This window comes from Silene latifolia, chromosome Y, assembly GCF_048544455.1.
Source record: "Silene latifolia isolate original U9 population chromosome Y, ASM4854445v1, whole genome shotgun sequence".
Lineage (NCBI taxonomy): Eukaryota > Viridiplantae > Streptophyta > Magnoliopsida > Caryophyllales > Caryophyllaceae > Silene > Silene latifolia.
In genome coordinates this window covers 34,847,987-34,920,075 of record NC_133538.1, presented here as the reverse complement: position 1 = coordinate 34,920,075, position 72,089 = coordinate 34,847,987, and the positions used below count along the sequence as shown (strand labels likewise).

Genomic DNA, 72,089 nt, shown 5'->3' with positions numbered 1-72,089 from the left:
TTGAAGCATATCCTGCTATATTTGAAACACAGAAAATGTACAAGCAATAATCATCACATAAGCACATTTGGATCATCGATCTTGAAATTGGATCATTTGAAAGATTGGGTCATCGACCCGAAAATTGAATTTGAAAATTTTGAATGATTGGGTCATCGACCCGAAAATTAAATTTGAAAATGTTGAATGATTGGGTCATCGACCCGAAAATTGAATTTGAAAATGTTGAATGATTGGGTCATCGACCCGAAGTTTGAATTTGAAAATTTGAATGATTGGGCCATCGACCCGAAAATATTCTACTACTTGGATCATCTATCCACAAATCGCAAAAAGTTTTTGAGATTTTGAAATTTTGAAGTTGAAATTTTGAAGTCGGACCTTGATAGGTGAGCATGAAATGCGACTCAGACACTCTGTATGACCGGTAAACAACGTGGGCGTAGCCCGCTACCGTAAAACAAAAAAAGAAAATAAAACCGTAAGTGTGCACGGGTTTTAATTCAAATATGGACTTGTCGAGGGTAGAAATGTAAATTGGCCACTCTGGCGCCAAAAGATGGCAAACAGGAATCACAAGGCCATCGGACTTGAGACACAGATATTATATGGCATGGGCGTGCTCCCAAGGGCACATGCGAATCAAGATCACTTGGCATTGACAAGGTGGATTAAACTCACGGAGCACCAACGTTGGCTTCGCCCAGACACTAAACACAGGTTGATTTTATGAGAACACTTAGACATCACACATCACTTTTGTTGGGAACATTCTGTCACTCTTCTCCTCGCCTCCTTTCTTTTCAGCGAGTTTTCATCATTTCTTGCCACCGCCTTCTTTCTTTTCAGCGGGCTTTTTATTTTTTCTTCCACGCCTTCCTTCTTTTCAGCGGGTTTTTCATATTTTCCGTTCCCAACACAAACCCACATCTATGTGACTCAGCATCTTTGCCTAAACCGTTAGATAAAGCTCATTCTGAGACTCGGTACTATTCATCCGAACCTATATCCTCATCCTAGCCTACATCGAGTGCTAAGACCGACTCAAACAAAGGTGGCTTCATTTGGACTTGGTTAGGACCCGTAAAAAACCGACAAGATGACAACTTGGTTGATGAGTGGATTGAATCCCTTGTTCCGAAGGACTGCCTACGTATTCGCGTGGAGCGAAATCAAATCCGACGTAGTTCGATCATGGTGCATAAACATGGCATTTTGATTGTGTGTACACACTCGAAGGTTTCACCTAAGGTATCATGTCGTATCCCATTCTAGCCTGTAAGGTACCGTTAAATCCCGTGTCTGGGGTTAGGTGTAAAAGGCTTGGATCCTTTGGGATGTGGAGCTTGGTAAAAACAAGTTGGAATGGTTAACCATCATTCTGAAGGTTTGTTTTGTGGTGCTAAGGCCAAGGGCTATGGCTCCTGATGTGGTTGGAATGGGTGTCTCAGGTTTGATGAACCACGAGTGCAAATGGGTTGAAAAATGATGTGGGTTCAGATTTCCATGTCTGGACCCTAAAGGCTGGGTGTAACAACACAGGCGAAATGATTCTCAAAATTCCTGAGTATCCCCTTGTAACTGTCTCAGGAAGGACTTAGGGGTAAAGAGGTTACTACTTACGCTTTTGGGCTTCGCCCATTGAACCTCAACTATGGGTACTTGACTTGAGTTCTAGCTTCCGTAACTTCGACATTCAACCAAAAAGCATTCCGCAATAACTTCAACATCTTTTTTCCTTTTTTCTTTTTCTTTCATCTTTTTTTCATTTTTCATTTTTCATTTTTTTTCATTTTTCCAATTTTCCTCTTTTTCTCATTTTTTCATTCTTTTTCATCTTTTTTTTTTTCTCTTTGAAAATGATCTTCTATTCATTCTCTTAGTCATAAATGGATACACCTTGAAAACTGGGCTTCGCCAACTAATTTGGGTAGGAACTAACAATTCCTTGTTAGAACGGGTTGATATCTTCTCTCTTCGAGATGAGATGATTTTGTTGGGGAAAAGGCTTGCCTTTCATCATCGATAGGGGAAACAAGGAGCTAGTTCGGGTTTGTCATAGAATCATCTAAAAAGCTTGTCATAAGACTGGTTTTGATGGAGGTTTTCTACCACCAGACATGGAATAGGTAAAGGAATCAAACACGGGATCCTAGTGTACCTTCCATTTTGAAACGGGACATATTTCTACCCCAGGGATGCCTTTGAGTGTGTTGTGCATTTTATCATGTTTCGGAATGATTGAGGATTGAAAACAAGAGATATTTGGAATTGAAACTGCAACTTTTTATTGGAAAGACAAATGCTTAACAAACTCGAAGGAACGAGTCCTAGGACACACCCTAGGTCATCGTGGAACAAACGACTCAACTTTAAGAAAAGAAAGTCCTAGACTCGACTCGACTAAGATAAGAAAACAGATTCCGACTCATAATTTCAAATCTGGTCATGAGCTTTCCCTTGTTCAGCTGTCAGCTTAGATGCTCGGTTCTAGTCCATGATCCCTTTGATGGTCTGCCTCCATCCTGAGATAGTCCTCTGAGGATCTACGCCAGTGATGAAGGTTGGTGAATCGAATTGTCCTTTATTAACTTCGTTAATGAGAGGAGTACATTTTAGAGCAAGACTCCCGACTTGAATTTCATTCTTCGGGTTTGGCAAGAATTCAAAGCAATCCACAAATATTTTCCCGATAAACACCCCTTTCAAGTGACATGGGCGGATAAGATGGGAATAATCGACATTGTCTTCGACAGAAACAAAGTTGGCGTGATCGCCAAATGGATTGGTGATGTTATTGGGTTTAATAGTTGGGATCGGGAGTGTTCCATTCTCGATCATGTCTTGATTTCGTGCTTGATCGATAGCACCTTTCGATATCATGGCCTTTCCCTTGATGAAAGGCACGAGAGGCATTTGGTTTATACCATTTACCTTGTTGATCAGCGGGAGGGTCCGGAGTCGGACCAATAGGCTTCAGCTTTCCTTGGGCTATGAGCCTTTGGAGAGCGTATGTATAAGTGCATCCGATATCGGTGAATGCCCTTGGTGTTTGGCGCTGCGACTTCTTCGATTGCCCTTCTAAGAGATTGATGGCTTCATCAATATGGGCCGTTGCTGGGGCCTTGCCCTTAGACGATGAGGCCCCTTGGTACCCTTTCGGCTTTTCAGCCTCTGCCCTTATGACATCATCTTCTACCTTTATCCCGATTCTTATCAATTCTTTGAAAGAGCCAAAATTCTGGTATTTCAGAGCATTGCGGTAAATAGGTCGTAGATTCTTTACGAACTTATCTACCATTTCAACTTCGTCAGGCTTCTTGGCTAATTTCACGCTTTCAGCGCGCCATCTTGCGAGGAATTCGGTAAAGCCCTCTTTTTCCTTTTGTGTCATAACCTCCAAAGTTCTTATGTTGGTTTGAATCTCGACGTTGTCAGCATAGTGCTTACAAAACTCCACCGTAATATCTTCGAAAGTGGGGAAGTTCTTAAGGTCCAGATTATAGAACCACGCCTTCGGGTGTTCATCCAGAGATTGAGCAAAGATTTCAGAGAGCATATCAGCAGGTACTCCCTTTAGTGCTAAGTACCCTTTGTAGGCCTTAACATGGTGAACTGGATCTTCAGTGCCCTTGAACTTGGGGATGTCAGTGAGTACCATGTTCGTGGGCAGCTTGTCCTGAACTGGGGCATAGGTCCTAGCATTCTCATAGTGGATGTTCTTCCCCTGGGAGAGCTTCAAACGGTCTTCGATGAACTTGAACCGTTTCTCCGGATCGTCGGCGGTGGGGGTGGAGGTGAATCTTCACTCAGCCTAGATTCGATTGCTTCCATTCGGGTCATCATGAGGTTCACGGCCTCAGTAAGCTTGTTAACAGCATCTTCCATTGCTTGACGTCGGGTTTTGGGCGGCCTTTCTACAAGAAAACCCCGTACTGAGTCAATATTTAAAGTAAGAGCCCCTGCACACTTAAGGACACGACCCTAACTTGACTCAAACAAAGACTCGACTTGAGATTGATTAAACAAGGGTTCGACTCACGGTTTGATTTAGACATCGGTTCACTTTAGACTCGACAAAACGACATGACTCAAACTGTCATAACTCGATTCTAAACTGGACTTGGTGTGACTAAACCCGTGATTGGGCTAACATAGCCCATGGGTTCGTGTGAAACGTCCATAAGGGCCTAGCTTGGACGTTTTTTGTGGACTATCCTAGACCAAAAGGTCGACCAACATGACTCAAAGCCCAAGAGGTGAGCTTGGGTGACCCAACAAGGTCGTGTTCTAGACTCTTAGAACGAAAAAACGTCTAGCCTAACACGGCCAGGACCCGGACACGACTCGACGCATTTCATGCTTGGTTGAGGTTCGAGAAACATTTTGGATCGGATTTGGAAAAAACGAAGGATTGATTTGAAAATGAGATTTGAAATGGGCAGCATGCCGGCTATAAAAGCTCATTTTTGGGCCGAAAATTCTAGTCCTATTTGGGCAGCATTCCGCGTTTTTAAAACCATGCTATTTTGAAAGTAAGTTGTTCAAAAGTTCGGTTTTGAAAAGGACATGGGAAATTTCGAAAAAGACTCGGGAAAACATATTGCACATTGTCATTCTCATGCTATAAGGATGTATGCTCCTAGACATCTCTAAGTCTCGGCAAGTCTTCTACAAGAAGGTCTATGCCCTCCATCCTTTTGCGGTCTTATAAAGCGAGGTGTCTTAAGGTAAAGTACCTAGAAGATCGTCCCCATTCCCAAGAACCACGCGAGGCGAAGTGGAAGCGAGCAATGTGCAGCTTCCTGGCATAGTGGGACGTCGCCCCCCACGCATCACGAAGAAACGCTGGGACGGCCCGGGCAAGTCCTTAAGGGTTTATGCATGAATCGTAGCACTATGAGTAATGTTTTACTTTCCAACACTTTCTTTTCAAGTTTCACCTCGGAGGAAAAGACCCTAGAAACACAGTGTAACTAGTCCTCTTTTCCCCAGCGGAGTCGCCAAATCGTGGACAAGGCCCTCGGAAGGCTGCGTCGAGGGATCCACACCGGCATAATCGACTCGAGGTTCTTTCGAATCGAATTAAGACATATTAGAGTCGCCACCAAGTTTTTTGGGAACTTGGAACCGTTCAAGTCAACTTTACACCTTTCATCGAAAAGCATAAAGCCAATCGACTACGAGTGATTAAAGATAAAGACTTGTACCCTATATCACTCGAATTGAATGACTCTCGTAATCCAATGGTATTTAGACGGATCCACAAACCATAGATCTTGAGTAAGGGGTGAGGGTACGTGTTGGGAAGCCCATAAGGACACCCAACCCCGCCCGTCAATAACGGCCTCTACTAAGTCAAGTGTCGGATTTCAAACAAGGTCATAGCTACTACGATGTATGAAATGCAAACGTTGTTTTAAACCCTAACATGTGAAGTTTCTATGTTGATTTAGATGCAACTATACTAACTTTGTCAAAGTTGTAATTTAGCATGTGGGTTGATTGATCTAAACAACATACAAAGCAAACAAACAAGGCTTGATGGGAATGGGGGAGCCGTTGGGATCTACCTATTACAAACCAGGCATTTCATGCCGACACAACGATAAATAAATTACAACTCGATCTAATTACAATGGCTACATACAACTCAACACACGACACAAACACACGGCCATCTGACCTTGAAAACCGTGCACATGGGGGAGGTGATTCACGGCCTACATGACACACGGCCGTGGGTCCCTCCTCGTGTTGCGTGCTCTCACTTAATCCCATCGAATTAGACATTGGGCTACGCACCAAAGCATGCATTAGCATAGCGGGCCATATTGCTCTAAACAACATGCGGTTTACTACGCTCCTACAAGCATTGGGAACAACCGTCTAACCAAATAAAACTAAGGTTTTCAGAAAAGGTTTTGACTCAAAAAGGAGAACTAATTACAAATAGATTACAAAACGTGACTCAAAGAAACATAAATTAATTACAAGTGATAAAACAAATAAAGAACGAACGATGCAAAAACAAACGAAATAGGAAAGGCCAAACACACGGCCAAACACACGGCCAACCACGGCCCAACCAAAGCCAACCTAGTTCCTAAGTTAGATTTATTGATTAGATCGAATGATTACGAAAAGGAATCGAAAACAAGTTAGAAAAACGAGTTAAAAACGATGTTGATTGATTGTCGCGCAAGGGTGCATTCTACACGGCCTAAAGGGTCCAATTAGGTTAAATTCGCTAATTAATTTAACTCATCGAGTGTCAATAAGAAGGTGCTAATCACGCACTCTTATACTAGCGAGAAATTAGGTGAAAGAGATAGATGCATTCAATTATTTACAGAAATCGTCGATTGATTTTATAACTTACGTCGAAGCCACCTAAAGTGTCTAATTAGATTATTAAATTGATTTAAAGTCATCTAATTACGTCATAGGTTAACAATCAGAAGTTAAACTAACATGCAACGGGTCCTAAGGTCCATCGATTTGGCCGAAACAGTAAGAGGGTCGAAAGCGAAGATCGAGGTTAGATAACTTGTATCATTTATGCCCTACCTTGAACACGAGGATATGTAAATGAGACGGGGGTGTACGACCGACAGAAGGAGCGGTTTCTTTTCCCATCTCAAGTCAACGCGGGTGTTCATGGTGGTACTTTAACTCATACTCGGACTAACTAGTTTCGTAGTTAATTTAAAACAAACGATAATTAAAACGAAAAACAAACAAAAAAAGACAATAAAAAAAGGGCATAAAAAAACGAAATAAAAAGAGAGAAGAGAAGGGGATTTGATGCACCCTCAACCTACATGTATCGTTGACACCGTCTTGGGTCGTAATCGATGGTAGATTTTATCTCGAGAGGCCGTCGTCGACGAAGTAACAAAGCAACACGCGTTTTGGAAAGTTTCTGGACAGCAGTTTTAAAACAGCGATATCTCCCTCGTTTCACGACGAAAATTCGATCCGAAAGATGTTTTGGAAACTAGAAAGAGAGGAGAACAAGGATCTTAAAGCAACCCCTGCTCGTTTTGGGTTATTGGGCACGAAAAACGAGCACAAACAGAACTGGACAGACAAGAGTAAACCGCGAAAACAGAGTGTTATTTCACTCTGTTTTTCGAGGATCTCGTGTGCTCTCAAGGTCAATTCGGCTTGTAAATCTTTGTCTAATGTGTAGATGGATGTTATGTGGTTAATTAGGAACAAGAAACTCGAATTTTTATGGTGATTTGATGGAGGAACGAAAGGGTTTTCGAAGGAGACACACAAACAGTTTCAGTTTGTGTGTCGGTTTTGTTTAGGGTTTTTGGAGGATGTTTAGGGTTTGTTTCTGAGGTTTAAAGCTTGTATGTGATGCTTGGATGTATGGAGAACTTAGAGCCATGGATGTATGGTGAAGGGGTGGTATTTATAAGGAGTTAAAGTAGGTTAAAAGAGAGGGAGAGGCAATCGGGCTTGCTGAACATAGCTGCTGTCCAGCAGCTTTTGGGGGGGTTTCTAGGGTTCGTTTTGGGGGTTTTCTTGGTGATTAAGCTAGGATAATATGGGTAGGATACTAGGGTATGGGTTAGGGTTAATGGGTACGGGTCTTGGTAGTGTTTGGAGCGGGTTTTGGGCTCGGGATTGACACGCAAAAATAGGGGACTGCATTGGTGTTTTGCGGGCTGCTTGTGGCCTGTTTGGGATGAGAATTTGGGCCGCTTGTGAGGGGGTTCGAACATGGGTTGATGGGTATTGGTATAGGTTGGTTAGTGTACTCGAGATTCGTGCCAATTCGTAAAGAAAACGGGCTCAAAAACCGAGCTAAAATCGAGCTCAAAAACACATGTTCGAAACGAGTTCTTTTCGATTTTCAAATCGATTTTTCAAATCAATTAACACATTAAAATAAATGATTTCAAATCAAATATATTCATAAAATGATTTTTCAAATCAAATATTTATTTTATTTTCAATAAAATAAACTTAAGAAAATAAATTCAAAATAAAGCTTTAATTTAAATATCATTTAAATTAAATGAATAATGAATTCACTTAAAAAACACATTAATTTTAAATATCATTTAAAATAACAAAATGAACTTACTAAAAACATTAATTTAAATATCATTTAAATTAACAGAAAGAATTCACTAAAAACATTAATTTAAATATCATTTAAATTAATAAAATACTTCGTCGACGGCGCCCATTCCACCTCGTAAAACGAGCTCCAAATAATGACAGTGACAACTAAAGAATACATGTGTCCTATCATCATCGGGTGTTTGTCGGGTTCTCTATAAATTCCAATATCGACGGATACGGGTATCTACAACGTGTGATCGGTGTCAACGATGTGGCAACATTTCTAGACGGCACGAGATGCCTCAACAACCTATCCTCTTTTGTGAAGTGTTTGATGTGTGGGGGATCAACTTCATGGATCCTTTTCCAAATTCCAATGGATTTTTTATATCTTACTTGCGGTTGACTATGTCTCGAAGTGGGTGGAGGTGATCCCCACAAGAGTTGATGATGCAAAAACCGTGTCTAGCTTTATTCAAAACTTTATCTTCTCAAGGTTTCGTTTCCCAAAGCCTATCATAAGTGATCGAGGGATGCATTTTTGCAACCGGGTCATTCAAGGATTATTGAAGAAATATGGAGTCCTTCATAAGGTCTCCACTGCTTATCACCCTCAAACAAACGGGCAAGCAGAAGTGTCCAATCGTGAGATTAAAGGGATCCTTGAAAAAACGGTGAACCCGGACTGGAAGGATTGGAGCAAGCGGTTAGATGATGCATTATGGGCATACCGCACGGCTTATAAGACTCGTATTGGCATGTCTCCCTATCGTCTCATATATGGGAAGACATGCCATCTCTCGGTGGAAGTTGAGCATAAAGCCTATTGGGCTATCAATTCTTTCAATCGAAGTGTGGATAAAGCGGGGTTGCACCGGAAATTGCAAATTCAAGAAATGGAGGAAATCCGGTTAGACTCTTATGACAACGCCACGATCTACAAGGAAAAAGCTCGGATATGGCATGACAAGATGATATCCCGAAGAAGCTTTATGGAAGGAGACAAGGTCCTTGTGTTCCAAAATCGGTTCAAAATTTTTGCGGGCAAGTTGCGATCTCGGTGGTTTGGCCCTTACATTGTCAAGAAGGTACATCCACATGGGGCGGTCGATGTAGAAACTGTGGGAATAATCTGTATACTTCCCTTATTATTAAGGATTATAACGAATTTATAAAGATGATTATGAGTCATAAAATAAATTGCATAAACAAAAGTAGAGAATGAAGAAACAACCTTTGGTCCTAGCAAAATCGGCCTAAGAACAATATCGCAATGATATTCACCTATCAGTTGCACCCAAGATGATATGAGATAGTCCCTTGCTTCTTGCTAGAATCGATCCCCAATTTTCTGTAAAAATTTTAGGGTTTTGTGTTTTTCTTTGATAAGAGAAGGCTAGGTCTAAAATTAGGTTGGAAGAATCATCTCCCTCACTCCCTATAAACCGTGTATTAGGAAGTGATTAGGGTAGAATTTTCTTTTCCAATTTTTCGGCCCATATCACCGAAAAATAAGAGGAGTTTTCTTCTTATTTTCGGTTTTGTCAACTTACCAAAAATAATGAGATTAAATCTTCTTATTTTGGTAGTTTACAAAATGTATACAATTAGTGTATTATTTATAAATTGTCATTCATTTATTTTATTCCGTATTGATAAGTCTTCATACAACAGCTTGCAGTCGATTTATTAATACGGGTAAAAAATAATTTATTATGACAATATTTTATAATATATACTTTAATTATAAATATCGCATATTTATAATTAGCTAATTAAATATAACCGATTACATTTAATTACGAATTAACATCTTAATTCATTTAAGCTAATATTATATACATTAATTAAATATAACATATTATATTCAATTTACGAATTGACAGTTAATTCGTCTCAGCTAATATTATTTAATCGGCATTAAATAATCGTCTCAACAACACGTTGACTAACTGTTTAGTCATATAAGTCATCAATGTGATTACATTTCCATAACCACATCTCTCAAACACATCCTTTAGGTGTGACTTTTAGGGAGTTGATCACCGCCATCAGTATGATAATAACGTCAAACTTTCTAGCAAGCCAACAGTTATTAGGTAATCGTTAATCAACTGATAAAATACGAAGTATACCCTTGTGAACTTATAAGAGATTTATTAATGTTATCACACTAATTTGTGGAGGTCACAAGCTCCAACAAACTCCCACTTGTCCTCACAAGTGTATGTGCGATAACCGATTCTCATATCCTAAAATTTCTCCCACTCAATGTAAAACAATTTGCAAAATCTGTATTCACAAAGGTCGTATTTTACAAGTGATCTGTATCAAGAGTGGTTTCACCGACTAGAGAGTAACTAAACTGATAAACGAATCATCATTCGAGCATGGTCATGCATTTCAGTTACAACTCCTCGAGTGGCCTTGAGAAATAACTATACCTGATAAAGGTTGGATATTTTCCTCAACTCGAATCCTGCAGATGTAAGCACACTATGAAATGACCCAGAAAAAAACTACTTAGCCTCCAGTTACGGCAGACCGTGAGAAAGAAACCAAAGTCACACAAAAACTGCCTTAATTTCAAGAGACAGTCGATAGTCAAAAGAATCAATTCTAGGAACACAATGGATGTACTATCCACGACCTGGCACCGAATGTTTTTAAACATTTAGGACTCCATTACGTTGTCACAAAAATTGTCCTACGAGGTACCGTTATAATCTCGCATATGTGATCGATCAGTCAACCGTTTGACTTATGGCTCGTTGAACCCACCATCAATCGACTGCCCAATATAATAGCCAAAGTTGTCAGCTCATTAAGGCGATTACGGACCGAACAAAATATAATGTAATTCAGTTCACTTTGTGGTGTTCAATGTTGTCGGTACAATCCACATGAAAAACAAAATATTATAAAAACGATGAAGTTATAAATAGTATATGAAAAAGATAATGTATCAAATCCATAATCAACTACTACAACTCAGGAACACATTTAATTCCCATGGAAATAACGTGCCCTTCATGCTTATCAAAATTCAACGGTTTAGTGAGAGTGTAACACCCGCGAATTTCTCATTTTGACATTTAAAATTTAATTAACCGTTCGATAACTTTATTTCATATTTCTAAATTATTTAATTTAATTAATCTCCTTTTGAACATAAATTTTATAAAAGTTACCTTTTCACAAGCTTGTTTATACAAAATAAATATTTTTGTCGGATAATATTAATAGCGACAATAATAAAGCTCTGTCTTAAATTATAGTAGGTTTAAGACGAATTTCCATCTAACCATAGACCGTCACATTTTCATATGTGAGACTATTTTTAATCTCGACCAATTAAAGATTGACTACACTCATACCTCCCTCTTACACTCTATATTTATATTATTATTATTATTATTATTATTATTATTATTATTATTATTATTATATTACTACTTTTCTACCTCCCGTCCCCACTCCCCTCAACTTCCATTTCTTCTTTGCGTTTGACCTGAATCAACAAGAACAATTCCTCAGCAAACAACAAATACAAGCACAGACCAAAACACCATTTTTACCGAGCTTAAAACCCAGATTCCGACTTCATTCCTCCACCGTTTCCCCTAATATTTGTACCACTATCTTCCCCTTTTCTTCCTCCTTCTTTCTAGGTAAGAAAAGTGCCGACTTTTCACCTTTTTCAAAACAGTCATCTTACAAGGATTCGGATTTCGGACTAAGTTCTTCCATTTTTTTTGTGTTTAGGGTCATCCTTGGGCGATTCCTTGGACGATTAGGAGAGCAAAAAGGTAACGGTGATAGGTTACTCGACAAATGTCGAAATTTCCGTCTTATATGTCGTTTTATATGTTTTTGTTTGATAAAGTTTGGTTCTTTATACTCATCTGCATTCGTTGGTCTCAAAAATCTTTTGTATGTATATATCAAAAGAGTTTTGTTCCTGTTTCGTTCTTGAATTGATCTTTTTATGGGAGTCCTTGAGCCTACCCCAAAGCTTGATTTGTTTTGACCGTAGCTGTGTACTCTAGTTTATAGCTTTTGTTATACTTTGACCCACCCCTTCTAGATTTATGTGAATTGGCTTCTGAATATGATTTCCTGTAGTATCACTTTAGTTGTCTCTACTGTATACTCTTCCAACTCTACCATTCGTACTAAACTCGTTCTGGTATGTATTTGATTACTTTTATTTCTTATGATAGTAACCAAGTATGATGACCAAAATAACTATTGATACTCTGGATGTGTCAAATGCTAAAGATACGGTTGAATGAAGCGTGTTTATGGACTGTTTTGGTGCTGATTTTGGGGACGGGTTGTATGCGTTTTTAGGACTGTTTTGAGGACAGTCGAGTACGGTTTTGGTGGCTGTTTTGGCGCGGTCTTAAGTAGGTATCTTGGTATCTTTGATCCACTTTGAGCATTTGCTTATATGTTAGTTACGGGTTACACGGTCTTGTATGGACTGTTTTGGGATGAGTATGTGGGGTGTTTAGGGTCTGTGGTGGCTCGATTTTTGGAGTTAGGTTGCTGGCTGTTTGGCAGCCGTATAAGGGTTGCGAGTGGGTTGTTTGGGACATGTTATTGAAGGGATTCAGGACTGTTTTGGGGCATAAGAGTGACTGATGTAGGTCGGGTTTTCTATGCATTTCTGGGACCGTTATAATGCGTTGAGCGTAATTTGTTTCATGGGGTGATGAGGGATCATTTTAGGATTTGCTTTTCGGGTCACTTGTTTAGGTTGTTAAGGGTTGTTCTATTGCAGGGTTTTGGGACTGTTTTAACGTGATTGAGTGGGTTGTTTTGGGACAGTCAAGTAGGGATTTCGGTGGCTGATTTGGGTAGTACATGGCTGAGATGGCTAGCTATTTAGGTGGAGTGTTGGTCATAGTTGTGTCCTGAGCAGGAACGGCTTGTGGCCTGGTTAGGGGCTGCCGGTGGCTTGGGGCGTGGCTAGGGCGAGGTTATGGCCCTAGTCACGAGTAGAGGCATGGCCATGATTGAGCCGTGGCCTAGCCTCGGGTTGTGTACCTTGTTTGAGTCGATTTAAATTCGTGTTTGGTTTATTTAAATCTCGTCTCATGCTTTATATAACTTAATTAGTTAAATACCGTTCATTTATATATTTTTCTCACGAATCATAATTGTGGAATTCATTATTTGATTATCTCATTTATATATAACGTGCTTTCCTTATAATACGCACCCAATTCGATTATTTACACTTTGTAAGTAGTAAATGGTCTATCTTACATTCGAGTCATTTATAATTAAATTCTTGTCTTTCTTATTATAAATTGTTCATTTTCGTTTATTTACATTTTTATTCAAGTGACAAGTATTTGAGAAATGAGTCACTAATCCATGTTTACGAGTATAACTGGACTTGGATTGTCTTACTCGAATTATCATTCGCTCATTATATGTAGTAGTCTCTTTCCAAGTTGATTCGTATCGCTTGGTTGAGTCGTATTCTTGATAATGCCTTTATGCTATACCTTTTTGCTTGACTTATCTTTACGCCTCTTTGGTTATCTGCCGATTGTGGGTTTAGCTCATATTTTCCGCCTCTTTCGGACTGTCCTGCCGATTGTGGGTTCTCGATTTCTGATCTGTCTTCGAGTCTTGGATGCGGACTGTTCTGCCGCATGTCGAATCGGGAACTGTACTGTCCCGAGAGTCTGGCCAGATTTAGACTAGGACTGAGACCATTGTCGTCCTACCAGGGGAATTATACATTGATATATGAGTAGTAAAGGTCTTGCTTGGTTATAGATATTGGTATTTGTCTTTCAAGGTAAAAGTTATGCCTTGTGTTGTTTGTCTTGGTCCTATCGGATACTAGGGGTGAGCTATAAGCCCTCTAGTTGCGATATGATCGTCGGGATTGATGTTCCCATCCGTTCCTATGGTGAGATGCAAGCCATAAGTATGAATGTGACATTAGTAGCCACGTCCCGTGTAATGTTTGCTAAGTGGTTTTCCAAATAATGGCTACGGTTTCTAATCTCATATCTATGTTATAATTCTTTGAAATGCGTACTTTTGCATAAATGACCGTACTCTTGTCTTTCATATTATTTAATTGTCTCACATAATTAGTTGAATCTTTATTATGCTAATGTTGGCCTATCTTGTTCCATCTCAATTATTTGCCATGTTTACATATAAACTTGATATTCTTATCTTTTGTATGTATCTTATATGACTTATCTGTTTAAGTTCCTTGTTATGTTCGTTTTGACATTTTGTGGCTGGGAGAACCTTGAGTTACTCCCCACTGACTGTGGCGTTCATGTTTACATGAATGACAGGTATTAGTTGGTGCATTCATGGGGTGAAGACATGTGTGAGCTAGCGAGCACTTTGGCCTTTTAGTCGGTTTATTAGGATTGTTTAGACTCACCTTTTATTGTATTGTCATTCGAGGGATATCTTTTCCCTCACCTTGACTATCACGTTTGTATAATTTAAACTTTATTTCCGCATTCTTTGTTTGTGTTTGGTATTTCAATAAAACCGCGCTTTAAATTTTAAAAGTTTAAAAAAATTCCCTATTTTCCACTTGAATTTATAAGTTATATTTTCCGCCTTATCGCGGGGTGTCACAGTTGGTATCAGAGCCTATGTTGCTCCCGACGCACACACGTGTACCCCAAATTTAAATTTGAACTTGACCTTGAATAATGAATGAGAGATGGGTAGAATTAAGGACCTAAGGTGGTAGTCTGAAGTGTGTTTGCTCTTTGTTAGGTTCTAACATGTTTGTTATTTGTCAATCTTTGATTCTTGCACTTTTGGATCGACAAACCATGAGCTTTCCCGTGTTGCGATCAAGACTTGGCGCCTAGTGTCGAAAACTGGAGATTTGTTCAACCTTTTGAAGAATGCTTCTACTTCCTTGAAGATATTTCTCACTCTTTGTGTACCTTGCCTTATTCTTTACTTCTTGATGCTTAATTCTTCTTCTAAACTCCTTTTTCTTCTTCCTTGGAAGTTAACTTGTCCTTTGTTCCCTGCTTATTCTCCCTTAACGCCTTTTGCTAGTACTCCTTCTTTTTAGGAATGTTGACCTTGATTGGAAAATTTGACTTTTGAGGAGATTGTTTGTGGTTAACCCATAACCCTGGTTTTGAGAGGTTGTGATGTTAGAAAGACTTAGGTAGTGTGTTGAGACATACTTGATGGTTCTTATACCTAGATCCTTGATAAGGTGAGTATATTTGATTGGTGGACTCTCTGTGTCAAGTGTGAGTTGCATTTGTTACTAAGGTTATAGAACTTGGCTTTGTTGTTTATGTTTGGGATTTGAAAGGCTTGAGAAGTGTAGTGAGACATGTCTTTGGATACTAGTGCCTAGTGCTTGACTTAATAGGTGGAATCGAGAATGTAAGATTGAGTGAGTAAGTAGGTTGAATTTACGCTTGGCTTTCGTAATTACTTTGGACATGAGAGTTTGACCATGTATATGTTACCATATGAGAAATGCTAATTGTGGGATTATTAGTTGGTCTAAGTGAGTGATCTTGATTACTACTTGAGGCATGGTAGGAGAGTAAGACTAACCTACATTGTGGGAAATCTTAGCACTTGTTTTAGTAACTAGAAAGGATAATGGTATGGTTGACACTGGTTGGGTGTGAGTATAGCTTTGATGGAAACCTTGACCTTGATCTTGTGGAAGTTGTTTGTAGATGTTTGAGGATTTGGAGTGATGAGACAACACTTATAGTGAAGCACCTTGTTTCATGGAATAGCTTAGAGTGAAGCAACGTAAGTGTTTTGAGGAAATCCTTCGGAGTGATGTGGTTATGAGCTTTGTTGTTAAGAAATTTTCGGAACCGCTTAGGTTGATGTTGTTATTGGAGGTTTAAGTATCTGGCGTTTCCTTATTGTCTAATTTCCCTCCCTCTTTGACCATAAGTGTTACCGTTCATACCTCTCTTCCTCGCTTTGTCATGCTCCTCCCTTAAGTTTGATGCTAGTGACCTATAAAAACTCTATCATTGACATTCTTATTGACCTGACTTCAATTCTTGCCCTAGGAGATTCATCATAGCTCTTTTGATTAGTTAGGTTTGAATCCTCTTAGCATACTTGTATCTATGATGTCTAAGTCACTTTTCATCTCGTACAATTTCTAAACATTTCAAGTTACCAGTTTGGATTCGTTGTTAAAAGTTTATGTTACTTTTGCAAAACCTTACCTATTTTAAAATTTTGAAAATGAAAATTTGATTTAGTTCCCTACTTGTTCTTTGAATATAAACTTATTTATCATGATTTTAATTGCTAAACCTGTGATTTCTTTAAATTTTATCCAATTTCTGTTAACTTTGATCTATTTATGATTTCTTTGTCAAGGTTTAATATTATATTTTCAGGAATTTAACTCCTTTTTGAGTTTAAAAGTGAAACCTTTATTTCCATTTTGGCTTTTGCAAAAGAAAATTTGAGTGGATTACCTTTTTTTTTGATTTTAACGTTGATCAGATGTTAGAACTCGTTATTAGAGACGTTTAATAACTTGTTTTACGCTTGTCGGCGAGTGATTTTTGTTTTAAATTTGTCTTTAAGTTGGAAAGTTAGCGTTCTTGTGTGCACAACAAGAGCAATTTCGTTCCATGAATGAGACCTATACTTTTGAAAACTCTTCATAAATGTTTTGAAAGCATTTTGATTTTCGATTTATACGAATGATTTGCTTTTTTACCTTATTTTTGATTTGGAATGTGATGTTCTTGAATACGTAACGAGAACACTTCCGTTCCTTTGATGAGAATCTGGTTCTGTCGGAAAATTTTATTTGAAACTTTTGAAAGAATTTTAATTCTTACGATAAGTGACCTTTTAATGTTTTGGGTTACCAATTTCAAAAGTCCAGTTTTACCTTTATAACCTTTTATTTATACCTTCAAGTTTCGAGGACGAAACTTTTTAAAAGATGGGGTGATTGTAACACCCGCGAATTTCTCATTTTGACATTTAAAATTTAATTAACCGTTCGATAACTTTATTTCATATTTCTAAATTATTTAATTTAATTAATCTCCTTTTGAACATAAATTTTATAAAAGTTACCTTTTCACAAGCTTGTTTATACAAAATAAATATTTTTGTCGGATAATATTAATAGCGACAATAATAAAGCTCTGTCTTAAATTATAGTAGGTTTAAGACGAATTTCCATCTAACCATAGACCGTCACATTTTCATATGTGAGACTATTTTTAATCTCGACCAATTAAAGATTGACTACACTCATACCTCCCTCTTACACTCTATATTTATATTATTATTATTATTATTATTATTATTATTATTATTATTATTATTATTATTATTATTATTATTATTATTATTATTATTATTATTATTATTATTATTATTATTATATTACTACTTTTCTACCTCCCGTCCCCACTCCCCTCAACTTCCCTTTCTTCTTTGCGTTTGACCTGAATCAACAAGAACAATTCCTCAACAAACAACAAATACAAGCACAGACCAAAACACCATTTTTACCGAGCTTAAAACCCAGATTCCGACTTCATTCCTCCACCGTTTCCCCTAATATTTGTACCACTATCTTCCCCTTTTCTTCCTCCTTCTTTCTAGGTAAGAAAAGTGCCGACTTTTCACCTTTTTCAAAACAGTCGTCTTACAAGGATTCGGATTTCGGACTAAGTTCTTCCATTTTTTTTGTGTTTAGGGTCATCCTTGGGCGATTCCTTGGACGATTAGGAGAGCAAAAAGGTAACGGTGATAGGTTACTCGACAAATGTCGAAATTTCCGTCTTATATGTCGTTTTATATGTTTTTGTTTGATAAAGTTTGGTTCTTTATACTCATCTGCATTCGTTGGTCTCAAAAATCTTTTGTATGTATATATCAAAGGAGTTTTGTTCCTGTTTCGTTCTTGAATTGATCTTTTTATGGGAGTCCTTGAGCCTACCCCAAAGCTTGATTTGTTTTGACCGTAGCTGTGTACTCTAGTTTATAGCTTTTGTTATACTTTGACCCACCCCTTCTAGATTTATGTGAATTGGCTTCTGAATATGATTTCCTGTAGTATCACTTTAGTTGTCTCTCGTATACTCTTCCAACTCTACCATTCGTACTAAACTCGTTCTGGTATGTATTTGATTACTTTTATTTCTTATGATAGTAACCAAGTATGATGACCAAAATAACTATTGATACTCTGGATGTGTCAAATGCTAAAGATACGGTTGAATGAAGCGTGTTTATGGACTGTTTTGGTGCTGATTTTGGGGACGGGTTGTATGCGTTTTTAGGATGCATTTTGAGGACGATCGAGTACGGTTTTGGTGGCTGTTTTGCGCGGTCTTAAGTAGTCAGATCTTTGGGACTATCTTTGATCCACTTTGAGCAGGCTGCTTATATGTTAGTTACGGGTTACACGGTCTTGTATGGACTGTTTTGGGATGAGTATGTGGGGTGTTTAGTGGTCCTGTGGTGGCTCGATTTTTGGAGCTAGGTTCTTTGTTGTTTGGCACCGTATAAGGGTTGCGAGTGGGTTGTTTGGGACATGTTATTGAAGGGATTCAGGACTGTTTTGGGGCATAAGAGTGACTGATGTAGGTCGGGTTTTCTATGCATTTACGGGACCGTTATAATGCGTTGAGCAAATTTGTTTCATGGGGTGATGAGGGATCGTTTTAGGACTGTTTTCGGGTCACTTGTACAGGTTGTTAAGGGTTGTTCTATTGCGGGGTTTTGGGACTGTTTTAACGTGATTGAGTGGGTTGTTTTGGGACAGTCAAGTAGGGATTTGGTGGTGATTTGGGTAGTACATGGTGAGATGGCTAGCTATTTAGGTGGAGTGTTGGTCATAGTTGTGTCTGAGCGAGAACGGCTTGTGGCCTGGTTAGGGGCCGGTGGGTGGCTTGGGCTGTGGGTAGGGCTGGCAGGTTATGGCCCTAGTCACGAGTAGAGGCATGGCCATGATTGAGCCGTGGCCTAGCCTCGGGTTGTGTACCTTGTTTGAGTCGATTTAAATTCGTGTTTGGTTTATTTAAATCTCGTCTCATGCTTTATATAACTTAATTAGTTAAATACCGTTCATTTATATATTTTTCTCACGAATCATAATTGTGGAATTCATTATTTGATTATCTCATTTATATATAACGTGCTTTCCTTATAATACGCACCCAATTCGATTATTTACACTTTGTAAGTAGTAAATGGTCTATCTTACATTCGAGTCATTTATAATTAAATTCTTGTCTTTCTTATTATAAATTGTTCATTTTCGTTTATTTACATTTTTATTCAAGTGACAAGTATTTGATAAATGAGTCACTAATCCATGTTTACGAGTATAACTGGACTTGGATTGTCTTACTCGAATTATCATTCGCTCATTATATGTAGTAGTCTCTTTCCAAGTTGATTCGTATCGCTTGGTTGAGTCGTATTCTTGATAATGCCTTTATGCTATACATTTTTGCTTGACTTATCTTTACGCCTCTTTCGGACTGTCCTGCCGATTGTGGGTTTAGCTCATATTTTCCGCCTCTTTCGGACTGTCCTGCCGATTGTGGGTTCTCGATTTCTGATCTGTCTTCGAGTCTTGGATGCGGACTGTATTCGCCGCATGTCGAATCGGGAACGATCTTGTCCCGAGAGTCTGGCCAGATTTAGACTAGGACTGAGTCTTGGGAGTACCATTGTCGTCCTACCAGGGGAATTATACATTGATATATGAGTAGTAAAGGTCTTGCTTGGTTATAGATATTGGTATTTGTCTTTCAAGGTAAGAGTTATGCCTTGTGTTGTTTGTCTTGGTCCTATCGGATACTAGGGGTGAGCTATAAGCCCTCTAGTTGCGATATGATCGTCGGGATTGATGTTCCCATCCGTTCCTATGGTGAGATGCAAGCCATAAGTATGAATGTGACATTAGTAGCCACGTCCCGTGTAATGTTTGCTAAGTGGTTTTCCAAATAATGGCTACGGTTTCTAATCTCATATCTATGTTATAATTCTTTGAAATGCGTACTTTTGCATAAATGACCGTACTCTTGTCTTTCATATTATTTAATTGTCTCACATAATTAGTTGAATCTTTATTATGCTAATGTTGGCCTATCTTGTTCCATCTCAATTATTTGCCATGTTTACATATAAACTTGATATTCTTATCTTTTGTATGTATCTTATATGACTTATCTGTTTTAGTTCCTTGTTATGTTCGTTTTGACATTTTGTGGTTGGGAGAACCTTGAGTTACTCCCACCGATGTGGCGTTCATGTTTACATGAATGACAGGTATTAGTTGGTGCATTCATGGGGTGAAGACATGTGTGAGCTAGCGAGCACTTTGGCCTTTTAGTCGGTTTATTAGGATTGTTTAGACTCACCTTTTATTGTATTGTCATTCGAGGGATATCTTTTCCCTCACCTTGACTATCACGTTTGTATAATTTAAACTTTATTTCCGCATTCTTTGTTTGTGTTTGGTATTTCAATAAAACCGCGCTTTAAATTTTAAAAGTTTAAAAAAATTCCCTATTTTCCGCTTGAATTTATAAGTTATATTTTCCGCCTTATCGCGGGGTGTCACAGAGAGGGTCCGCGATGTTATCATCCGAAGCTATCTTGTCAATCACTATCTCTTCTTGCTCCACGTAATCACGGATCATGTGAGCTTTCCAATGTACATGTCTAGATATGTTGCTAGACTTTGGCTCCTTAGCCTGGAAGATGGCACCTCTATTGTCACAATAGATGGTGATCGGGTCATTCGAACTAGGAACTATCGTAAGTCCTTGTAAGAATTGACGCATCCATATAGCTTCCTTAGCTGCTTCCGAAGCGGCATAGTACTCGGATTCAGTGGTAGAATCTGCTACAACACTCTGTTTGGAACTCTTCCAGCTGACCGCAGCACCATTAAGAGTGAAGACGAACCCGGACTGAGATTTTGAATCATCTCGATCCGTTTGAAAGCTAGCATCTGCGTAACCGATTGCGCATAGCTTAGTATCTCCTCCATAAGTCAATACCCTATCCTTAGTCCTCCGTAGGTACTTAAGGATATTTTTAACAGTTATCCAGTGTGTTTCACCTGGATTATTTTGGTATCGACTCGTCATACTCAATGCATATGCCACGTCTGGACGTGTGCATATCATGGCATAAGGAACAAGACTCATGCGCTCAATCCCTTCAGGCGTCGTGGGTGACTGAGACTTGCTCAACTGCATCCCAGACGTCATTGGAAGGTTCCCCTTCTTGGAGTTGGTCATGCCTAACCTTTCAAGAATCTTATCCAAATAAGACTCCTGACTAAGTGATAACTTCCATCGTGATATATCTCGGTAGATACGGATTCCCAATATGCGTTGTGCCTCACCCAGATCTTTCATCTGGAAATGGTTCTTCAACCATCCTTTAACCGAAGATAAGAGAGGAATGTCATTCCCAATCAAGAGTATATCATCGACATACAATATCAAGAATACAATCTTGCTCCCACTTGACTTGATATATAAGCATGATTCCTCGACCAATCGAGTGAAACCATACTCTTTTATCACCTGGTCGAAACGATGATTCCAACTCCGAGAAGCTTGCTTAAGTCCATAAATGGAACGCTTAAGCTTGCATACTTTCTTAGGATGTTCAGGATCTATGAAACCTTCGGGTTGCACCATGTACAACTCTTCCTCCAAATAACCGTTTAAGAAGGCGGTTTTCACATCCATTTACCAAATTTCATAGACATGAAAAGCGGCAATCGCTAAGATTATCCGAATGGAATGTAGCATGACTACAGGTGCAAAAATCTCATCATAATGCAATCCGTGCACTTGAGTGAAACCTTTTGCCACTAGTCGTGCCTTATAGGTATCTGGTTCTGCGTCTACAGAATGCTTTATTTTGTAAAGCCATTTGCACTGTAGAGGTTTTACCTTATTAGGTAAATCAACAAGATCCCATACGTCATTCTCATACATGGAGTCCATCTCGGTTTGCATGGCTTCGAGCCATAGCTTTGAGTCGGAACAGGCCATAGCACCTTTATAGGTAGCGGGTTCATTACTCTCTAGGAGCAAAACGTCATTCTCCTCGACCATACCAATGTATCTGTCTGGAGGATGAGAGACTCTACCCGACCTCCTAGGTTCCTCAAGAATATTAACCGTATCATCAGTTGAAGGAACTAATTCCTCCATCTGTTCCTCGGTTGTTGATTCTGGAATCTCCGACAGCTCGAAGGTTCTATTACTTGTCTTGTTCTCGAGAAATTCTTTCTCTAAGAACGTCGCACTAGCTGCAACAAAAACTCGATGTTCGGTAGACGAATAGAAGTAATGACCAAACGTTCCTTTTGGATAACCTATAAAGTATGTCTTGACCATCGTAGGCCGAGCTTATCCTCGTGTCTCCACTTGACATAAGCCTCGCAGCCCCAAACCCGAATAAAGGACAAGTTGAGGACCTTTCCCCTCCACATTGCATATGGAGTCTTGTCGACAGCTTTAGTCGGACTTTGGTTAAGTATAAGAGCAGCTGACAAAAGAGCAAAACTCCATAATAAATCAGGCACTACCGTGTGACTCATCATGGATCGAACCATATCAAGTAAGGTTCGATTTCTCCGTTCAGACACACCATTTAATTGAGGTGTTCCAGGTGGAGTTAACTGCAAAACGATTCCACAGTCTTTAAGGTGTTGATCAAACTCATTTGAAAGATATTCGCCACCCCGATCTGAACGGAGTGCTTTAACCTTTCTACCCAGTTGGTTCTCAACCCTGTTCTGGTATTCCTTGAATTTCTAAAAGGACTCACTTTTATGCTTCATTAACTAGACATATCCGTATCAAATCAAATCATCCGTGAAAGTGATAAAATATCTATAGCCATCTCTAGCGGTAATTGACATAGGTCCACAAACATCAGTATGTATGAGTCCTAATAGGTCACTAGCGTGCATTCCAACATCTTTGAAGGAAATTCGAGTCATTTTGCCAATGAGACATGATTCACACGTGCCATATGTAGAAAAAATCGAATGCGGGAATAGTCCCATTATCGACGAGTTTCTTTACACGTTTTTCATTTATGTGTCCCATTCGACAATGCCATAGATAGGTTTGATCTTTGTCACCAACCTTTAATTTCTTATTATTCACGTGTAATACTTCCGTGGTTAAATCTAAGATGTAAATCCCATTCATGGAAACTGCTTTGCCATAAATCGTTTCATTTAAAGAGAAAATACAGCTATTATCCTTTATTAAAAATGAAAAACCGTCCTTATCAAGTACGGAAATAGAAATAATGTTCTTAGACAAACTGGGTGCATAGTAACAGTTATTTAAAATAACTCAAAACCACTATGGAGCTGGATTACATATGTTCCCATTGAGACTGCAGCAACTCGTGCTCCATTCCCAGCTCGCAGGTCCACATCACCCTTTGCGAGAGGTGTGATGTTCTTTAGGCCCTGCAAATTATTACACAGATGAGAACCACAACCAGTATCTAGTACCCAAGTTTCGAAACTTGCATGGTTAATCTCAATCATATGAATATAAGATGACATACCAACAGGAACGACGCGGCCTGCTTTTATGTCCTCACGGTACACGGGACAGTTCCTCCTCCAATGTCCAGTCTTGTAACAATGGTGGCACTCAATTTCACTGCCCTTGCTCTTTGCCTTGCCCTGTGAGCCACTAGTCTCACCAGGCCCACTTTTACTGTTTCCTGACTTCTTAAACTTTGGCTTACCTACAGTTAGGTCACCTGGAGCTTTGCCCTTACCTTTATTCTTGTTGAAAATCGTGAGAACATCCTGCTTCATGCTCCCACTAAATTTCATATCCTTCTCGGTCTGTACGAGAAGTGAGTGTAGTTCATGAGGACTTTTCTTTAAGTTATTCATGTAGTAGTTCGCTCTGAAAAGGGCAAAACCATCATGACGAGAATGAAGCATTCGGTCAATGACTATGCTCTCACTGATTTTGCAATCAAGTGCCTCCAATTTCTCGACATTCTCAATCATGTTAAGAATGTGTGGGCTAACCGGTTGGCCCTTTTGGAGTTTCGCATCAAAGAAGCGACAGGTATGCTCATAAGTAACGATTCTCGGTGCTTTTGAGAACTCGTTAGTGAGCGTGGTGAAAATCTTGTTTGCACCCTGGGCAATGAAGCGTCTCTGCAAATTGGTTTCCATTGCAAAGATGAGTACGTTCTTTATCGCACCTGCTTCCATGACGAAATCACTATAAGCAAGTGACTCGTTAACTCCCACATTGGGGCCTGGGTTAACCGGTATTGGCTCAGTTAAGTACTTGAGCTTACCGTCAGCAATGGTAGCATTCCGTAGTGCTGCCTACCAGTCCGCAAAGTTGGACCCATCATTCTTCAGTCGTGTGAACTGATTCATGTTGTCCATAAAAACTTTAAGCCTGGACTCGCGTCCAAGTGTGGCACTCGGCATTGGGATTTCGTTATTTCCAGCCATTTGTTGTAACAGTATTATCGAAATAAATGAATTCTACACTGCGAAAAGAAGAATAAAAATAATAAGCATGTGCATTGTTTTGATTTGAAGTCTTAATACAAAAACTGTTATAAGCTAAGACTCAAGCATTTATATAATTGACCTCCCTCAAGAATTATATAAATTATCCCAAGACTCAATTATCTGTAAATTGATAAGCCAACCTTTTGGCTAATTCTACTGTTAGAATTCTTGGTCGATAAATTTCTGTAAATTCTATCTTTAGTCCATCATAATCACGAGAAACTCTTCGGACTATAATGTTGAGATAAACTAAGTCAACACAAACTACTTACCCAACGTAGAAGGGGTCATATTATGCCTACCGACGAAGAAGGGATTCATAGTTGTTTGCCCTTTCAAAGATTAATCTCAATTTCCGTTTTAGAGGAAGATCCCATCAACTTTGTTTTAATTCATTTTAAGTGAACTAATATCTAGCATGCGTGAATGAATAAACTAAGGTGATGGCTTAAACTGAGTGACATCTGTATGTCTATGAAAACTAACATACAATCTATATGAGTCAATTTTCATGCATTTTAGTAGGTGGTTTGGTTTAGGCGGAAAATGATGCACTAACTAACATGTGAATGAAAAGCAATAAGAACGGTAAAACGTAAAACAAAATAAAGTCCTAGTATGGCCTATCTACCAAAATGAACATTAAATACAAATTTGGAATTCATCCTTGGACCCGAGAAGCTTGTCTTGATGTTCCATCTTGGTCCACGTAGCGGGAGTGAGCTCCAATCTCCATCTTTAGTCTTCTTTAAAATTACAATATAAAATTACATAATAATCCTATTTACTTTGTAATTTCAAAACTGTAATAAATAAAGAAAACCAAACGGAGATACGAGATCTCAAATTACATTAAAAATTATGTTTCCATCATTACGAAAACATAATTTAACTAAGGACACACTAGATATTACAAATTACAACTGATTGCAAGAATACGTAAATAAATCCATTCAACGATTCATTCAACTAAAAAAATGCATCAACTAAATAAATTAAACATGCAAGACATAATTCCTTAATTATGTAGATTAATTTTACGCAAACCACCTATTTTAATGATCAAATTATGTGACAATTCCTCAATTAATCACAATAATTCAATCTTAATTCACATTAATCTTGTAATATGAATTAATCCTGTTGGGCCCTAAATTATCCTGCCTGACCTGATATAGGCCAGGCAACAGCCAAAGACAACTTCCAGGCTCTAGAGATCTAAAACCAGGCATTACTCCAAGATTGACAGGCATTAAGCAGGAGTTGATTAAAGACAGGCGAAAAATAACCAGCAGCCTGAAAAGATAAAGCACCAGGCCATTGCAGGCAACAAACAAGCAGTCTCATATGTTCCCTACAAAAAAGGAAGACCAATTCCAGAAGGCAAAAATATAGGGAGCAGTCAAAGCAACGGCTAAGAAAGAAGCAACCATCTCCGGGTAAATAGGGGACATTCCCTATTTACCAGGAAAACCTAAACGGCACAAAGGGATTGAAAGCAACCACCTATAAATAGAAAGTGGGGGAAGACAAGAAGGATGATCGGAGATACCATCACTTTTACTCATATATTTTGTATTCTTAAGCAATATATTCTTTGTCACGCCTGATACAACAATACTCTGTCAGGCTATCCAGAATCATAGTAACAATCACTCCTGGCTTGGTGCCCGTGGTTTTTTCCCTTATTCCCAGGGTTTTTCCACGTATAAAATCCTTGTGTCATTATTTATTAGTTTGTTTTACATTTAATTACACCAATCAGGCAAGTTATTCGAGTTAGATCACCCTACATATAAATCCCTGGCAGGACGCTCTAGATCACTGAAAATCCTGCTAAAACAATTGGCGCCCACCGTGGGGCATCTAACTCAAAAATAATCAAAAGCCCACCATCAAAATACCACAAAAAACTAAGAAAAAATGGCAGGAGATAGCATTGAGCAACAATTAGTCATTGTTTGCCAAACAACAGTTGTTGGAGATGGAACAACTGAAACAAAAAATGATCCAGGCTGAAGCTGAAGTGGCAAAATTGAAAGAATCAGAATCCAGCCTAAAGATACAGCTGGGAGAAAAAGCTTCAGGATCAAAATTGAAAGTCCAGCCTGGCACACCATTCTCCTCCATCATAAGGAACATTGACTTCTCCAATATTGGTACTCCAACTCCATCCAAAGCAGGAGAAGAAACGGACTCAGGAGAACTCCAAAGTCAAGAACTCCAAGATCAGACTAACACAGCCATTATGATGGCTATGCTCCAGGAAATCCAAAAACTTCATGAGAGATTTGAAAAGATCCCAGGAGTTCCTACCCCAATTGAAGAAGCAAATCCAGTAAAGCTATCCGATTCTCCCTTCGTGGATGAAATAGCAAAAACAGACTGCCAAAGAAGTTTGTGATTCCCTCAATGAGAATCTATGATGGAACCACTGATCCACAAAACCATGTTGCCTATTACAAGCAAAGAATGCTGGCAAGCATCAATTCCCGATGAACTACGTCAAGTCCGCATGTGTAAGGGATTTGGAACAACTCGAATGGACTGCCTTGCAGTGGTACATAAACCTGCCAAATGGAAGCATCAAGTCCTTTGCTGACCTGGTCAATTCTTTCAATCATCAGTTTGCCAGCAGCAGGGAACTAGAGAAGAGATCCAGTGACCTGTACAGGGTTAAACAGAAGCCTGGAGAATCAATCAGATCATACATGACAAGATTCAACAAAGAAAAAGTATCAATCCCCAGATGTGATGTTGGAACAGCCATTGAAGCTTTCAGGCAAGGGCTACCCCTGGACAGTGACTTTTATGATGAAATGACCATGAAGCCCTGTCATACCTTTGAAGATGTCCAAGCACTAGCCATAGGCTATATCAGGCTGGAAGAAGACAAAGGCTACAAGACAGACAATGCTGACAACAACTCAGGATATGACAAAACCAACAGGAAAAGCTTTAACAACAAAGGAAGCAATTCCAGGCCATCTCCCTACGCAAGACCTGACAGATCAGAAGTCAACTATACACATGAACAACGAGGTAACTCCTATACTTATCCTCCTGTCCAGGAATATAACTTCTCTGTTGACATTGCAGGATTGATCAAGAGACTTGACCATATGGGAGACATTGTCAAGTGGCCAAAGAAGTCAGACAACCCCAACTCAAGAAAGGATACCACCAGATGGTGTGAATTTCACATGGACATAGGTCACACAACAGAAGAATGCCTGGGATTACTTTGAGACAAGTGGCTTACCCGCTAAAGAAAGGATACCGAAAGACTTGATGCAAACAAAGAACAAGGAAGATGACGGAACAAGAAGAAACACAGAAAGGCAACAACGTGACCTACCCTCGCACCACCCATTTATGAAGTCAAATTCATCAATGGAGGATCGGAAATTTGTGGCCTCGACCGGTTCAAATTTGCTAAGAAAATTGCCAGGGAGTCAAAAATGAAATCTCCTTTTAAATCTATCAATTTACCTCAAATTACTTTTGACGACACTGATATGCAGGGTATTCCAGACCTCCACCATGACAGCTTGGTAATCACCATGCAAATAGGGACTGCACGTGTCATGAGAATCCTGGTAGATGGAGGCAGTTCAGTAAACCTGATCATGCTCGATGTCCTTAAAGCAATGAAGATTGATGAGAGCCAAATCATAAAAAGGTCTAATGTCCTAGTAGGATTCAGTGGAGAAACAAGAAACACACTAGGAGAAATACACCTACCCACATATGTGGAAGGAGTATCTTCATATGAAAGATTTGGAGTCCTCGGGGCGCTGTCATCCTACAATGCTATATTGGGAAGACCATGGATCCACAACATAAGAGCCATACCCTCTACCTATCACCAATGCATCAAAATACCAACAGAATGGGGGGTAGCAACCATTAAAGGTGAACAAAAATCTGCCCAGGAATGTTATACTGAGGCATTGAAGCCTTCCAAGACAGGTAAGTCCCTCGCCTAGCAATTACAAAGATTGCCTGTCAGACAACTCATGTGGCAGAAACCAAAATGGAGACCGATCAAGTAATTTTAGACCCGAGTACCCCGACAGGCATGTACTGGTAGGATCTCGATGTCCCCGACAATATCGACCGGAATTAGTAAGTTTTCTTAAAAGTAAATCTTCATGTTTTGCCTGGTCACATTTTGATATGACCGGAATAGATGCCAATATTATTACACATAAACTAAATGTTGATGAGTCTTATAAGCCTGTCCAGCAGAAAAGAAGAAAATTTGCCGCTGAAAGACATGCCATCATCAATGAAGAAGTAGACAAACCATGGACATGGGGATGATAAGAGAAGTCATGTACCCCAGCTGGCTAGCCAATGTAGTGGTGGTTCAAAAGAAGAATGGCAAGTGGAGAGTCTGTGTAGATTACACAGACCTCAATAAAGCCTGTCCAAAAGACCCATTTCCACTCCCACACATAGATGCAATGGTGGATGCCACAGCAGGACATGAACTCCTGACATTCATGGATGCCTCAAGTGGATTCAACCAAATCAAGATGCACCCATCCGATCGGGGAACATACCGCATTTATCACGTAAAGAGGCATATCTTGCTACACAAAGAATGCCTTTTGGCACGAAAAATGCAGGGGCAACATACCAACGCCTGGTCAACACAATGTTCAAAGATCAAATAGGGGACACCATGGAAGTCTATATTGATGACATGGTAGTTAAATCAAAGAAAGTCAAGATCATGTCGGGGACTTGAAATGACCTTTAAAATCCTAGAAGATTTTAATATGAAACTCAATCCATCCAAATGCCATTTCGGGGTATCCTCAGGAAAATTCTTGGGGTACATGGTCACCAAAAGAGGAATAGAAGCTAGCCCAGAACAAATAAGAGCCATACTAGAACTAGAATCCCCCAAGTCAGTCAAAGATATTCAAAACCGACAGACGAGTTGCGACTCGAATAGATTCATTTCCGGATCATCGTAAGATGCAAGGCATTCTATGACCTACTCGGGAAGAATAAAGCATTCAAATGGTTGCCTGAACATGAGTCACCTTCCGGGAACTCAAAACATACCGACTACACCTCCGTTACTTGCCAAACCAGACAAAGGAGAACCCCCGATCTACCTATCATCACGTAAAAAAGACAATAAGTGGAGTCCCGACCAAAGAAGTTGATGGCCAACAACATCCAGTCTACTATGTAAGCAAAAGTCTCCTAGATGCGAAAACAGGTATGGCCTACTTGAAAAATATGTACTTGCTTTAGTAATGTCCTGTACTAAACTTCGACCCTATTTTGAAAGTCACCCAATCATTGTAAGAACCAACTTGCCTATCAAATCTGTCCGAGAAGGCCCGAGCCTGTCGGGAAGAATGGCAAAATGGTCAAGACAAATCAAGCACCTATGATATAACCTTTGAACCCGTGACGGCAATTAAGTCTCGTGCACTAGCAGACTTCGTGGCCGAATTCACCCTACCCTAGAACCAGACCTCATAAAAGAGGTCAACCTTCTTGACACACAAAAACAGACCAGAATGGATTCTCCATGTAGATGGGGCAACAAATATGAAAGGCATCGGCCTAGGATTAGTCCTAAAATCACCACAGGGAGACCTGATTGCACAGTCGTTAGTTGTGAGTTCAAAGCCACGAATAATGAGGCTGAATATGAAGCCCCGATTGCTTTGGATTAAAGGTATGTATAGAACTCGGTGTAGCAAACCTCAAGGTAAAAACTGACTCTCTTTTAATTTCCAATCAAGTTAAAGGAGTATATGCTGCAAAAGATTCAAAAATGATACTCTATTTGGAATATGTCAAAAACCTTTGCAAAAAATTCAAAACCTTTGACATTGACCAAATACCAAGGGACTTAAATACCAGGCGGATGCCCTAGCCACTGGGATCAAATTTCAGCCCCCTTGTGTTTGACAAAATACCCATCGTCCACCTGCTTTGGAACCAACCATAGAAAAGCGAACGAATTTGCCCTATTCAGGAAGAAACAAATTCCTGGACTAAACCTTACTATGATTGGTTCCTACAGGGATACTCCCCGCAAATAAAAACGAAGCAAGGGCCTTGAAAATCAAAGCATCCACTTATACCATTATAAATAACACCTTGTTTAAAAGTCTCAGTGGACCTTACTTACGTTGCCTGGAACCAAATGAAGCCACCAGGTTATAGAAGACATACATAATGGCTCTGCGGAAATCATAAAGGTGGAAGAAGCCTGGCAAGCAAAATTCTCAGACAAAGGCTACTTCGGCCAACCCCGAGAACGATCGCATAGCATACAAGCTCGAAATGTGAAGCCTGTCAAATCCATTCCCCCTACATCCATCAACCATCAGAACTACTACATTCCATCTCGGCCCCCTGGCCATTCATGAAATGGGGCATGGACATAGTAGGAAAGCTACCTCAGGCGCCTGGACAAAAAGTCTTTATGCTAGCAATGACTGACTACTTTTCCAAATGGATAGAGGCAGACTCTTACAGGCAAGTCAAAGAAAAAGATGTCATATCATTCATCAAAAGAAATATCATATGTAGATATGGAATACCTTGTAAATAGTCGTGATAATGGGACACAATTTGTGGGAAAAAGAATGACTAATTTCTGTGCACAATGGAATATCAATTTAGTCACATCTACACCAGGCTACCCTAAAGCCAACGGCCAAGCAGAATCAAGCAACAAAGTAGTAATCAGTTGCCTGAAGAAAAAGCTGAAAAGAAGAAAAGGAAGATGGGCAGAAGAGCTCCCCCTAGTTCTATGGGCTGACAGGACCACACCCAAAACAGCCACAGGCCAAACACCATATTCCCTGGTCTATGGCTGTGAAGCAGTAATACCAGCTGAAATTCATGTGCCAACTACCAGAAGCAGCCTAAACACAATAGAAGAAAACAGACCCCTATTACAAGATAACCTACTCTTAACAGAGGAACTGAGAGATGCAGCCAAAGTCAGGATAACCGCCTACCAAAGACAAAGAGCGAGGAAGTTACAACAAAAATGTCAATATCGAGTATTCAAAGAAGGAGACCTGGTATTAAGGAAAGTTTTCCCCAACACCAAAGAAAAGAATGCAGGCAAACTAGCCCCTACATGGGAAGGCCCGTACTTAATTGATTCAATAGTGGGACAAGGAGCTTACAGGCTACAAACTTTGGAAGGAGAAATGATCCCCAGATCTTGGAACATTCTCCACTTAAAACTATTTCATATCTGAGAAGCAGGTAAAACTACTCACCCTATATACATGTGCTAAGTTTCATACCTGCTATGTGCTAAATTACTTGCCTATCATTCTTAATTTCACCTAAAACTTTATTTCAAATCCTGAAAACTTGTTTTACGCCTTCTTTTCACTTATTATATGTTATACTTTAGGCTTAAACAAATGTTCAGGATTGAGGGCCACTCCACCCAACCTGAACAGCATTTCTAAAAATGCTCTAATTTGGCACCGCCCGCCTCGACCCGAAAAATAAACCGAGCTCAAGTACATAAAAAGACAAGTACAAAGGTGGAATAGACCATAGTACTTGTCAAAAAGCCCTCCTGACAGGCTGAGGGCCATAAGCCCTCCTGACCGGCAACCACCCTCATTCTTAAAAGCCCTCCTGACAGGCAGAAAAAGCCACCATTCCCCATAAACACAGGAATGAGGGCCATAAGCCCTCCTGACAGGCATTATTCTAACAAAAATATCACATGAATATACAGGTACAAATTCCAATAAACAAAGAAAAGAAAATCAAGAAGGGAAAGGACATATATATTCAAACCTACCCAGGAATACATCCTTCCTGGCAAAAAGAACACACCGTTCATTCAAGGCCAAGCCAACAAAAACCAAAACAAATCCTAAATCATTTGTTCAGGGAACATCCCCCCCTGAATAGGCCAAAACAACACAAACAAAAAACAAAAAATATTTCAAACTAGCCCACCTTGGACACAGTAGCAGAGCCAATCCCCTCATCAGCAGCCTCTTCTTCTTCATCTCCATCCCCTTCAACATCACTATTTTTCCCTTTAGATGGAGGAGAGTCCACCTCCTCATCAGCATGCAACTTACAAAGCTCAGGATACGTGGTATTGAGATCAGCCAATTCCTGATCAGGATTCCAAAAGGCCGACTTCAGCAGGCTCTTTCATAGCATCCACACGACCCTTGCCAAAGAAATACAGGCAAAGATCTTTATACCCGGCCCGAACCTCGTCCCTCTCCACAGACCCAATTCTTCATTTACTTTTAATCGCTCCCGCATAGCCTCGCTTTTCACCTTCAATTCCTCCCGGGCAATATCAAACTTGGCCTCGAAGAGCTTTCAAGGCATCCCGAGCAGATTTCACCTTAGCAGACTCCACCAAAGAACCGAGCCTTCCCTGCCTCATTATCCTCCTTCAACGAATGATTCTCAGCCTTGGACACCTCCAAATCAGCTTTAAACTTGTCAGCATCTTTTTTCAAGATTTGTACCTCCCAATCCAAGGCATTTTTTAGACCATGGACTGATTCCAGTTGACAGGCACTCCTCAGCACATCATTAACATTCTAAAAACAAAAGAAAATGCCCATCTAAGCCACAAAAGAAAGAAAACACACACAAAAACCCACAACAAACAAAGACAAAAAATATATACCTCCTGAAGCATGGTAACCAGGTTGGCAGCATAATCCCTGGAACGATACATAGCAGCCAAAGCACGAGCAGAAGCCTCCTCTCGCTGGTACTTAAAATAAGGATCATCAACCACAAAAGCCCGAGCCTCGAATTTGATCCTTAGCAACCTGGACCTCATCCATACGAGCCCCGACTCCCCGACCTCATGAACTCCTCCCAAAGACTCATCCACTCTCTTCCTCTTCTCAGGACGATCACTTTCATCCACAACCTTTTCAGGCGATACCAACTGAGCTCCCTGCACGATTCCTGAATTTGAACAAAGACTATCACTCCCCGTTGCCTCACCGCTCTTTGACTTCTCCCCGTAATTTGAGAAACCCCCGCCTTCACCAAAGACAGACCAAAACTAGCAATCCTGGCAGAAGCCCCGGTAGCCGCACGACGAGTTTCTAAAATCAGCAATAAAAGCATGGATCCAATACAGGAAAACAGAATGACAAAACAAGCAAGAGAACTTACTCCCTGATGAAGATGCCCCTGGAACCTTAGTGCTCTTCACAGGCTTATAAGTGCTCAACTTAGCCTTCTTAAAACGAGGCATAGCAGCTTGCCCTGACAGGCGGGCCAAGCCCTCTCCTCTTCAGCAACGCCATAAACGCCGCTTATCCAGGTCACCGATCCCTCAAAGATCGGGATTATTCACCCAATCATTTACTAAAAGAAAACATGGGCAAAGTAAGTAAACTCTCCAAAAAATACTATTACCAAACCAAAAATTATGCAGCAAAGAAAGATTACCTCCTTCAACAGCTGGATAATTGAGATAGTCCAGTCGGGGCAATTGAATCACCTTGATAAACATATAAGTTTGAGCCCAGCCTTTATCATCCCCTGAATCAAAATTGGTGATCAGGTGAGCCATCTTTGACTGACCGAAAATTGAACCTCCCAAAGAGAATGACTCTTCAGATGATAAACATTCTTAAAATCATCCAGAGTAATAACCAACTTATGCTTAGAACATAAATGCTCAATAGAATGGACAATCTTCCAAACCATTGGCATGAGTTGAAACGGAGGAACCCTAATAGCCCTAACCACCTCAGCCATAAAAGGAGAAAGGGGAAGTTGACCACCACCCCTGAAAGCCCACTCAAAAATACGAGAACCAACCGGGCTACTCCAATTAGCCCCGATAGGACCATTCTCGGGAATCCAAACCTCACCCCATGAGGAATGAGACCCCCGCCCTTGATATAATGCTCAAAAGCAGGTTTCAGTTGATTAGCCTCATGGAAAGAGATTGCTAAAGCCTTATTAGGAGAATACTCAACCCCCTTATAAGACATGGACAGAATCTCTGGAGGAGGAACAACCTCCACCACGTCATCCTCGGGAATGACTTCAGGGACCCCTCAACCTCGCAGAAGCCATTTCAACTTCAACAGAACTTTTTCAATCTCGGCGGGAGCCTTTGAAGTCGCCGCCCTTCTCCCGCCACCAGCCATATATTATTTTTTCTAAAAGATGAAATTTTGCAAAGGAAGAATTTTTTAGAAAGAGAAAGAAGAAAGTTAGAGATTGGAATGTGAAGACATACATGAAACAAACAAGATATTTATAGCCGCAAAACCATAACGGCTAGGAAAGCAAGTGGTTAAGATCAATCATGACTCTCCTAGGGTTTTGTGAACCTACCCTATTTATGGCAAGTAACCGTTACAAGAAGTTGAAGCAAACTCAAATTCTGAATCCGATAGAAAGTCCCTGCACAAATCACTTGCCTGGCCCAAATTTTTATCTCCTCATTCCTGGCCAGACCCAATAAAGGAATAAGAAGATAAGGGGCAATTGTTGGGCCCTAAATTATCCCGCTCGACTGATATAGGCAGGCAGCAGCAACTAAAGACAACTTCCAGGCTCTAGAGATCTAAAACCAGGCATTACTCCAAGATTGACGGGCATTAGCGGGGAGTTGATTAAAGACAAAGCGAAAAATAACCAAAGAAACTGAAAAGATAAAGCACCAGGCCATTCGGGCAACAAACAAGCGATCTCATATGTTCCCTACAAAAAAGGAAGACCAATTCGAAGGCAAAAATATAGGGAGCGATCAAAGCAACGGCTAAGAAAGAAGCAACCATCTCCGGGTAAATAGGGGACATTCCCTATTTACCAGGAAAACCTAAACGGCACAAAGGGATTGAAAGCAACCACCTATAAATAGAAAGTGGGGGAAGACAAGAAGGATGATCGGAGATACCATCACTTTTACTCATATATTTTGTATTCTTAAGCAATATATTCGCCTGTCACGCCTGATACAACAATACTCTGTCAGGCTATCCAGAATCATAGTAACAATCACTCCTGGCTTGGTGCCCGTGGTTTTTTCCCTTATTCCCAGGGTTTTTCCACGTATAAAATCCTTGTGTCATTATTTATTAGTTTGTTTTACATTTAATTACACCAATCAGGCAAGTTATTCGAGTTAGATCACCCTACATATAAATCCCTGGCAGGACGCTCTAGATCACTGAAAATCCTGCTAAAACAAATCCAATATTATTTTAAACTTCTTTAAAATAATTAGGTATCTTAAAATTGTGAACTTCTTCACGATAATTAATCATACATTATACATGTATAATTATAATTATTGGCCAAAAACAACAAAAACAAAATCCCCTTTTTTCTTTGGTCTCGGCAAAACAGTGAAAGAAAAAAAAACAGATTTTTTTTTCAGCTCGGCTTAACTAAAAAAACAGAAACAACTTTCCTTTTTTTTTGTGCTCACGGCTTAGTGCCAAAAAAAATTATTAAACACGATTTTTCTGTAAAAACCTAAACAAAACAGAAATTTTTTTTTTTTTATTCCAGGTCGCTGCAATAGCAGCCAAAATTAAAAAAATTTCATCTCGGCATAAACACAAAACCGAGAAAACAGAAACCCTTTTTTTTCCTTTTGCGGCAAAATGCCCTTTAATCAAAACATATTGATGAACAAAACCGTTTATAGTTGCTATGAACAAGATAGGCATAATCACCTTCTAATTTAAAAATGTAAATTTATGAAACATGATTCTAAACAACGATTTAGAACCATTAATGCCAAAAACTATATAACAAAAAAACAATTTATCATCAATGAAACAAAGCAATTCCATTTACGTATCAATTTAAATTTTATTAAATCAACACATCTACAAATTCATTATATTATCATCTTAACCTATTAAAATAATAATATGAATAAATCAAATGGAATCGAAACAACAAAACAAGAATAAAACCGGCTGGGAAAAGAAATTCTCTTCGGCAAAAAAAATTTCCAGCCGTGTTTTTTTTTTTTTTCGATTCAACAACCTTTTGTTTAAATTCATTTTATAAAAATCATCAAAAATAAAATCGTGGCCTTAGCTCTGATACCACGTGTGGGAATAATCTGTATACTTCCCTTATTATTAAGGATTATAACGAATTTATAAAGATGATTACGAGTCATAAAATAAATTGTATAAACAAAAGTAGAGAATGAAGAAACAACCTTCGGTCCTAGAAAAATCGGCATAAGAACAATATCGCAATTATATTCACCTATCAGTTGCACCCAAGATGATATGAGTTATGCCCTTTGCTTCTTGCTAGAATCGATCCCCAATTTTCTGTAAAATTTTTAGGGTTTTGTGTTTTTTTTTTATAAGAGGAGGCTAGGTCTAAAATTAGGTTGGAAGAATGATCTCCCTCACTCCCTATCAACCGTGTATTAGGAAGTGATTAGGGTAGAATTTTCTTTTCCAATTTTTCGGCCCATATCACCGAAAAATAAGAGGAGTTTTCTTCTTATTTTCGGTTTTGTCAACTTACCAAAATAATGAGATTAAATCTTCTTATTTTGGTAGTTTACAAAATGTATACAATTAGTGTATTATTTATAAATTGTCATTCATTTATTTTATTCCGTATTGATAAGTGTACATACAACAGCTTGCAGTCGATTTATTAATACGGGTCAAAAATAATTTATTATGACAATATTGTATAATATATACTTTAATTATAAATATCGCATATTTATAATTAGCTAATTAAATATAACCGATTACATTTAATTACGAATTAACATCTTAATTCATTTAAGCTAACATTATATACATTAATTAAATATAACATATTATATTCAATTTACGAATTGATTAATTGTCTCACCTAATATTATTTAATCGGCATTAAATAATCGTCTCATCAACACGTTGACTAACTGTTTAGTCATATAAGGCATCAATGTGATTACATTTCCATAACCACATCTCTCAAACACATCCTTTAGGTGTGACTTTTAGGGACCAGTTGATCACCGCCATCAGTATGATAATAACGTCAAACTTTCTAGCAAGCAAACCGTTATTAGGTAATCGTTAATCAACTGATAAAATACGAAGTATACCATTGTGAACCTATAAGAGATTTATAAATGTTATCACACTAATTTGTGGAGGACACAAGCTCCAACAGAAACTCCCAACTCGGGAAAGTTGATTAAAGTTAATGGACAACGAATCAAAGTCTACCATGAAGGGATGCAAGGCCTTGAAGAAGAAGAACATATTCGATTGGAGGATCTCGTTTACCAAGATTAATCCTCATGAAGCATTATGTCGAGCCATCGACATTAAATAACGGCAAATTTGTAAATATTCTATCTCAATTTAATTGCTTTCCTAGTATAGTTCATTACCGCAATTTATTTCCTTGCATGTTAATTTCGTTTAACTAATTTAAATTGCATTGACATTTAAAAAGCACTTGAGGTTTGTTAAATGGTGTAGTGATTTGCAAAAACCCTCTTGGAAGGCGTGCCTAAGAGGAGATGAGAGTCGGGCTTAATGTACAAGTTCATTGGAAGAAGCCAAGAAAGGGGAACAAGGAAAAAAGGAGCCAAATTTGGCTAAGTATGAAATTGGGAATTAAAAGAATCTAGGAGCAAAACTGCGAAATGAAGCGCAGCCTGCGCAAAGGGGCAGCGCAGCTGCGCACGATTGCGCAGGCAAAACCAAATGTTGCGCAGCCTGAGCAGGTCTGATTTTCCACTTCTTTACGTTTCCCAATCCCGTCCCATTCATCATTATCCACAACCATTTCATCAATAAAAAAAACCCCAATACCCACTCTTAATCACTCCAAAACCCATCAAATCACCATATTTCATCAACAAACCTCAAATATCTTCACCAATTCTTCATATAACTCGATTGTGCCATCAAAAACACAATCAAAACACCAAAATTCTGACAAAATCCCCAAATTTCCCAAGAACCCTCAAATTTTCCGGGTCAATTTGAAGCTTCTACAAGTAGATTTACGGGTCACAAGGGGATTTTTACGCAACATCCATCATTATTCAAGCAAGTCATCAAACATACATTATACACGAGAACAAACCGACACAACCATTACTTCCACTTATCTCATGTCATTACTCAAGGATAAACCAACACGGCTATCTCTTTATTCCTCCATCAATTACTTGTCAACCATCATTGGTTATAAATCACCCAAAAGCAGTAGATTATCAATCACTTTTACACAAACAAAATAGCATTCATTTAAATTAATTCCTTTAAATCATTTCTATTACTCAACCACGCAGCAATAACTCGATTACTTAACAACTTTGTGAACAATATGAAATACAACATCATGATGAATTTAACCAACAATTGCCAACAATTATTCAACAATCACTAACAAACAACTACTCAAAATACTATAAGATTCCACTACTCAAAATACTATAAGATTGTCATAATTTTGTCATTTTCCCATGCGACATTACTCTTCCCCTCTTAAAAGGAACTTCGTCCCCGAAGTTCACCTTCAAGACGAACTGTAACTATTACACGAGGCATTACTTTTATTCCACATTGCCATTACGAACCAAAATACTATATATTGAGACTCACAGCGAACATGGTACTTCCTTGCTATGACAGAAATATGAACCTTGCATATTAAGATCATATGAATAGTGGACAAGATAATTACACATTCCGTTATTGTGTTATTATATACGACATCGATTAGCTTCTTATGAGGCATTACAAAACATGCAACAAAATTAAAACCACCATTCAACATGTTACCTGCGCCAATTCAATTTATGATCTCAATAAGGGTGAAAGCACAAAACCATATTTATATCATAGAAACCATACTTGAAACACGACAACGTGATCACCAAAAATGATAAAAGAACATAATATCAACAAAATCCACAAGCATGAAGACCCAAAACAAGTTTGAACGAAATAAACAACATACAGGGGCACTCGATCGAGCTTAGAAGTCACTCGATCGAGTTGACGTTACTCAATCGAGTTCATCATCTACTCGATCAAGTACGTCGAGTCCAGAGAGCATTTCTAAATCACACACTTTGTAACACCCCCATCTACCAAGGAGCCTTAACAAGACCTTCCCTAGCAGATAAGGGCGTTACCATCTCGGTTGCTGGAGGACAGTAATAATCAAATTATGATTAAAGAACAGTTATATTTAATTACAAGTGATTAAAACAAAACAAAGGTACAACGCGTGACTACTATTAACTATATGAAACTATCTCTGCCATGACTCGTGGTAGAGTCGTCCCTCCATGCACCCAGCTACGATCCTGATATTAACCTGCTAAGACCGATTGCTCACCATAATGGATCACGGTAGACAAAAACCAAGAAGACAATAGAGCAACACCACACAAGGTCAGTAATAGAAGGAACAAATACGAAAGGCAGACACAACACATAGTAATACGCAAACATCATCTTTTCCAATAACCCACACACCACTGACTGCCCGAAGGTCCAGTCCTGCCGGATTACTTGTCGCAACCAGTAATCCACACCGCCAGTGCACATCCCCTTCTGTGGCGGGTTCCACAGAGGACGAATCAAGGGCGTGAAGCCACTCCCGCAAGTAACTCCACTCAGCCCAGGACGCACCTCGCGAACCACAGACAAACAATCACAATCACCCACATTATACAATAACAACTGTCAGCAATAACCAATCCACGCCACCAACAATGACACTAAACCAGTTATATACAACAATCGACACTCTAGACTACCAACAGTACTGAGTAGGAAAAACTACCTTTAACAAACCGCAACGATTCCGCGCACGACCATAAGACAACAAGCAATCACCATAACCACCTATAACAACCAGCATAATCATCCATTACAACTTACCATAAACACAACTGAAACCAAGGGAGACGATGATGATGATGATGACATACCTATACAAAGCAATCCGGCGTCAAGACCGCTACCCGACTCAAGCATCCCATCCCTAAGGTGTAACCACTCTCAAAGGCCTCAAGGATATGAACCATGGTGAAGGAGAAGTCATATGACGGCATCTAGGTTTAGGAGAGAAGGAGAAAAAATGATTTGGGTTTCACGATATCACGATTTATAATTCCCCGCTGAACTCCCGTTACTCAATCAAGTAATCAACTTACTCGATCGAGTGGCCTTTACTCGATCGAGTGACTAAGCTACTCGATCGAGTAACCAAAACTTCAAAGGGTTAAAACGTTACAAGGTTAACTCCCTAAGGTTTCTGAAGGTCTAGATAGGTGTCTAAGGTCAGGCAACGACGGTCAACGGGTCTCTAAAAGGACGGGTATTACATTCCCTCTATCTAAAAAATCCCAAATTTTATGGGGGTTTTTCATTCGAGTGCTCTTCATAATCTTTGCAGTACTTGTATTTGAATAATACCCCATAAAATTTGGGATCTTTTCAGCAGATTGATTCAAGTTTTGTGTTCATATTATTCAATTGGTGCTTTAGAATGAAATATTAGGTATTTAATTGATATAGATTTCCAAGTGGGTGGAGAGGAGAAAAAAAGAAAGAGAAGGTTTAGACATAAGAAAGATGGAGGATTTATCCAAGTTTGGAAATAAATGGAAAAAGTACGAAATTGATGGAGGAAGAAAAGGAGAAAAAATTACTGTTGCAAATGACCTTGGAAGAAGATGAAGATTGCTATCTGAAAATAAAGGTAACCTACAAAAATTCCCAAGTAACCTGTTATAACCAGTCACAACTAAGATAGGTGCAATAAAAGAAAAATGATGGCAAACGTTAGATTAATATGCGTTAAACCGTTAGAGTATACGAGGGATTAATTTGAGAAAGATGGTAATAGGACTACCTTATCTTTAGAATAAAAATGATGGCAAACGTTAGATTAAAAGCAAAACCCATTGATATCATACCCTTCAAACGATGTGATGTTCGATTTAGGTCCATATGCTAACCATCGTAAGTTATCACTTACATTATGAGATTTTGTAGACAAATCACTCATCACCTTATCTTTAATCCACTCCGCAAAAGTTCGACTTTGTTCATTCAACAACCACACATCGCTCTTATGTGGATTTTGTTGCTTGAGAAAATCCAGGTGCTCGGTTAAATAGGGATGAACCTATGTCATATGTTGTAAAACATATAAATGTGCTTTCTGAAAAGAATCATGGTCCACACTCATGTGTTTCTTACCCAAAGTACCCTTCCCTAATAGTCTACCTTCGTGCCGAGATATAGGAACTCCAATAAGTTGAACATCTGCCATATAGTCAACACAGAACTGGATTGTCTCACATGAAATTGTTGCTTCAACAATACTACCTTCAGGACGACAACGATTCTTCATTCGTCTCTTATAAGTACCCATCTCTCGCTCCATCGCCCACATGTTTCGTTGAAACACTGGACCACAAAGTTTAATCTCACGCACTAAATGAATGACGAGGTGAACCATGATGTCAAAGAAAGTAATCGGAAAGTACATCTCCAGTTCACATAGAGTCACAACAACATTTGCTTGCAAGTCATCCAAGGTGTCAGGATGGATATCTTTTGAGTTAAGTGCATCAAAGAAGAGGCAGAGCTTGGTGATGATTTGCCTAACATGTTTAGGCAATACAGATCTAATGGCCACGGGCAGCAGTTGTGTAAGCATAACATGACAATCGTGAGATTTCATACCAACTAACTTACAATCTTTTATGGAAACAAGATAACTTATGTTAGAGTTATATCCATGTGGTACCTTCACTCCGTTTAAAGATTGACAAACAATGATCTTCTCCTTCTTAGCAAGAGTTGTGCAAGACGGTGGTATATAGATACAATTTCCTTTCTCAATTGGTTTTAACTCGATCTGCACCCTAGCAGCCATGTCATTATAGAAGTTTCCAAAACAAACACGTTCTTCTCCACGTGCATGACCTCAATACAATGCCTCACATACAAGTGCTGCCAATATAGAAGTTTCCAAAAAATTGACCTCTTTGTATGATATACTCCATCTGGTGGAGGAACATACGGTTTTCCGAAATCTCTAGTTATTTTCTTAACCTGATCGTAGTACTCTTTTCCACTCAAAAACAACGGGGATTTTCTATGCTCCGTTTTCCCATAAAAAGCCTTCTTCTTCTTTCGATATTGATGATTTTCAGGTAGACAACGACGACTACCCGTGTATGCATATTTGCCACTATGCTCCAACCAATCAGATTCAGTGTTATCGCCGCATACGGGACATCCCTTATCGGTCTTCAGTCGGTATTCAGAAAGGTTACCATAAGCCGGGAAGTCATTAATTGTACAATACAACATAGCATGCATTTGAAACCTAGAGTTAGTAGCTGCATCAAACACCTGTACCTCAACATTCCATAAGAGTTTCAAGTCTTCAATTAGTGGAGCCAAATACATGTCAATGTCATTTCCAGGTTGCTTAGGGCCCAAAATTAGGAGTGTAAACATAATGTATTTGCTCTTTGTGGTAAGCCAAGGAGGGATATTGTAAATTATCAACATTAATGGCCAACAACTATGTTGGGTACTTAAAGTTCCAATTGGATTAATTCCGTTGGTGCAAAGTCCCAATCTTAAATTTCTAGGCTCTGAACCAAAATCTGGAAAGGTTCGGTCAATTGTTCTCCATTGGGGAGAATCAGCTACATGCCTCAGTTTGCCATCTTTATTCCTTTCCTTTTGATGCCACAACATGTACTCCACATCTTTTTTATTTGCAAAAAAGCGTTTAAATTTTGGTATTATTCGTAATACCATAATGTCTTTATAGGACTTGCCGCTTTCTTGCCACCATTACCATTGTCTACCCTCTTGTATCCAAACTCACCGCACTTTGGGCATTATTTTAATTTGCTATACTCTTTTCGGTACAATATACAGTCCTTCAGGCATGCATGAATCTTTTGGTAAGTCATAGCTAATGGGCATAGTAGTTTCTTGCATTGGTATGTGGTGGTGGGAAGCTCATTACATTCTTGTAACATTTAACACAAAAGTTCTAATAAGGAAGTAAAACTCTTGTCACTCCACCCATTTCTAGCTTTAAATGTGAATAGTTTCAACACAGCTGATAAAAGAGAGAATTTAGAACAATTCGGGTATAAACGCTTCTTGGAATTATCAACCTTTCTTTGAAAAATAATAGGGCACTCCACAATATCTTCTTCAAGATCCTTCATTAGCCCGTTAATATTATCATTATTAGGCTCTACATTATCATCTATATCAATATCTTCAAAGATTTCATCTTCATTTTGATCCCCGACATCAATCTCATCCCCATCTTTATCATTAGTTTCAAAATTTACGTTGGTACAAATATCATTATAACTCTCTCCATGCCATATCCACACGTTATAATCTGCTTTAAATCCTTTTAAAATTAAATGCTCCCGCAATTCATCTCTAGAATTCACCTTCTTCCGATTTTGACATAGGGTACAAGGACATAAGAATTGATTATCCCCAAGGCGTCTTTGATGTTCCACGTCACAACTAAGAAACTCATCCAACTTCGGCCCATAATCTAGTTAATAAACACGAATATGAATGGGTAAGGGTTGTGTTTAGTAATCTATCACATTTGGATGCTTTGTTTTATTTGATATTTAAAAACAAGCATGAGATTATGACTTTATAATTAGATTACTTGAATTCTAAAATTAAATTTCAGAACATCTATTCAACTATGTACACGCTCATCTAATTTAGTTTTCACTCCCCTAAGTAATGCCTAATGAAGACGACTACTTCGAAGAAGTGATTATTCAACCATCAGAACTGAAGGTCAAATTGTTTGAGAATAGTCTTCTCTATTCTAGTTACAGGATAAGATTTACACCTTGTTAAAGCACACAACTAACTATATGAACCCATCTTGTTAATATAGAGTAATGTTCCCTACCAACTATAAATGAACATTCAGTAAACCCCCAAAAGGAAAGATTCCAGTTCGGAATTTAGTAATTAATTGACAGCTTGTAAAACAAAGAGCAAATTGGAGGAAGCAAAAGAAAAAACAGATCTGGGTAAATTAAATGGAGGGAGAAAAAATGGAGATTGTAGTTGGAAACAACAATTGGAAAAGCAATAAAGGTAGAAGAATAAGATTAATTAAAGAAAGGAAAGGTAAAAGAAGAAGATTATATAAAGAAATAAAAGTAACCTACAAAAATCTAAACTTACCGGTTGCAGTAGGTGGGTAGGAAGGAGATAACATTGAAAATTAAATGAATGAATTAGTTAGATTATTATGGGATGATGAATAGCATGGATTATTTTGCGTTAATCGGTAATAGTTGAGGTTATTCCTATCAAATAACCCAAGTTTTTTTGAGTATTAAATTTAACGTGTCACTTTCGTAATCTTTGAGCGGACAAAAAAAAACTATTGTTCACGAGCTATTATTTTTTAGTGTATTTTACTATTTATATTGAATGTAACTAATTTAAAATTGTTCTAACTATTTTAAAGACAAATTATTTAAATTGAACCCCTAAAAGATTTTAGCAAAATTCATTTAAATTGATGTACTTATACTCCAATCCAAAAATAAATGTACATGTATTTTTCAAATCATACAAGGGAAATTATGAAAAATATATAAGCAACATTGTAATGAGGTACATACCTTTTTCATATATTTAACTCGTTAGCCATAATATAATTGATGATGGATAGGGAAGGGAAAAAATTACGAAGATAAGAAGATAAATAGCTATAACAAATACAAGAAAGAATAATCACAAAAAATATATGCTGCAAAATTTGAGGTAGGGAGAAACAAAATAAAAAAAGCAAAATAAATGTAAAAAAACCTAAACTACGTTTAAAACTTGGTTGTAAGTGGGATTCAAACCCGGGGTGATTGCATAAAAGCCAAGTATCAGACCACCAGACCAAAGAGAGAACACTGATTCTCTAGCATTAGATATGATATACTAGGGCTAAAGCCCAAGTAAAATAGCCCTAGATCCGCCCCTGGTAAACCCCTTCCATCCTATCCAACTTATTCCCTACAGGAATCCATAAGTTCAGTAATGCAATGATTTTTTTACATAATAAATAGAGAATAGCCAAAGACGTGAGTTAGCTACCCCTAGTTTAGACGAGATAGCTAGCTAAAGGAGTCTCATATTAGTTGCTACTCCCAACAGCATTTTTATTCTTAGAGCCTATCTTGCACGATGGAAGAGAAGAGCATGTGTCAAGCTGTGCATGAGATTAGAGATTAACTGTTACTCCATACTATATTCCCATGTGACTGTAATGTTCCATTAAAGTGGCGGAGCCACGGGAACAGATAAAAATTCGATCTTTTTAGTTCATCTTAATGCATTATTCGATCACCCCCTTAAATTTAATTTCCCTCTAACTAAAAATCTTGACTAAGCTAATCTCCAAATAAAGATGAACTAAAATTTGAAGATAAGGGTTCTGGACCTGAAGCAAGTCTATACTTTTTTTTAGAGATGGGACTGGCCAGGGGCGGCTCTAGGAATTCAATATAGGGGTGCGAAAATTGGACAATTACGCATATGGTATAAGGTTAATTGGGGATTAAGAACTCCGCCAGCCGAATGTGAGTTTAAACATGAATAAAATTATAGCCTTAAAACAAGGAGGGCGACAATAATAAAACGTAACAAAAAAAGTAGATAGTATTTACTACCTCCAATTCTTTGGAGTGTCCCCAATTTTTAAGATTTTTGAGTACTATTTTAACAAATGGAGGCAATTCTTATGAATCAGGTAGTATATTTTAATAAATAGTTTTAACAAAAAGAACTTGAAAAATAAAATATGTAAAGAACCTAGATTTGATCTTTTTACTTCTAAAATGAAATTTAAAGACATAGCCAATTTAATGGGTCAAAAAGGCAAAAAATAAAGAGAGTATATTCATTGGGCTAATTTTATAATAACTTATTATGTATGAAAAAAAAAAAGTAAAAGTACAAGTTGCTTGTAGTAGTAGTCGAACACAAAAACCTATGGCACACTAATCATGTATCTGACCACTGGAATAACTGATTTGCACTTATTCTTTATTAAACAACATAGCAAATATTTCTGGGTTTTGGGTTTTGGGGGTGTAGATGAACCCCTTGCACCCCCTCCATAATCGCCCCTGGGACTGGCCAAAGGATATTTCTAATTCTAAAGACATTCATAGTCACAGGGTTATGTGTTCTCTAGCTGCTCAAAACCAACTGGCTAGCATTGATAATGTGCAAAGAAGGGGTTTTTACTTTGTTAACAGGTGTGTGCTATGTGAGAAAGAAGTCGAATCACAACACCATCTGTTCTTTCAATGCATTTTTTCTAAGGGAATCTGGGAAAGTCTGCTGAATTGGATGGGGCAATACAGGCCAGTAGTCTATCATTGGCATAGGTTTCCAAACTGCTATATCTCTAGACTCCAATAATAATGTCACAGAATTTAAACAATTATATGACTTAGTCTAGTAGTTTCTATATGTTTACATGCTTTGTCACTCTATTTTCACAGATTCGGAGGCCTCAAATGTAACAACCAACATCACCGAGGTAACATTCTGTTTCATTTTCAATAACTTGAGGGACGTTTGATTCTTTCATTTCAGGCACTATGATTGTAAGCACTTGGAAAATCCTTTGACTGTACTGTTGGTGTAGTATGTTTGGGCTGGCTGCCTATGTTTTTACACTCATTTAGACGGTTCCGACATTAGTTCGTGGCCAATTATCGGGCCATACTTGATCAAAACTATGTTTTGATCAAACATTAAACCAACATTAGTACATCAACAATACACAAATACATAGAAGTCGATTCATGACAAGTCAAGATAGAAGAAAACTAACAACTTTTCATTAAACTCATTTCATGACAACATTCACCATACACAAAACAATTAAACACAACAACTCACAACCCCGTATCTATTATATTCAACACACAAATACATAGATAAAAAAACTGTAATTTTAAAAAAATTATTTAAATAAATAAATAAAAAACAAAAACCTTGGTACCTGAGATCAGTTGCAGGATAATTTGAAGGAATCGATCAAGTAAGGTTAGAGATGTCTCTAATTGAGGTTTCGTCAGAGAAGAAGTGTTTCACCGTGGCTTTGTCTTACGTTTCCAATTACAAATGGGTGCTTCAATTCGCCGACGAGACATCAATGGTCTGGTGTAAAGAGGACTTAGAATAAGGCTTCGACTGGTGTGAAGAGGAGGGCGACTGGTGAGGATGATCGACAATAAGGACGATGAAAGAAGAGGGCGTGACGGTAAGGCTGTTGTTAGGGTTTTGCGGGAAATTTCTAGTGGTTTTATTGATTGATGATGGTAGTGTTTCTAATTTGTTGGGGAACTGAAGGGACATGGTAGTTTTTTTGCTTATTAGGGGAGGAATAGGGTACATGATTGATAGGCATGTTTGTTACATCAGTTCACAAATGATTAACTAAGCGATGTATTGTGTATATCATCTAAAAAGCTCAACATCAGTTTTGTTGAAACCGATGTAACTTTAAAAAATTAACATCGTTTTTATAACAACCGATGTTAAATACCGATGTAAAAAATAAATGTTAAAATAATTAATATTGTTTTTGTTTTAAAACCGATGTAATTAAAAAAAGTTAGATCGATTACATCGTTTTTAGTAAGAACTGATATTATAGTGGCGATGTAAATAGGACTTTTTCTACTAGTGGTCTCACTATAAAATACATAATTAATTCAATAAAAATTCAAACGACGCAAGACCATTGGAGTTGGAACCCTAAGAGTCATATCTACAGTTCTTGTGAAATAGACTTCCCTCAAATTCCAAACTTATCAAGGTTTTTTTGAAAGATTTATAATTACTGACGAATCCCATCGCATAAAAAGTATCGATTCATAAAAAAACTTGAACATATGATTTTTGAGAAAATTCCCATTCCTAGCATCATCTAGATTCGTCAAATTTAATGTATGAAAAAGACACATAATAGTTCATAAATAAATCACCCTAGACAAACCGTATGGAAGAGTAATACGAAATTTTATATGCATAAACTAGACTTGAAATAAACCCTTGTCTCTTCATTAAATTTTCGGAAACAAACACTTTAAGACCACGAAATAAATTAAACAAGACAACCTACGAATCTGCCAAATTGCTGTAACTTTTTTCTTTAATCTAATCATGTTTAACCTAATACTTATGTAATTAAGCACGACTTCTACCATAATCCTACTATAATTTAAGTCTTGAAGATGAACAATTGAATCTTAGAAAGATTAAAGGCAACTTAAAAAATCAAAGATCGAATCTAATAGAAGCAGATGCAAAATCCCTAAATTGATTGTCTAATTCCTTTTTCCCATTTTTTTCCTTCTTATTCTCCCTCTCCCTCCCTAACTTATGTGCTTATGGAATTATGAGTGAATAAGCATCAATGTCTTCTACTTATAGTGACAAGGTAGTCTTATAGGAAAGTATTACGAACGGTCATATACAAGGGTATTAGAAAATTATTATTATTGTTGTTGTTGTTGTTGTTTTTATTATTATTATTACTATTACTATTATCATTATCATTACATCATCATTACTATAGTACACGACCCAATGTACATGGCCCAACATCCTATTCCGACTCATCCATTATTTTATTATTAATTACCGTCTTATTTGCAATTATTAATATAAATGCCTTTTAATTAATTATTCGAATTACATAAATTATTCTTATAAATACTTATCAAATTCTGAGGTATTACACCTGCAATAACACTACTACACAAATAAATTCCACATTCACCATTCCGTCCACCTCATACCACGACACACATCCACAAAGCACACAACCATTTCTAGACACACGGTCATACTCCACTTCTAGACACACAGTCCCGCTTCAGACACACAGTCTGGATACACAGCCACTGGACACATAGTACCGCCTCAGGTCCACGGCCCTTCCACATCCTCGTGCCTGGTCCAACAAAACTCATCTCCCAATTCCAACAACAATAGAATCCAGCAAGACAATAATAATTCCACAATATATAAGAATACTCACAATAAAGATTACAACTGTAAGACAGATATACGCCAAGAGGATAAATTCAATCAAGCCATTGCAATAAGTTACGCCAACAACATCATGCCATATCCAATCCACGTAATCATATGCCAAGCAAGGAATAAGACAATAAGAATAACATTCGATTGAGTAGTTTCCTACCTGATTATCAAATTCCAATAATCAAGCTAAGCAATTAAGCAATTAGAAGTGTTCCTTCACCAAATCTTCTCCTAATCGATATAAATTACATATAATTATAATCTGTCAATATTACTTAAATTAAGATGTAAAAACTACACAACAACCACCCCAAAACCACCTCATAAAAACGCCTCCTTCACGACGATCAAATAGTGGTCAAACTGACCGGTCAACAGCTGGTCAACACCGGTCAACGCCGGTCAAAGGTCCGGATCAACAGTGGTCACGGTGATCAAGGGGTTGGTCAACGACATTAATAAAATTAGGATTAATTAATTATAAGATGGTTTCACGAGTTACTTAACTTTAGATCTTAAGATGATGAAAAGATGAACAAACCCTCCTTAGCTTTCTCTCTCTCTCTCTCCTAAACTCTCTCTCTCTCTCTCTCTCTCTCTCTATATATATATATATATATATATATATATATATATATATATATATATATATATATATATATATATATATAAATTGTGATTTGTGATTTGTAATTGTGAGTAATAGAATATATGGTGATGGGTGAATGAGGTATATATAGTGACTAGGGAGGTTTTTAAGAAGTTTCTAGATTGTAAGATATAATAATAAAATAAGAATCAAGTATCGAAGGTAGGTGGAATAGATGATGATGATGATGATGATGATGATGATGATGATGATGATGATGATGATGATGATGATGATGATGATGATGATGATGATGATGATGATGATGATGATGATGATGATGATAATAATAATAATAATAATAATAATAATAATAATAATAATAATAATAATAATAAGGCGTGGTACTTGGATGATGGCACCATCGTTGGGGATACATTGGAGGTGGGGAGGGTTTTGAATTTGATTATGGCGGATGGCCCTCGTTTTGGACTGCATCTTAATGTCTCCAAGACTGAGGTCTTTTAGCCTGTTGAGGATCCTCAGAGTCGGCTCCCAGGGGGTTTCCCCCCTTCTATTGCCCGACCCTTGCGTGGTGTCTCTGTTTTGGGTGGACCTGTCAGTACTTGTCCTATTTTTGGCAGAGAGATTATGGCGAAGAGAATGACTAAGACCATTGAGCTTATGGACTTGGTCGCGAGGATTGAGGACCCGCAATGTGAGTTGCTTCTTCTTATAGCTTGTGCTGGTATTTCTATGCTCTATTTCTCTCTTCGTACTTGCTCCCCCAGTGTTTTTGGTTCGGTCCATCTCCCTTTCGATGCTGCTCTTCGTTCCAGCTTGGAACGTATTGTCACCGCGTCTGGCCCTGGTTTTGGGGATTGGCAGTGGGGCCTTGCTACATTCCCTTTTCACCTGGGTGGTCTGGGTGTTTATGCGGCGGGAGATGTTTTACATTATGCTTTTCTTGCTTCCCGATTGCAGTCTGCTGATATGCAGGCTAAGCTCCTATGGCCTTCTGGTATTGTAGATGCTGGCCCTACTTTCGATGATGATGTACGGGTGTTTTCTGAGATTACAGGTTCTGCTATCTTACGCAACCCTAATGAAATTGCTGTCCCCAAACTTATGAAGAAATTGACAGATATATATTTTGCGACGGTTGCTGCTACTTCAGAGTCTGTTTTCTCTTTGACACCGCGTCAGCTTGCTTTGTGGAAATCTCAGCAGGGTGCCCACTCCTCTGATTGGTTGCGTGCGGTTCCTATCTCTCGGTTGGGTCAGACTGTGAACGGGAAGACTTACCGTAGTGTGCTTGGTTATTGACTGGGTGTTCCGTTATTCACGGTATCTAGGCCTTGTCCTGCTTGCTCTCGGGTTTTTGCTGATGATGTTTACGGGGACCACACTGTTTCTTGTACTGGTACTGTGGGTGTTAAGCATCGACACAACCTCGTTCGTGACACCTTATTTGACATCTGTTATAGGTCTGGTATTTCTACGGGTAAGGAGGTCGATATCGGTTTGGTTGACGGACATGGTGGCTCCCTTCGTCCTGCGGATTTGATGCTTTATTCCTACGACAGAGGGCGTAATGTTTGCGTCGATTTGACATAATCTTCTCCTTTGCCTCAGACTGGGATGATGGATTTTGTGCCCGGCTGGGTTGTCGCTGATGTTGCTCAGCGTAAGTGTGCTAAGTATGGGGATTTATGCACAACAGCTGGTTATGGTTTCCTTCCATTCTCTTTCTCTTCTCTTGGGGAGCTGGGTTCGGATGCTGTTGCCTTGCTCAAGCGGATCGAGAAATTCTCGGTATCTCAGGATGCGGGGGCTCGGGTGGCCGCTTACATTTTCACTAGACTTAGCTTTACTGTTGCTAAGGGTGTGGGGGCCCATATTGTCTCTCGACTCCCCACCAATTTCATGTAAACTTTTATTTTTCTTTGAATGAAAGCTGCGCGCATCCTTCTATAAAAAAAAATATAAACAAAAAATTAATAATAATAATAGTAATAATAATAATAATAATAATTATTATTATAATAATAATAAGAACAAGAACAAGAACAAGAACAAGAACAATAACAATAACAATAACAATAACAATAACAATAACAATAACAATAATAATAACAATAACAATAGAGTAAAGGAATCCACCCTAGCCTGCAACCATTCCTGATTGACTAACACTCTATCCAATCTAGAGTAAACTCCAGTATTAGGCTGCTGTTTATTGTTCCATGTATAAAAGGTGAAGGAAATGTAGATCTATATACATACTAACATACTCATATATGTTAAAAATTAATTTGTCATCAAATTAATAAAGGTCTTATGCATGCAAACTAATAAACAAAATAAGGAAGAAAAATAATTTTCTCACCATAAAATCGAATTCATGGGCACAAGTGAGTTCACCTACTCACTTGTTCTTGAGCTCTCCAAATGGAAGAACAAGGATTCAAGTATAGAATCCCTCCCAAAAGCATATACCTAAGGAATACATCTTAAAAACCAATATTATTTAGATCTAGTAATAATATTAGTTTTACAATAAAATTGACACACAATAAATTGTATTTTTGCTCTTGATAATTTCGGTCAAGAGGGAGTAATGAGCTTATTTCTCTAGAATTATCATAAATTATAGAGAGTTTTTGATGAATTTTCTTACACTAGAAAATTAGATAGGAAGAATGAATAATCATCTAAGAGAAAAGCTCTTCTCTCTTTTCTTGTGGAGTGGCCGAAAATTTGGCTTGGGTAGGATGCCCAATACCTTTTCTTTTTGCTCTTCTCAAAAGCTTAGGTTTGCATGCCTACTTATTAGCTTTTATCATTGTGTTTATACTTAAACAATTAACACAATTTCCACTAACTCCCTCCATTTATTTCCATACACTCACATAAAATGGATGAGTCCATTTTATTTGTGATTTTGTCAATATGTCACATGTGACACATTTCATGGCATCTTATTTATAAAATGTATTTTTAACCATTAAAAATCAACATATTAATAAAATATGTCACTTATAAAAATTATCATTGTAATTCATAATTACTTGTACCAAAAGTGTTTTCCGAATTATAAATTACAACATTCTGTTATTTATAATTTATTCATTCCGTTTCAATTGTTTCTGTAAACAATAATTTCATCTAAGTAATAAAACAATTCGATTACTTAGATCGTGTCTCATTTAATCATATTTACAATAAGACACGTAAATTATACTCAGAAAATCATCCGTTAATTTTAAGCAATTTAATTAACTCGTATCGGTATACGATTAATTAAATAATCAATTAAGAGTATTTCCCTATAGGTATGACCTAAGGGGATCAACTGATCACCACCGTCGCACGACCGTAATGTCAAACTATAGTCAGCCAATCATTACCGATATGTGTGGACCAGTTGACTGTAAAATATTACATCCCACATGTATTCTTAAAATGAGATTTAATAATGATATTTAAATCATGTGATCGCACTATTGTTGAGGACACATTTCCCAACAATCTCCCACTTGTCCTCGACAAGTGTGCGTCACCAATTCTCTTGTCCTATTACTATCTCCCACTCAATGCAAGGTGTCTTTCAGGTCGTACTTGCAAGTGATCATATCGAGAGTGGTTTCCTCGATCTGAGAATAACTGTTTGACCGGATTTATCTATCATAGATACCTTTCGAGCGTGGCCACGCATTTCCAGTTCATTACTCCTCGAGTGGCCCTGAGATATTGTTATAACCCTGACAAGGGGGTGGACAATTCCTATCGCACTCATTCTCTTCGACTAGCCATAGCCATCATAACCCAAAATATGCCCATTTGACCCCATTTACGAAGTTCGTAGTAACACAAATCAAAGTTAATCTGAAACTATGCCATCTTAGGTGAATAGTCTTTAGTCAAAAGAATCGACTCATTAGAATACTATAGTAGCTCTCGCCACGACCAGGCTATATAAATTGCCAGAACTCTATAAGCGGTCATAAGGCCCGACAAAGTGTTCCTAACAGTCTGCCTATGCGATCGACTAGTCATCTCACATGACGTCATGGCACTTGACCTTGCCATCAATCGCATCACACTCTAGTCACTTCGAGACGTCACCTCATACAAGTGACTATGGGCGAATACAATGCTAATCCGTGTTCACTTTAACGGGGTTCAATTGTCTCCACAACCCGTTTGGATGTAACAAAGTATAATAAAAGAGTTTTAAAGTAAAACTCGAACGACAAATGCGATTATCACATATGAATAGTCAATGCCCGATTACTATTTCATGTTCTATAATCTAATTTGATCTTGTACGTAGTTGTTCATTTCAATTCAATTGAAATGACATGACTCATCATGTTTAGCCTTTGAGAAGGCTTTGGTTAGTAGGTTTTATCAATTTCTTGTACCTTACTCAACCTTACTACATACTCGTTTTCCTTTGTAATGTATACACTTGCATTACAAAACTTTCTGAGTACGTGTCAAGATCCAATCAAGACATAGTCCCTCTAGCCTTAGAATAGCTCCCACTGTTTTCATAGTGTGCGGGACTCATCCTTCTTGCACATCTCATGATTGCAAGTGTACTCAATTTCCGTTATAAATATCTCTCATTGTTCTTTATTGCCTAGAACGATTATAGAAAATCTACTTCTTAATTAACATTGCCACAATGGTATCTTAACCATCCTAATGTGTTTTGATTATGGTTTTGTCGGAAACCATGCGCAATCTCAATTGTCAATTGTCACTTGTGTAACACCCTTACACAAAATTGCATCATAAACACTTTGCTTTACTTCCTTAATGCTTCAGCAAGCACTTAAGGGTAATCTTTATAGCTTGCTTGGTAAAGATTACTTAAATTCGATTTTGAAAACAATTCATCATACTCAAAGCATATGAAGTGTTATACATCATTTCTTTTTAATTGATCCGGAAATGAAGCAAATGGAATCAATCAAATATGTTCAATTTAATTGAACTAGTCATGAATCTTATCAACATAAGACTTCTTATTGACTCTAAAATCATATGGATTTATCTTCATAAATCCGTATATTAAAGATGTATCATAATACTCCAAAAGTCTTAAATCGTTCTCAATGATCAATATGTCATCCACATATCGGACTAATTAAAAAAAAATTCCGTAACTCCCACTAAACTCCATGTATAAACACAACTTCTCGACTTATCGAGAAATGTTTTATCACATGATCAAAATGTTGATTCCAACTCATTGATGTCCTACTTAAGATCCTCTCTTAAGTTTCACATTATCTTAGGATTGCAAGAATCTATAAAACTTATGACATGTATTGAATACATTCCTTCTATTGAAAAAGTGGGTTTTAGATTCACTTGATGTGTATTTCATAACCTCATAATGAAACACAATCCCTAAGAAGATCCAAATAGACTTAAGCATTTCAATTAGTGCAAATCCCTTTGTAACTAATCTTGCTATGAAATATCTCTTTATTAATGCAAAACCCTTTGTCACTAATCAAGCCTTTTATTTTGGATTTTCATTTCATGGCTCTAAGCCTTGTGTTGAGTTGTGACTTAAACACTCTTATGTAAGTCCTTTGTCGATTACTTTCCAGAAGTAATCAACTTGAATCAAACAATTTGTTTTGTAAGTTATAAGCTCTTTACTTTCTTAAAAGTAGCATGAATTCATCATTTTTAACAAGTGACGAATTTAACCTCCTAGGTTTTGAAGAAACAACGTCTTACACAAAACGTCTCATGTAGCCAAGAAAGACCTGTTTCTTGCGACATAATATTCTTTGTGGCATTCTTTGTGGCTCTTGAATAATTTCTCCCACTCTGTCTTCTAAAAATAAACTTGTATTTTAGAAAGATGACTTCACGAGCCGCAAAACCCGTCGTACTCGTGATAATTGAAGAGGAAAAATGAGCATTTGTTTCTTGTGAAAAACTTACAACCATGGTACGTTTACCATTTCATATCTCATATGATTCGATTTAGTGGAGAAATAATTTAGACAAAGATGGTTAAATCCCCAAAAGGATCAAGTAACTCAAAGTAACTTGATCGAAGTCCAAACCTTATCGAATAGCGTTTGAATTCTTATCCAATCATACATTATCCCATAATGCGTGTTAAGAGAGATTAATTTGTGATACTATATCACAATTCATTTGGCTTATATCAAAGTCTTTACTTTGATAATCCCATCACGACTAAATCGTGATTCCTTGAATTCTTTGAAATTCTTCAAAGATTTCTCTATTTACCTTATTAAGTGAACATATTAGTGTCAACTTAAATCGTTGGTAAAACATAATGATCAACCTATTTTGGATTGATGATTTACAACCTCGATCTCCTTTTCAACCAAAAGGCACGAGACATCTTGCTTTGAATACAAGATACGCATATACCATTAACAATCTAATGGTTTCAAGAGTACTCGATAACTCTTTGCGTTCATCATTCCAAAATTTAAGGTTTAATCTTGGGTTACCAGTTTAAATCTTACATCATCTACATGATATATCATTCTAGTTTGGTTTAGAATATAATCACCTTGATAATGGGCTAGCCATACATCAAATCGTGGTGTATAGGGTCACAAAAGTGAAAACCTCTTTTGTATCTTAACAAGTTTATATTCTTATTTAGAGTTTATGCACTTAATAGTCACAATTAAGTACAACTTTAAATCCAAAAACTAGATTGAGTACACAATTACTCTATCTCTCAACATTATTGTTGCTAGTCGTCATATTCTAATCATCTTATGTGTCGAATACAATGATGAAAACCTCCTCTGGTTTCTAATATTGACGAAGTGGCACTAGCAAAATTTATGTTTAATCAAATAAACACTTTTAAAGAAGAAGGTCCCATTAGATGTCCCACAACTAACTTGCTGATTCTTCAATAATTTGGGGTAGTTTCCTTTCTCGTGTCCAACATTTAAGACAATGGAAACTTTATCGGTTGGGATTGATAGGTTTAGTATCGTCATTCTCAACAACTTTACCTTTAACATTACCTTGTATCAATTCCATTATAATCTTTACTTCTTGAACCTCGTCCTCATCTTAACGGTTTAAGAGAATGCTCCCACTTATTTCAATGAGTCTTTGCTTTGAGAAGCAAAATTGAATTCATGAAGATTACTCTTCATTTGTTCGTTTTAGTCTTAAAACTTTCGTTGAAGTGGTTGCGTTATTTTGGTCAATTATGAATTCCAACAAATCTAATTACCAAAACAATTTATCATTTCAAGGTACTTAATTCAATTAAGTATATGAAACATAACAATCCATTGTAAGTAGATGTGTTAGTCAAGAATCAAAAACCTGTTTGATAATGAATAACCTTTATCTATACTCTTTACAAGAGATCCTTAGCAATGGTTCACTTGAGGTTTTAGAAGCAAATTCATATTTGTCTTTAGTTACGATGTTTTAATGGAGATTTGAATCAAAAATGAAATGATATCGTATATGAATTGTGGCAAAGAAATAGAACAATATAAAAACGAAATAGTGGAAAACTTTAACATTTATCGTTTTATTAATACTTGTAAATAACAAGTAAAGCATTTACATAGTGACCTCTACCCAACTATGATAAATGATTCCAAGACCCAAATTCATATTGACTTAGGCACGGGGTAGCCGATGCAACCTTTATCAATATAACTCGGTGGATTAACCTTTTAATCGATTCTACTTTTAGAACTCTTGGTCGATAAAATTACTCTAATGTTTATCTATAGCCCAAAACACATCAACAAGGGCACGGGGTAGCCGATGCAACCCTTATCAATAACTTTTGTTGAGTTCAATCCAAATTTCGAATAAATGTGTCCATTATCCAAACCCACATCAACTTGGGCACGGGGTAGCTGATGCAACCCTCATCAACATGAATTCGGTGGATAGACATTTATCACCCACTTCCCCTACGTAACAAGGTTTGTACCGGCCGAGTGCACTCCCTCACGAAATAGGTTTTCATGGTTTCTACTATTTGGTAAGGCTATGTCTCAATTGTTTGTTTTAGCGAGAGGTCATGTCAATTTATTATCTATCACGTTTTAAGTGAACTAAAGCGGTGAACTACGATAATTCGAATTGACACGGTCGATAAACTCGATAAAATAAGGATGCATGTTTTAGTTATGGCGATTTAGCGATGCATGCGACATAAAATAAAATGCAAGCATAAAATAAATAAATCCTAGTATGGCCTTTCCTAAAATAGAAAAACTATTTAACTATTACATATTCGGAAACCAACTCCATTGGTCCCTTGAACTTCGGTTGTGGCACGCATCTCGAGGTAACACCGTCTTTATGTATCGCCATTCTTGAAGAAATCCGTCTTTGGGAACTCAGGAATGAATAAAATTACATAATAAATTACATAATTTCCTATTATACATTTGTAACTAAAATAAAAATAAATCTATTAAATTACAAAACGGTGATACGAGATCACAATAAAAATTACAACCGAATCGATATTCCCATACATTTCGGGAAATACCAATTAAAATCTAAGGCCATACTAAGTAAAATTACATAATTCAAAATTACATGAATTAAAGTTATGACAATCATAAAGAAAATGCAGCATTATAATATGTATGAACATGCTCAATTTTATGCTAAATCGCCTTTAATTAGCCACTATCGTATATTACTCGGTTTTAACGGATTTGCGTGATTTCAACATTTTACAATCACAAAAATTACATAAATTCATATTTATGCATAAGTTAATTACCCTAACCTCTTAGGACTCAAAATTTAGTCTTCACTAATAATTTGACCATAATTAACTCATATTTACAAAATTGTTCATTAAAGGACTAAAGATTACAAAAATAAGCTATAAACTTCAAATAAATCACAAAAATTTCAAATAAATTCAAAATTCAAAATTTAAATTCATGAACATTCTGGAAAAATACCATGACACTCATAATGTTCAAAATCTTAGGTTAAAAATTTCGAAATTTTCCCGGAAAAACAATGTTGCAGTTTATCGATTTATAATAAAATAATCATAAAACATAGAAAAATTATTTTCACTAACTTTTCAATTTTAGATCTAAAAAAGATAATAATATGCAACATTAGACGTTTTTCCTAAGTCATAGATTATGTTTTATTAATTTTCCACTAATAATGTCACTATTTATGCTATTTTTCTTCAAAAATCCATAAATCATGCAAAAAGACTTCTTTATAGCCAATTATTTTACACACATCTTGTAAAATTGCATGTGACAATATATTAATTTTATATGACCAGATTCGAAATTTAACTCATATTAACCTATTTTTCACCTAAATCCGAATTTAATAATGAAAAATTCATTTTTCCAGCATAACAAGTCCAAAAATTATGAAACTTTACAGGTTATCTCAAAATAATATATGTGACAACATATCCAAAAATTACTGGAACATTCGAAGTATAGCTAATTTTAGACCAAAAATGACATTTTTACTCATAAAATCATATTTAAATGCCATTATTGTAAAATATGAACAATAAAAATCCGTAAAATTAACCAAAATATCCTAAAACATTTTAGGACCAGAAATTTTAACATGCATGGATTAATTTCGTGATATATCATAATAACACAAAATTTACAAGTTTTATTTGTTATTCTTATTACTCGGAAAAACTTTTAACCGATTTGCATGCAAACAACCGTGGCTCTTGATACCGATTGAAGGAAATGTAGATCTATATACATACTAACATACTCATATATGTTAAAAATTAATTTGTCATCAAATTAATAAAGGTCTTATGCATGCAAACTAATAAACAAAATAAGGAAGAAAAATAATTTTCTCACCATAAAATCGGATTCATGGGCACAAGTGAGTTCACCTACTCACTTGTTCTTGAGCTCTCCAAATGGAAGAACAAGGATTCAAGTATAGAATCCTCCCAAAAGCATATACCCAAGGAATACATCTTAAAAACCAATATTATTTAGATCTAGTAATAATATTAGTTTTACAATAAAATTGACACAAAATAAATTGTATTTTTGCTCTTGATAATTTCGGTCAAGAGGGAGTAATGAGCTTATTTCTCTAGAATTATCATAAATTATAGAGAGTTTTTGATGAATTTTCTTACACTAGAAAATTAGATAGGAAGAATGAATAATCATCTAAGAGAAAAGCTCTTCTCTCTTTTCTTGTGGAGTGGCCGAAAATTTGGCTTGGGTAGGATGCCCAATACCTTTTCTTTTTGCTCTTCTCAAAAGCTTAGGTTTGCATGCCTACTTATTAGCTTTTATCATTGTGTTTATACTTAAACAATTAACACAATTTCCACTAACTCCCTCCATTTATTTCGGTACACTCACATAAAATGGATGAGTCCATTTTATTTGTGATTTTGTCAATATGTCACATGTGACACATTTCATAGCATCTTATTTATAAAATGTATTTTTAACCATTAAAAATCAACATATTAATAAAATATGTCACTTATAAAAATTATCATTGTAATTCATAATTACTTGTACCAAAAGTGTTTTCCGAATTATAAATTACAACATTCTGTTATTTATAATTTATTCATTCCGTTTCAATTGTTTCTGTAAACAATAATTTCATCTAAATAATAAAACAATTCGATTACTTAGATCGTGTCTCATTTAATCATATTTACAATAAGACACTTAAATTATACTCATAAAATCATCCGTCAATTTTAAGCAATTTAATTAACTCGTATCGGTATACGATTAATTAAATAATCAATTAAGAGTATTTCCCTATAGGTATGACCTAAGGGGATCAACTGATCACCACCGCCGCACGACAAGAATGTCAAACTCTAGTGACCAATCATTACCGATATGTGTGGACCAGGTTGTTGTAAAATATTACATCCCACATGTATTCTTAAAATGAGATTTAATAATGATATTTAAATCATGTGATCGCACTATTGTTGAGGACACATTTCCCAACAAAAGGAACCAGTAGCAGGACTAGCTATCTATAAGGCCACAATGATCAATAAAAGACTGGAAATCTTCCATATCTTTAGGGCTTGCCTGGAATCCATGGATTAATCCGGGGATAAATGTTAGTTGGGTGATAATTATCGGGGAAGTTAATTACTTGGGTAATAAGTTCATTGATGATAGGTTTGACAGGGTAATGATTACTAAAAAAATGTTTTACTTCCTTAATCGTTACCGGGGGGAGGGTGGGTAATGTATTTCCCTTTCATGAGGGTAATAGATCCAGGAGGTGGATAATTACTCTCATGCCAAACATGGAAAATGCACATTACTTATCACGCTCCAATTCATTCCCCTTCTTTTACCCTCAATCCAAGCAAGCTCTTAATAGTTGTCTGTCCTCCTACCCTCTCAGAAGGAGATAACATGATATAACATATTTAGTACGGGTTACGAGTCCTGATTTATGTGTTATGTGTTTTTTGTCGGAATAATTGTATCACGGGAGGTATAATTGCTAAAATTCCCTTTTCATAATTTTAATCTCATTTGGGAATTTATTGGCTGGAAGTGGAAGGTAGTATTTCTTTCTAGTGCTAATTGGTGGTCCTGGAAGTTATAATTTGTTGAAGTTGGGAGCACAAAGCCTTGATTTAGGCTAGCATGGAACGATCAAGAGGTGGAGAAAGGTGAAGGATCCAATATTGTCACATGGCCTTGTCCCTCATGGCCCAACATCAACAAGGGAATTGAAGGAGCAAGAATTGACGAAGCGTTGTTTTCTACCCGACTCACGTGCAGGTCGCGGGCCGGGCGCACGGGTTGCCTACGTGTCAGCCAGTCAATTGGATAATCATGATGATGTGAAGCGTTGTTTTCTACCCGACAATGAAGTTTATTTGAATTATTTGGTTATAAGATGAATTTCTATGTTATATGGCAATCTTTTGGGATAGTGGCTGAGATGGGTAATTATTATATGCTTTCATGTTATCATTATTGAAGTATTGTTATAGCTGCTGCGATTTTCTAAATTATTAATGTTGTCTTAAAGATTGAAGGCTATGTTGCTTTAGTGAATTGGAAGTGGATATTATTGTTATAGCATGTGTTGCGATCAGATAGGTTAGGTACAACTGCGGTTGTGGACTTGAGATGGATAGGTCAAACACGGAGTGTTGAAGGTTCTTGGTCCTGTGATGATTGGTCGGCCAGGAACAGTTGGTGTCAGGGGTTTACCGTGGTCCTGAGAATTATATGTGTGGGGCGCGTGCAGGGAGTTGGCCGTGAGCCTTAGCCGGCCGTGTGACCTTGTGGTTATTGCTATTGTGTCTTATTATTCGTTGCAGGATTGTCGTATTTTATTATAGTGTTTAGTTTTCTACTCAACCTTTGGTTGACAGGTGTGTTGTTGTCTTGTCAAAAATATATTGATGCCTGCTTTAATTGATGGCGTCCTGTGGTGAACCATTTAATATTTCCGGTTAAATGGGAGCAGATTGATATTAACATTTATTTGATAGATGTCGTGGATGCTGGATTCGGGATGGGCATGTGAGCTGAGCTGACTGGAGTCTTGTTTATCACCTAGTTTAGAAAGACACTTATTATTTATTCTTCCGCTGTTATTTGTAATTTATCAATTCACAGTTATTCTTATTTGGGAACCTATGTAATAAAATCCACTATGGTTACTCTTTTAATTCATTTAAAGTACTTTATTTTGTTACATTTGTTATTACTGCCTCAGGTAACTGGGATGGTAATATCTCTATTTACTTGGGAATGTCATGCTTAAAGGCTCCTGAATAAATGGGGATGTTACAAAGTGGTATCAAAGCGAACGTTCCTTAGGCGTAAACCAAATGAATCCAATGAATTTAGGATGAGTCTAATAAAACGAACACCAGGGTAAAAACTGTTTAGGAGCCCTCTTATTAGGTTAGGGAGACGTCCTTGATCTAGCCATTTTCAGTTTTGAGCCGGTCATCTCGAGGAAGGTTAAGAGAGTGGATGTTACAAAATGGTATCAAAGCGAACGTTCCTTAGGCGTAAAAAGAATGAACCGAATGAATTTATGATGAGTCTAATAAAATGAACTCTAGGGTAGAAACTGTTTAGGAGTCCTCTTATTAGGTTAGGGAGACGTCCTTGATTTGGCCCATTTCAGTTTTGAGCCGCTCACCTCGAGGAAGGTTAAGAGAGTGGAGTAGTCAGCGTGTATGCTTTACCTTAAGGGTTTTTTATAGTCTGAAATTGTAAAGCTACTAGCCTACTTGCAGGATGTGAATAAAAGGTAAGGAGATTTTGAGATGAATGAGGAGGAATAGGCATGAGGCCGGGTAGAAGGGGTGAATGTAGCGGTTTAATTATTGAGCATGTGTTAAATTGTGATCTAATTATTCGTGAAATTTTCTTAGCATATGATAAATGACATGAATTGAAGGAATATGAATTACATGGTTTTGTTGGATCTTTTATGAATTTAGTGCACTTATGTGAATTACATGCTTAGAATCATATGTCTAGAGATATGCGGAATGTGTTACCCCGAAACCTATGTTTAGATTTCGATGATTAATGCGTTAGGGTGGTCAAACGATAAGGAATTTGTAAGGTAATGGTAGGTGGTGCACACGGTTTGATCGTGAGGAACTTGGCCGTGTCATGAGTGGTTGGTCGGGCAAAGGCCAGCTTGACCAATCACATTTTCTTTTGTATGCAGGGGAATTTTTTTTTTATCGTGTACCTTTTTCCCATAACTCTTTCCAAGGGAAAGTTATGTTTCTTTCTTTATTCTTAATAGAACTCAATCATGCCTCCAAAGAGATCTACACCTACAACTATGTCGCAAGAAGAGGTGCATAGATTAATAGAGATGAATGAGGCTTTGACATCTCCCTAAAGAATGCGACTCAGTTGAAAGCGCTAGTAGTGGATCCTGCTAAGATGAGTTCTGCTTTTGCTCGTCATAATCCGATGAAGTATGATGGATTAGGTGAACCTTCCTTACTAGAAGATTGGAGCAGGGAGTTTGACAATCTCTTCGAACTGTTGAACTACCCTGTGGACATGTAAGTGGACCAGGCTGCCCACTTCCTAAAAGGGAAGACAGGATTATGGTGGAGTCGTAATAAGGAGGTCATGAGAGAAGCTTGGAAGGAGAGTTAGAGCCTTTTATCACTTGGAAGGGTTTCAAAGAGACACTGAGGACTGAGAGCAGAGTTTGACACATTTAAAATGACGGAGGAGATGACAATAGAAGACTACCATAATATATTCATGGATTTAGCTGAGTATGTGTCGGATTTAAACTTCATGAAGAGATTTTAGCCCTAAGAATTGAGAAGGGACTGACCATGCGCATCAAGAAGAGGCTTTCAACCGGAGAGCCAAGCACTATGGAGGAAGTATATTGATAAGTTGATATTTGTACGTATGTTTAGTTTGTAAAGTTTTATTATTAATGGCGACTTTCACCTTAATAGAGCTTAAAGTATATTTATACGAGTTTTATGTTAATAATTGGTCTTATACTGTTTTTAAGCTAAATAAGGTTCTTATTTTTATTTATTTCGAAATATGTTAAGTGTTGTAATCGTGTTTCTCGTTCATTTGGCCTTAACTGGCATATATAAGATACATGTAGTGGATATTAGATGTTGGGCCTAAACTATAAGACAATATAAAAGATATATAATCCTAATACCCCCCCTCAAGCCGGAGCATGAAGGTCGAGAATGCCCAGCTTGCGGAGAAGATAAGAAAATTGAGGGAGACCCAAAGCCTTGGTGAAAATATCAGCGAGCTGCTCAGCAGTGGAGACGTGCATGGGATGGATCAAGCCGTCAGTGATAGCATCCCGAATGAAATGGCAATCAATCTCGATGTGTTTCGTTCGCTCGTGGAAGACCGGATTGCGCGCGAGATCCAACGCGGACTGACTATCAGAATAAACCGGAATTGGTGCCGCGGAAATCACATCAAGACTAGACAAAAGACCTGTAAGCCACTTTAATTCACAAACCAACTGAGCCATAGACCTATATTCCGCCTCAGCAGAGGAAAGAGATACTGTCTGCTGTTTCTTAGTCTTCCATGAGATAGGAGAGTCACCAAGAGTCACAAACCACCCTGTAAGAGACCGTCTGGAGGTAGGGCACCCTCCATAATCCGAATCACACCACCCACGAAGAGACAAGGCACTATCAGCACGAAGCAAAATTCCTTGCCCCGGACTACCTTTGAGATAACGGACTACACGGTGAGCTGCAGCCATGTGCTCACTTCGCGGATCACTTAAGAAGCGCGATAAAATATGAACAGCATAAGATAGATCGGGTCGCGTCACAGCGAGATAAACGAGACGACCAATGAGGCGTCTATAGGACTCGGCATCTTCACACGGAGGCCCAGAGGCCGAACCAAGCCGATGATTCTGCTCAATGGGCGTGGCAGCTGGCTTTGAGCCAAGGAGACCTGTCTCAGCAATAATATCAAGAGCATATTTTCGTTGACTAAGATAAATGCCATCTTTGTTACGCGACACTTCCAAGCCAAGAAAATATTTAAGTTTACCAAGATCCTTCATATGGAAGCACTCTCCCAAATAAGATTTGAATTTTGCAATTTCAGCTGCATCATTACCCGCTATAACGAGATCGTCCACATAAATAAGGACAAACAGACGCACATTGCCGCGAGAAAAAGAGAATAAAGAGTTGTCAGAATAAGATTGAACAAACCCAAAATTCTTCAATGCTGTGGTCAACTTAGCAAACCAGCATCTCGGTGCTTGACGAAGTCCATATAATGATTTCTTTAAGCGACAAACCTTGCCTTCTTTGCCTCTACTAAACCCCGGAGGGATCCGCATATAGACCTCTTCATCAAGGTCCCCATGCAAGAAGGCATTGTGGACGTCCATCTGATGTAATTCCCAATTTTTGACAGCTGCAACAGTTAAGAAAGCTCTAATAGTAACCATCTTAACAACGGGCGCAAAGGTCTCTCCATAATCCAGTCCTTCTATCTGGTGATTACCAAAAACAACAAGACGAGCCTTGAGGCGTTCAATAGTACCATCAGACTTGTATTTGATTTTGTATATCCATCGACAACCAAGAGCTTTTTTGTCTTTAGGAAGGTCAGTGAGCTCCCATGTTTCATTCCGTTCAAGAGCCTCAATTTCGGCCCTCATGGCCGTACACCAGCCATCGTCCTTTATGGCTTCTTTAAAGGACGGCGGCTCAACGCCTGATGTAATTGCTGCAATAAAATGACGTTGCTTCTCCGAAAAAATATTACAGTTAGTATAATGAGCTAAATCATAGGGTGTACCTGAAGACGACGTGGATGGATTGGATGAGCTAGACGACGGGGATGGATTGCGTGAAGTGCCAAGGACATAACCTGTCAGTCGAGAGTTCGGAAACTTAATGCGATGACCTTTACCAACATTCCCTTCGCTGCCCGTGCTGCTATTTGCAGCAGTCCCAGAATCTCCAGTCCCATTTTCAGAATTGGCAGAGTGTGCAGAACCAGAAACGGGGGCTACCGCACTTGGCGCGCCTGTGGCAGCTGTTTCTACCGTGTCCGTGGCTGCTGTTTCAGCCGCGTCTGTTGCAGCAGCAGGGCCTACATCAGGGGCTGCCCCTGTAGCAGCCGGTTCAGCATCCCCGTCCTCCGTCCCATTAAAAGGTTCATCGGGATTAGGGGAGGAAGGAGAGTGTACAGAAACCGAAAGAGGGGTAGCAAAAGGAAACGAGGTTTCGTGAAAAATGACATCGCGGGAAACAAAATACGATTCCGTCTCAAGATCAAACAATTTCCACCCTTTCTTATCACTTGGATACCCAACAAAAATACACTTGCGACCCCGTTTTTCAAACTTATCACCACGAGCATTTTGATTATGAGCAAATGCTAGACATCCAAAAACACGCAGGTTGGCATAAGACGGGCTCACTCCATATAAACATTCATAAGGGGTTTTATTATCAATCAAAGGGGAAGGTGTGCGATTGATAAGGAAAACTGCAGTGAGAATACTTTCACCCCAAAAAGATTTATTTAAATGAGCTTGAAATAAGAGTGAACGCGCGACATTTAATATGTGACGGTGTTTTCTCTCAACCTGCCCGTTTTGCTGAGGAGTCCCAACACAAGACTTTTGAAACTTAATACCGTGAGCAAAGAAATAACCCGCAAGACAATTAAATTCTGTACCATTGTCACTTTGGACGACTTTAAGGGTTTTAGAAAATTGAGTAGAAACCATTTGAATAAAATTCATGAACATGTCTGTCACCTCTGTTTTATCAAGTAGTAAATAAACCCAAGTTGCCCGGGAAAAATCATCGACAATAGTCAAAAAATATTTCGCACCACAAGAGGACGGGATACGATACGGCCTCCATAAATCACAATGTACGAGATCAAAAATATTCAAAGCACGTTGCTCATTATTGTGAAAACTATGACGATGTTGTTTTGACAAATGACAAACATCACAAAACCAGTCCTTATTGAAATTAAACTTGCTAGCAAAAGAAATAGTCTTGACAACTTGATCAGATGGGTGCCCAAGACGACGGTGCCAAAGGTCACGAGGTCCTAGAGCACTTACTTGATGAATACCCGTTGAAGGAGCACACGCACTTATCCAATACAATCCATCCCGTAGCTCACCACTCCCAATCGTCGTCTTCAAAGAACGGTCCTGTATCAAACATGATGTCTTAGCAAATTCAAAAATAAAATCATGATCAGAGGCTAATTGTGGGACAGATAATAAATTACAGGTGAGACTAGGGACATAGAGAACACGGCTAAGAGTAAGAGTAGCATTAATATAGACCGAACCCATAACCGTGGACTCAACCCGTTGCCCATTCGGGAGACCAACGGGTCGAGGTGTGATCGACTGACAATCCAACAAGCAAGAAAAATCACCAGTAACGTGATTGGAAGCCCCAGTATCTATAATCCAAGAAGTCATACCACTTAAACGGTCGGAAGCGAGAACATAATTGGTAGAAACTCCGGAAGTAACCATATTAGCCTTCACGACCTGCTCCTTACCACTGCCCGAAGCCCCACTTGTTGGTCCAGCAGAGGACGAAGAGGATGAAGGGCCACTGGTATAGCCACGATTTCGCCTAGCAGCCCGAGCACGACGCAATTCTTCAAGAGTGCGTGGGCGATCACCCCACCACTCCGGGAACCGCTGGGATTTAATATAACAACTCGAAACTTCATGGCCACGAGTTTCACAATACTGACAATACGGAACTCTATCCCCCCCCATGCCCTTGGTCCTGCTTCCCACGCCAATCAGAGGACGGCCGAGGCATTGCAAAAGCCACGACGTCAGCCGCATCCACCGTGGGTGAAACCGAAGAACGAAGGCGCTCCTCTTGAAGCACAGCATGATAAGCACGATTTAAAGAGGGTAGGGGGTCTAATTGAAACTGCTGGGATCGAATTGTACCATATAAAGTTGAATCAAGTCCCATAAAAAACTGATGGAGACGCTCATTATCAAGACGTTTAATAGCATCGGGTCCAATATTACATTTACAATCTCCACATTTGCAAGCAAAAGGAGGTTCATGAACAACTAGCGAATCCCAAAGCGATCTAAGTTTACCATAATAGGTAGTAACGTCCATACCTTTGGTTTGAACACAATTTTTAAGTTGAGTTTTCAGATTGTGAATCACTGTACCGTCGACAACCGAGAACTGCGCAGCAAGTTCATTCCATAAAACAGAGGCGTCTTCGACATAAGAGATCGTTTCAAGAAGAGACTCATCAATGGTGTTGCGAATCCACTGCACAATAGTACAGTGCACAACTTCCCAATTTTCAAGCAGAACAGGATCAGTGGGTTTTTTGATAGTTCCGTCAATGAAATCGAATTTTCGGCGCGATTTCAAGGACATTCGCATAGAATTTTTCCAGTCATCATAATTGTGTCGTCGTAAAACGACATTGGAGATCTTAACCTCGGGACCAGCGTTGGAACCGAGATAATACGGGGATTGAGAATCGATTTTTGGAGGAGGAACGACATCATCGTCACCGGCCATGATGGCTGCTGAAAGAATCGACATATATAAGATACATGTAGTGGATATTAGATGTTGGGCCTAAACTATAAGACAATATAAAAGATATATAATCCTAATAAAATAACTGATTTAAGTTGAGAACGGTATATTACTAAAGTCATAAATCGATTATGCATCATTGTCGTCAAGTCCAAGTTAACTAGTGAACTGTTTGGACTAATAGCTATATTGTCCACGTTATGTTAAAACTAAGAATTTGGGCCAAGTTTCATATGGGCTAAACATGACAAGAACAGTTAGAAACCAACTTACAGCTGCATAAATAGAAGACGAAGGTTGACCACAAAGTCCATGTTCTTTCTGACTTATTTTCATCCCATTTCAGTTCAGCTCAACTCTATTGATTTAGTTATTTCGATTCGATTGATTCACTTCATTGATTGATTGATTCAGCTCCATCGATTCGATTCACTCAGCTCCATTTGATTGATTCGATTAAGTTGAGCTCAGCTCCATTAAATTCAGCTCATTTCACATTTACTCATCTTCAATTTAATAGTTATTATTAATTTTGTTATCAATAATACTATTTTTTTAATATTATTATTCTTTATTATTATTATTATTATTATTATTATTATTATTATATTTAATAATATTGTTAATAATAATGTTATTAATAATTTATTTATTATAATTACTATTATTATTATGAACATTATTATTAAAATGAATAATAATGTTATTAATGTTAATGTTGTTGTTGTTGTTGTTGTTGTTGTTGTTGTTGTTGTTGTTGTTGTTGTTGTTGTTGTTGTTGTTGTTGTTGTTGTTGTTGTTGTTGTTGTTGTTGTTGTTGTTGTTGTTGTTGTTGTTGTTGTTGTTGTTGTGAATAATAATGTTATTAATGTTAATACTATTATTATTATTGTTGTTGTTGTTGTTGTTGTTGTTGTTGTTGTTGTTGTTGTTGTTGTTGTTGTTGTTATTATAATTATTATTGGTATTATTATTAAAATTAATAACATTTATTATTAATATTATTGATGGGGCACGCTCAACCGACTTGACCCACTAGCCAATACGGGGTCATACAAGTCAACATGCTTGCAAACATAGTTACGGATTCGCTTGCTACCCTATGAATCACGAATCGTTAAAAGCGAATTAAATTGATTACTGAAAATACATATAACACATTTTCTATAAGCGAATCGCGAATCGGTAAGGCGTATTCATAGCGAATATGGTAACCATGCTTTCCAAGCCATCATTTGAGGTACACATAGAAACCTATAAATACCTCATTATTGACCAATCAATGGTAAAATACTTCTCACCAACAACTTCCTCTCTCTAGAAGTAAGACTACTCAAGCTACTATGAGAGGGCACGGAGACCTTAGCTTCAAGCAAGGTCTCAACTATCCACCAGTACCGTAACTCCGTAAGGCATCAGAGAAGGACCTATTGCGAACCCTTCGAGGCCCTATTTGTTACGCGTAAAAGATCCATCCGGAGAGAGCAAGCATAAGTTCGATGTGTCATCGTCTGAGAGGAGCGCGTTGACCCGACCCGGATTCGAGCAACGCTTACTTGAGTGTTTTTATTCGAAACAACTATTTTTACTAATATCATTATTAATATTGACATTATTATTTATTATTGTTATTAAGAATATTATTAGTAAAAAAAATACTATTTTTTCATTATTATAATATATGATTATTCATATATAATATTATTTTTTTTTTCTTAAAAAATTTAGTATTAGTATAAATAGTATTATACTATGAATATTAGTATTATTATAGTTGATAATAACAATAACAATAATATTAAATATTATTATTACTAATATTAATATGATTATTTTAGTTCGATCATTTCAATTCACTTTATTGATTCGATTCGATTACTCAACTCTATTCGATTCGATTCGATCCAGCTCGGCTCCATTGATTCGATTCGATTCGATTCAGCTCCATTCAATTCAATTCAATTCGATTCTCGTTAAGTTGATTCAGCTCTAAAAAGCCAGAAAAAACAGGGCCAAAGACACACATCACAGAGGAAGGAAGAAGGCGCATAAAAGAGAAGACAGATGAACGCAGAAGAAGAACGGAGCACTAATCCCTTCGTTTCGGATCAATTTTTATCCGTTTTCTATGAGCTTTCTCAATCTATCTTATATTTACTGTTTTTATTATTAGTATGAACTAATTTATTAATAGGAGTGTGTAATTTATTATATGATATGGTGGTTTATGAGATTATATTCATGTTTTGAATGATTTATTAGTGAATTTGGGTATTTATTCAAGGTTCATAATTTGACTTCCATATTCATGTTTATTGATTTGGTTTGGCCGTCTAAATTGTTCTCATGAATTTATTGTTGGATTGATAGTAGTCTTAATTAGGTTACAGCTTACTGGTCTAATCTTGATTGTTAGAATCTTGTTTAATAGTTCCGTCTTATAGAGTTGCAGCTTTCTGGTTCTATGATATTGAATTGATTGGTAATCTTAATACGACTGAATATGTTGATTTGATTCGTGCTTACATGGTCGAGTCGATATAATTTGGTTAGGATTAA

General features: G+C 37.8%; 1 protein-coding gene across 1 annotated transcript; it reads right to left on the bottom strand.

Annotated features, from left to right (window-relative positions):
* Positions 1 to 41,839: 41,839 nt before the first annotated feature.
* Positions 41,840 to 43,494, bottom strand: LOC141627831 (uncharacterized). The gene is made up of 2 exons (XM_074441045.1): positions 42,668 to 43,494; positions 41,840 to 42,584 (listed from the first exon to the last, which is right to left on the bottom strand). The coding sequence occupies exons 1-2, from the start codon at positions 43,492 to 43,494 to the stop codon at positions 41,840 to 41,842; spliced, it is 1,572 nt and encodes a 523-aa protein (XP_074297146.1).
* Between the last annotated feature and the right edge of the window lie 28,595 nt (positions 43,495 to 72,089).

Coding starts and splice junctions, on each gene's coding strand:
- LOC141627831 (XM_074441045.1), bottom strand. CDS start 43,494: ATGGTATTACGAATAATACCAAAATTTAAACGCTTTTTTGCAAATAAA. Junction 42,585..42,667: donor CTTCTATATTGGCAGCACTT/GTATGTGAGGCA, acceptor CATGGCTGCTAG/GGTGCAGATCGAGTTAAAAC.